Source organism: Lepidochelys kempii, chromosome 3, assembly GCF_965140265.1.
Source record: "Lepidochelys kempii isolate rLepKem1 chromosome 3, rLepKem1.hap2, whole genome shotgun sequence".
Taxonomy (NCBI): Eukaryota; Metazoa; Chordata; order Testudines; family Cheloniidae; genus Lepidochelys; species Lepidochelys kempii.
In genome coordinates, this window is record NC_133258.1 from 63,731,152 (window position 1) to 63,803,240 (window position 72,089).

Below are 72,089 nucleotides of genomic sequence, written 5' to 3' on the forward strand. Positions count from 1 at the left end.
CATCTGTGAACACATGATTGTGCCATCAGATGAAATATCACCTATCAGCCAACCAAATATTACACATGCACTTACCACTGATTTCATGTGGAGTGTGGATATAGCCTCAACATAACAAAGCTACACTGGCTCCTGAACGGAATACAAGCACTTGGTACGTCCTTACAGGAGTGCTAATCCTCTTAAGTTTGCCATGGTTAGTATTAAGGCTTCAGTTAACAGCCATATTAATGACACTGAAAAACCTGATGATCAGGGCACTTGCTAGTTTTCCCCCAAGTTATTTTCAATCCTCATTGCCTTAGCTATCAGCCATACAGGCCCCACAACTCTTCCCTGAGAAGATGACTATGAGCCACATCAGGCTGAATAACCAGGAGGCAGGAAAAAGTTTCTTCTTTATTTGGTATAATATTTACTAGTACATTGGGTCTGAAGAAGGAGATTGAAAGGCTGTAAATATTTAGGTTTTAAACCAGTATCCTACAAATACTATTGCACTGCACTACAAAATTACTAATAAAAAAAATTGACTCTGGGTTTTTCTGGTGGCTGATATTGAGAACAAACTGTCATAGCTAATACATGAAATACATTATTTCTGATCTGTGACAGAAACAGACATTTTCAGGGCATTTATTGGCTTTGCCAGAGCTTCTGGAAATTTGGTAAATGCTGTATAAGGCATGGAAGAGCAATGAAGTTTTTCCCCTATTAAATAGTTGTCTTGTAACTGTGTAAACCTTCTTTAGTTAAATAAATATGCCTGAAGCCTGCAGGTTTTCATTTTCTATGGCACCCTAACAGTAGCAATTGCTTCAGTTCTTGCATACTGGAATCTCCAGGAAGCAGCCAGCATTTTTCTCTCTCACTAAAAAGGATCCTATTCCCTTTCTTTGAGCTGTAGGATTTCATTATCAAAACCTTCCTGAATTAAACCAGATTAAGCTGAATGGCTCAGAAAAGCAGAACTGCACAGCATAGCTGTGAGTAACCACCAATTTATGTAGCATAGGAGTTAATTATTAGCATCATTTGATTTCTAATGAGTAAATCCCCCTGGACATAAATTCTGAAGATTTATCTCAGACCATCAACAGATTCAGCTCTCTTTTCCCCATAACCAAGATCCACCTTCTCTCCTACACACATCCAAATGTAGCCCTAGTGTTAGCAAGCACAATTACACTGAAGCCAATGTGCTAGAAATATATGTTATTTCAAGAAATTTGAATCACACTTTTAAAATTGTTTAAATTTCAGCATTAAAGGGTTTTTGAACTTCTTTGGGGGGCCTATTGAACTAATTGAAGTTTCCCCTACTTGCAACAGATCCTTCTTGAGGCCCCTAACCTCTCTGTAATTAAGACACCCTCGAACATAAGAACAAAAGAACTGGCCAAAGGTCCATTTAGCTCAGCATCCTGTCTTCTGACAGCGGCCAATGCCAGGTGCCCCAGAGGGAATGAACAGAACAGGTAATCATCAAGTGATCCATTCCCCTGTCATCCATTCCCAGCTTCTAGCAAACAGAGGCTAGGGACACCATCCCTGCCCATTCTGGCTAATAGCCATTGATGAACCTATCTTCCATGAATTTATCTAGTTCTTTTTTTAATTAAATTCAAATTAATTTAAAATGAACTAAGACCCCTTGACCTCTGAATGAGAGCATCCACACAGAGGGTTAATGTGCTTTGAATAATACACTTTAACATCACACTTTTAGTTAATCCACCTTACTTTTTCTGAGGATCCTTGTGTAGACAAGCTTTCTGACAGACTAATTTTAGAGTGTAAGCTCCTTAACTGCAGGGGTGGTACCTGGAAAGTGCCTAGCATATCTGTGGTGCTGTCAAAGAGAAAAAACAACAATGTTCCCAAAACATGATCCTCCAGAAGACTTGCTTTTTTCTAGTAAAAGTTACACCATTTAAGCAAACTGCTTAGAGAGTTGTACGGTTAATACATTCAAACAGCTTTTTGCAACAGGCTTCTCCAAAACAGATTCATGCCTCATTTATTACATACATTGTATTTGTATGTTGCACAGATACACCACATATCAAATCCTTTTCCCCAATACTTTGTCAGCAAGGTTTTGGAGCCTGGATCTTCAGCATCAGAGAACAGACTTCTACTACTTGAGCTCCATTAGTTGGTAGCAATGGTGGACAACACAGAGGCCATACATGCTCATTCAGAGTTTCTTCTTAATTCTGCCATTAAGGGCACAGCTTGGCCCCCATGGAAGAAAATAGGGTCTAGCTCACAAATTCCACATACCCATGATCTGCGGAGATTAGGTGCATAGGCCCAAATGTGCAGAGGTCCTCTGTGCCTTCAGGATCATTGCACCTCTGCCTCATCTCTATTGGAGCTGCCTCTATGTTGCTCAATTCCTCCGATTAGAGGCAGCACTGCAGAAGTTGATATCGGCTATGGTTGCACTAAATTCCTCTGCCTCTTGCTGCTGAGTACCCTGGGGTACCCAGCCCCATTCTGCCCACTACCCACTAGTGGATCCCTGAACCTGCAGCAAGTTCTCCATGGGGGTCTAAGGAAAGGTAAGGATGGTTAACGATTCATTCTTCCACATGTTGCGGAAGGGGGGGGGAATCTACACTCAGATCCAAAGTATCCATTTGTAGCAAGGGGGTTGCTACAGAATGGTAACCCCAATTGCTCTGCCCCTGGGAAAAAAAAGTCTGAATAAAAATAAAATAAGACTGGTTTTGAGTTACAGGTCATTAAAATTAGCACCAGAGGTCAGCGGTAGGTTGCGGGCCCAGCACAGCTCCTTGGACTCTGCAGGGCACTGTGCGCTAAGGGAAAATGGCAATCATGAAGAGTTTATAAGCTCTGCAGGGGAGAGAAGAGCAGGGGAGCCAGGAGTTCGAGCTCCACAGGGAACACAGCTTTTTAGCTCAGTATTTATAAAAGACATGGAAATTAAACAGCAACCATTTAATTTAATGTAAACAGCAACCTTTCAGTTGAGGTTGTTACTTATTGTTATTTATTATTTGAGTTGCAGCAGCAGCTAGGAGCCCCAGTCATTGACCACAACCCCATTGTGTTAGCTACTGTACAAACACAGAACAAAAGATGTTGCATTCCCCAAAGAATTTACCAAAGTTGATGTGTACGTAACGTACTGTACCCCAAGGAACACTACAAACTGGAGCAGTTAAAGATATGCCAGTGAACAGGTTAATGGACCATATATTCCAGTATTTTCACACTTCACACATTCCTTTAAACGAGGGCCTGATCTAAATCCTAATGAAGTCAGTAGGTCTTTCCATTGATGGAAGTTGATTTAGGGTACATCTACACTTCAAACTGGAGGGTAAATTCCAGTCTGAGGAGACATAACCGAGCTAGTGTGCTAAAAATGGAGCATAGCCACGGTGGTGCAAGGGGCTAATTGCCACAAGTACATACCGGGCATCTTAAGCAGGCCTATATTCAGGGTGGCTAGTCCCTTCTACCACTGTGACTACACACTATTTTTAGTGCACTAGCTTGATCAGAGCTAGTGCAGGTATGTCTCCTTGAGCTGGAATTTATACCTCCAGCTCGAAGTGTAGATATACTCTTTGGAATCAGGCCCTGGATATATAAACACTATATCACACGGCATAGTCAAAACACAGGCATAATCCAAATGGGCAGAATTCTCAGTGAGTGACGCAAAGAAAGCTTTTTGTATGTAGCCATGAACAGGGTAATGGTTTTGCACCTAGCATAGCCAAAAGAGTGAAGCAGCAGCAGTGTTCCCAGAACCATACAGTTTTTAATAGCATGAGCCATAGCACCCAGGGAGGTCAACCTAGTCTCTACATAGTCTCACTCTCTATAATCATGAACACCAATCCCAGATGGAAAAAGAAAATTGAAGCAGGAAGTGTGAGACCGGAGGACTCTTGACACAAACCACACTCTTTGCAGCTGCTAACAACCATCTTCAAAACTGCCTAAAACAAAATTCAAAACAAAACAAGAAATAATTGCTCCCTCCCAGTCACCCACGTTTAAATGTTAAGGAATCAGAACAAAAGCATGATTAAGTTACTCCTGGGGGAATTTTGCACAGAAATTATCATTCTGTGCAGAATTTCCTTTTCCCCCCGCCCCACAGAAATGGGCTGCAGAGCTGTGACTGCCATGAGTGGCCGATGGACCCGGCAGAGCCCAGCTCACAAATAGAAGACATTGCTGGGGAGGAGGGGGACAGAGCTGGAGGGTTCCAGGCAGCTGCAGCTCCCCCATGTGCCAAAGGAAGGAGAGGGCGGTGCACAGGAAACTCCACAACTATCCGGGACTCAGCATCAGGCTGTTTCTCCCTCCAGATCCCTGGACTCTAGGAGGGTAGGGGGTGCGTGTAAGTGCCTGGGCTGTGGGGGGCAGGGGGCTGGGCTCTTGGCGGGGAATGGGGAGCAGGTGTCTGGGCTCAGGGTGCCCTGCGGCAGGGCTGGGGAGATAGGGTGTGCAGATGGCTGGACTAGAGGAGCCCTGTGGCTGGACTCTGGGGGTGAAGGGCTGTGGGTTACTAGCACCCCCCACTGGGCTCTGGGGAGAAGGCAGAGAAACAGGAATTCAGTTATCATAGGGATTTCTTTAAATCTCTACTCCTGGGGAAATTATTTTGTGTCTATTGTTACAGACATAGTTGCTGACAGGTATTTTGAAATAAATTACCAAAATAATTCAAACTGGCATGATTATATAGTGTTATTTTGACAATAAAATATGCAGAATTTTAAAATGTGCACAGAATTTTTAATTTTTGGTGCAGAATTCCCCCTAGGAGTATTCGGTTCATAACTATTATTCAGACTTCAGCAGCTATGCAGCCACCAGAAAGCAAAATGCTTTTAAAAACCTACTTTATTGGCTTTTTTATTAGTGCTGGGACACTGAAGTCATTCTTGTTACATTTCCTTCTACTACCACCACAGGCTCTGTCTGAAACAATCTTCAGCATAGCTGGCATTAACAACTTCAGGTTACCAGTACAAAACCAGTAACAGTGACATTTAATAGGGCAATGACCAACACATGCCTATACCGTCTGCTCAAATCTTACATCCAAGGCAGTAATTTAGTACCAATGGGCCACAGGTGCTGAGCACCCCTCACTCTGTTGGAAGTCAATGGAATCTGCAGATGCTTGGCACCTCTCAAGACCAGTAATTTAAGGCTCCAACATGCCGCGAGACCCCTGCTGAGATCAAGGTAAAGTGCTGTAGGCTAAATCTCTAGTTTCTAATGTGTGCACACTCCATATGGAAGATAAGGGGCCATACATTTTGCCCCAACTCACACCAGTGGTTGAATCATTTTTCCATCTTTGCCTCCTTTGTTCTTTGGCATTTATACAGCTAAAATTCAGTAAAGTCATTTTATTCTTCACTGGAGCATTGTACACTTAACTTTGATTGATTTGCAAAAGGAGAAAGAAAACCATCTCCCTTTCTCTTTGTATGCTTTTGTTCTCTTATAAATAGAAGGTTCTTTGTATCCGACCTTTGGTTTGCAATGACTCCTCCACCCTATGGCTCAGGAGAAGACATCACAGTCTTTCTGGTTTTGCATTTTTCCCAAGAATATAATTTGCTTTAAAAAAAAAAAAACCTCCCCTTCATATCAAAATCCCTTCAGCCACTCCTAATTTTAGTTTTCCTGAGCAAACACTATCCTGTAATTAAAACACTGACGGAGGAGAACATTATAGAGCTTTCTAGCTCCCGTCAACATTATTGTTTAATTCCAGAACCTTGTGTCTGAGAGTTTGGTAAAGTGACTGATTATGTAAAAACTTAAGGATTATTGAGGCAAATGGAGGGATGGCAGCAAAATGGCCCTGGTGGGGTTTAGAATAATTCCTTGACTATAGCTTGCCTAGGCCTTTAATCCTAAATACCCTGAATGTATCCAGATCCTCCCACTTTTGTGTCTATCTCTGCCTTTGGACTCTGTGGGTCAGATTCTCAGCTGATGGAGATAGATGTAGCGTTTCTCTCCTTCAATTTCTCTCCTTCATTCACACCCCGTAGGTACTAGACAACAATGCCAAGTATTATTACTTCTTTCCCCAAAGGCCAGACATGCGGTTTCCACAGCATGCTTAGTTCCTACTGGCTGGCGAAACCAGGGCTTCAGGTTGGGGGCACTGTCCCAGGGAGCAGAGGAGGCCCCCCATCTCTGACATACCTAATAACAGGATTTTTGTGTGTAATTAAAAAATCCTGTTGAGAAGAGGTTTGAAGCAACAAGGGGATTTTTACATTGGGCACATGTGGAGAGTACTAACAGGAGCCGTACTGGCTTTACCATTTTCTAAGCATCTCTGTTAAAGATTTTAAATTGACAACACAAAATATGTAACAAACACTGTGTGTGCCATGGAGCAAGGGACCACTGGGGATGTGAACATCCATAAGGCAGAGCTATTGAAGGGTTAATACAGAAAGGAAGTCAGGTATTATCAATTTCTATTATTCACACAATATATAGAGCCCGCAAGGAAGAAACAGAGAGACCCAGTTGCAGGGAGCATGCTACAGGGGTTTCTTATTTCTTCCCTTCCTCTTTCTGCCCTTGCAATACAATAAGTAGAGAGCTCTGCATGCTGTTACTTGGGCGTGCACCTTTCTGCCCCACCTGAGGGGTCTCTAACATCAATAGCACTCTCTCTTGGACTATTTATTTTAGGCCATGTGAGAGGGGCTGGCTCCTTACACCCTCGCACAGCCCCATCTGGTGTTGCAGCTTCCCAGTGAGGAGAGGGGAAATTGTTAAATATGAATTGCTTGTGGGTTGTTCTGGTTCATGGGGTGGATTGGTTGTGGTGTCACCCTGCTTTCCTGTTATTCAGGGGAAACTTATTGTTAATTAAGAAAAGAAAAAAGGAAAAAGGGAAGCAGATTGGATGAAGCTAAAAAGAGGAGCTAAGGAACTAGAAAGGTGATTTCAACACCCCAGCTGCTCAGTCCAGGTTTCTGACGGGAGTCGTCTCAGACGTAAAACAAAGCTTAAAAAGGGGGTAATAAGGCCACTATTCAATTTTGGTCACTTGTCCTTTGTAAGTCAAATTAAATTTACTTTTAATAGTGTTTTAAATGCGAGTCCCCTATTTTTGGTACCCACAGTGACCTCTTGACTTCTTTCTGCCCTTTTTTTCCCCTCACTGCTTCAGAGGAAGGCAAAAAAACCCAGAACAAATCTGGCCAATTGTGTATTGCGAAGGGTGGGGGTGGAATCCTTTCTGACCCTTGCAGGCAACTGGCAGAAGTTCTGAAGCATGAGATTTGATTATAGTAATTGTCTTAGTGCACAGCTGTAAGTGTTATGAGCATGTTGAGGGCAATGCAGAACTTCCTGTTCTCTCCAGGGCCCATTGAGGATGAGGAGATTCACAGATTCCAAGGTCAGAAGGGACATATGACCATTCAGCCTGACACACATACCAGCCCACCCCACTCACAAAGACAGGCCATAGAATTTCACCTAGAACTAGAGTAAGGTATATATTATAGAATATTTAATCTAATTTTAAAGATTCAAGTAATGGAGTCCAGGTTTCAGAGTAGCAGCTGTGTTAGTCTGTATCAGTAAAAAGAAAAGGAGTACTTGTGGCACCTTAGAGACTAACAAATTTATTAGGGCATAAGCTTTCATGAGCTACAGCTCACTTCATCAGATGCATCGGATGGCTTTACTGGGTCAGACCAAAAGTCCATCCAGCCCAGTATCCCGTCTACCGACAGTGGCCAATGCCAGATGCCCCAGAGGGAGTGAACTTAACAGGTAATGATCTAGTGATCTCTCTCCTGCCATCCATCTCCACCCTCTGACAAACAGAGGCTAGGGACACCATTCCTTGCCTGTCCTGGCTAATAGCCATTAATGGACTTAACCTTCATGAATTAATCCAGTTCTCTTTTAAACCCTGTTATAGTCCTAGCCTTCACAACCTCCTCAGGCAAGGAGTTCCACAGGTTGACTGTGCGCTGAGTGAAAAAGAACTTCCTTTTATTTGTTTTAAACCCGCACCCATTAATTTCATTTGGTGGCCCCTAGTTCTTATATTATGGGAACAAGTACATAACTTTTCCTTATTCACTTTCTCCACACCACTCATGATTTTATCGGGACTGTCCCTATAAAATCAGGACATCTGGTCACCCTAACTTGATATCCCCCTTTTTATCCATCCGACAATCACGTTAGCCCTTTTTGCCACAGCATTGCAGAGTGCTCAAGTTGAGGCAATTATCTATGATAGACCCCTAAGCCCTTCACTAAGCCCAAGACAGTCTCCCATAGTGTAGGTATAGCCTGCATTCTTCATTCCCAGATGTACTACCTTGCATTTGGCTATAATAAAATGGATTTGTAGAATTGCGATCATTTAACTAGGCGATTCAGATCACTCTGTTATTAAGTTGCCCTCATCATTACTTACTACCCCACCAATCTTTGTGTCCTCTGCACACTTTGCCAGCAATGATTTTATGTAATTGTCTAGATTGGATAAAAATATTGACTAGAGTTAGCCCAGGAAATTGTGTGACTATTGTGGTTGCTTGGAGTAAAATCCTTGTTGGAAGTGTGTAGAATAAAGCAGATGGTTCAGCTTACTGAGATCTTTGCTCTATTTTCATTACAGTACACATTATTTTGGCTTATTCCACCTGTCTGCATAATTTCCCTGCCCTGGTGAACCTACAATGCCTTTTATAAACTAGTTTCATGCGTCTGAGAACGTATTCTCAGCCTCTCAGGTGCCAGGAGGCAAGCTGTACTAACATATCGTATTGCCACTGAAAGCCAGCATATCTTTTATATCTTTCCTCATCCTGAAAACTGGCTGACTACTGTAGTTTAAAGAGGTTTCTCGTGCCTAAAATGCATGTGATAAAACAAAGTTACAAATATTGCCAAAGTTCACAGGAACCCACGTGGGTGAATCTATTGACTGATATGTTGCAACTTGACAGGAACACGTTATTCTTTGAAAGTATGGGAATATCTCCAGTTCAGTTATTCAAGACTAACTCACGGAGAAAAGAGCCATATCACACATACATGAGTGATTGCTGCTTGAACCAAACTAGCTTTACAGAAAGTTATGCTTAATATCAGCCAAACTAAGTCTAATATTCCAGAGTCTAAACTTATGGATCTGGAGCAATCCAAGCAGTGAATTTATTAACAGTACAATCTCCAGACAGCACAATGGTGGCAGATAAAATGTTGGGGATGGAGTACAGTTTATATATCTGGCACGGGATATGCATTTCAGCATCCTCCATTCCTCCAAAGTCCTGATTTTATTGTGCATCTATGCTGAACACGGTCCCATATTTTTTCCCGCATCAACGTCCCAGAGTCATCTAAACTATAAGCTTTTTAGGAAAGATCTTGGTCTTACTTTTCTGTATGGATTGGGTCTACACCCAGAAGCTGCATCTGTTTAATTTTGATACCAGGTTAGTTAAACTGGTGCAACTTTTTGTGTGGACACTCACATCAGTTTAAACCTCAATATAACTGGTTATAGAAATGTACATATGCAAGCTAAACTGATATAAGCCAGGTTCTCACTGATATCAGAGTGTATTAAAACATTTAATCTGTTACAACATGTGTAGAACAGGCCAAAAGCAGCCAGCACATTGGTTCTATATAACTAATGAATCATGTGGAATACTAGGAGACATTTGCAAATGTAAGCCTCACTTCTGAACACAGGTAAATGAGTTCATTATCCCATCTCTAACTGTCTGGAATCTAGATAATTACAGTTCACCTTTCCCTGTTCATAAGCTGATTTCATTTGATGGCATTTGCAGACCGTGAGATCACTCCTACTCCATTAAACTGATGCTAGATACAGGTTCAGGTACATTTATTCTGCCTACATCTACTTACAATGTTTTCAGACAATGACACCTTATCCATTAAAATTAAATCTACATTTGATTCCTGGCTTGAAGCCAGGAATCCCTGTGTTTGAGTCCCTTGATTGATACATATTAAGTCCAGGAGGACCATTAGATCATCTAGTCCAGCGATTCCCAAACGGTGGATCGGGACCCCAAAGTGGGTCATGACCCAGTTTTAATGGGGCCACCAGGGCTAGTGTTAAACTTGCTGGGGCCCAGGCCAGAAGCCCAATCATAGAATCATAGAATCATAGAATATCAGGGTTGGAAGGGACCCCAGAAGGTCATCTAGTCCAACCCCCTGCTCAAAGCAGGACCAATTCCCAGTTAAATCATCCCAGCCAGGGCTTTGTCAAGCCTGACCTTAAAAACCTCTAAGGAAGGAGATTCTACCACCTCCCTAGGTAACGCATTCCAGTGTTTCACCACCCTCTTAGTGAAAAAGTTTTTCCTAATATCCAATCTAAACCTCCCCCACTGCAACTTGAGACCATTACTCCTCGTTCTGTCATCTGCTACAATTGAGAACAGTCTAGAGCCATCCTCTTTGGAACCCCCTTTCAGGTAGTTGAAAGCAGCTATCAAATCCCCCCTCATTCTTCTCTTCTGCAGGCTAAACAATCCCAGCTCCCTCAGCCTCTCCTCATAACTCATGTGTTCCAGTCCCCTAATCATTTTTGTTGCCCTTCGCTGGACTCTCTCCAATTTATTCACATCCTTCTTGAAGTGTGGGGCCCAAAACTGGACACAGTACTCCAGATGAGGCCTCACCAATGTCGAATAGAGGGGAACGATCACGTCCCTCGATCTGCTCGCTATGCCCCTACTTATACATCCCAAAATGCCATTGGCCTTCTTGGCAACAAGGGCACACTGCTGACTCATATCCAGCTTCTCGTCCACTGTCACCCCTAGGTCCTTTTCCGCAGAACTGCTGCCTAGCCATTTGGTCCCTAGTCTGTAGCTGTGCATTGGGTTCTTCCGTCCTAAGTGCAGGACCCTGCACTTATCCTTATTGAACCTCATCAGATTTCTTTTGGCCCAATCCTCCAATTTGTCTAGGTCCTTCTGTATCCTATCCCTCCCCTCCAGCGTATCTACCACTCCTCCCAGTTTAGTATCATCCGCAAATTTGCTGAGAGTGCAATCCACACCATCCTCCAGATCATTTATGAAGATATTGAACAAAACCGGTCCCAGGACCGACCCTTGGGGCACTCCACTTGATACCGGCTGCCAACTAGATATGGAGCCATTGATCACTACCCGTTGAGCCCGACAATCTAGCCAGCTTTCTACCCACCTTGTAGTGCATTCATCCAGCCCAAGCCCAAGCCCAAACCCCACCACCCAGGACCAAAGCCAACCAAGGCTGAGGGCTTCAGCCCCAGATGGTGGGACTCAGGTCCTGAAGCCCTTGAGCTTCGGCTCTGATCCTCCCACCCAGGGCAGTGAGGTTCAGGCTTTGGCTCCTCTGTCCAGGGCAGTGAGACTCGGGCTTTGGCACTCCCACCCAGGGCAGTGGGATTCAGGCAGGCTCAGGCTTCAGTCCCCCGTCCTGAAGTCTTGTAGTAATTTTTGTTGTCAGAAGGGGGTCATGGTGCAATGAAGTTTGAGAACCTCTGACCTCCTGTATATCACAGGTCAATAAATTTCACCCAGTTCAATACACAAGCAACTTGTTATGTATCTACAGAATTCTATATTTAGAAAATTAGCACCTTTATTCTTTAAACAGACTTTTTGTTTTACTGTTTTAAACCTCTAGGTTACTTTTGAATGTGTTTCTTATACACCTGCATGGGACAGCCCTTCCTTCCCACTGTGAGAGACTGCCCTGAGTCTAACACTTCTAAATGAAATCTTCTTCAACTTATTCTTAATTCAGCAAAGCTTCGCTGACAAGAAATGAAAAGCACAACTGAGGGAATTCATGACACTGTGGAATACTGGCAACTTAATAGTGCGGATAGTTTTGCCTTAGGGAACCAGTACATTCCATCTACTGTAGGTGTTACCCCTTTCCTTCAGTTTTTGGTCATTCCCAATAATATTCTTTTTTCTTCTGAATTATTTTTATTCTTTTTCAAAACTCTGAATGATAGTTATTCCTGTTGCTCTCCTGACAGGCTTACACCCCGTAGACAAATTAGAGGGAATTCAGCTCAGAGCAATGAACATGATTAAGGGGCTGGAGGGATAGACTTACTGCATAAAGAAAGATTAAAAGAGATAAATACAGTATACATAGCGGGCTATGCAATGATTAAGTGATGAGGAAGACATGATAACAGTCTGTACTGCAAATATTTGAAGGGTATAAACATGAAGGCGGCAGAGCAATTATTTGGGATAGAAGTGATAGAATCCACACCATCTCCCTTCTTAGATATTTAAATTAATTATATTTATTACTTATTTTAGCAAAGTAGCATCCCAGAATGGGCGAGGCACTTTCTAAACACAGAGGAAAATGTGGCCCCTACCTTGAAGAGCATACAAGACAAAGACAGATGAGAGGAGAGGGGAAAGAATGCAATGCACAAGCAAGATAGGAAGGGATAGGCACCTATCTTAGTAGTTGCAAGGCTGTTCATTTGTTTGTTTTATTTAAACACACTAAATTCCCCTTCTCTCTCTGCAGTTCTGCCTCCTTATCTTTCCCCCACACCAATCACCTGGTTTTAATGCCACTGTCCTTATTCCAAGCTCTTCACACAAATGAGTGGCAAACTCATAAACTAAATAAATACAGTAAATAAGCATACGACTTAGCTAGTTTTCTGTAGGTTTGCGGAAGAAGTGGGTCTTCAGGAAGGACTTAAATGAGGAGAAGGTGTTGGATGGCAGAGGCTGTTGTGGGCTCCAGTTACCATAGCATGCAGAATTTAAATTAAAAGGAAAATTTAGACTGAATAAAAACAGGAAAAGCATCTGACTGGTCAAAGGAGCAAAGCGCCAGTAAAATAAGAAGCTGGTCTCTGTGGAGGTGATCAGTGAGCTCCACCAGAGCTCTTGGGAGAGGTATGCGGATTCCAGCCAGGGTAATGAAGTGCAGAAAGGAGACCAGAAGGGCCATTGGGAAAGTGACCATTGTACTACAAGATAATGCTTGGAGAGCTATTTAAACCAGCTGTGCTAATCTCTGTCCACACTAGCACCTGAATAGTTCAAAGTTATCAAGCAGGGAAATTTCCCTTTGGTTCCTTTACATGCGGTTAAATTCACACACCCTTGTTTTTATGTTTGACATAAGTAGAGACTCTCGTGTAGCTCATTGAGTCTCCTTCTTACTTTATATTCATTTTTAGAAGAATACTCTTCTTTCTAAACCTTTTGAATTGTGGTCCTTGAGACAGTACCATTCCAGTGGCTCTTTGCTAACTACTACTAATAATTAACACGAATTAGCAGTTTCCATTCATGAATTCCCAAGCATTTCACAAAGGCAGCTAAGATTATTACTCTATTTTACATATAGAGTAGCTGAGGCACAGAGAAATTAGGGTCTATATTTTAAAAACTGACTTTGGATTTTTGTTGCATCCTAGTTTTTGGGTGCCCTGATTTTCAGGTGCTCAGTTATCCTGACAAAGAGAATACCATGCATTCATGACTGATGGCACAGTCAGGGCCCAGAGGTGCTGCTGACAACTCACATCTCTTATTTATAGTTATGGGTGTGTAAAACTTTTGAAAGTTAGTCCCAAAGTCACTCACGTTAAACACCCAGAAACAGGTCCTCAAAATCAGAGACTTGGACCAAGACTAAAAAAGAAATCAACAGCACAGACAAGAATAGAACCCAGCTCACCTGACCTATGTTGAATCCACTAGACCATACACCATAGAAATAGTCAAGTGAAGAAGTGGAAATAGAGAAAAAACATTTAGCTGTGACTGACTGTGGTAAATTCCACTGGCATCAAATCAGTAAACTGTGCTTTCTCCAGTTCTACAATATCCTTTTCACACTAAAATGAATCCAATTGCAACTATTATTCCAAATATGTCCTCATCAGACCCCTTAAATGGCAAATACAATGAAATACTCTCCTTCTCTTCTCTGTTAGCACTGTGGATTTTACTTTCAAATATACCTTGTCCTTTACATTTGACTCTGCTTCCCTCACATACTATATTGTTCTACCATCTATCACTTTTGCCTGCTGTTTATCAGACCCAACATGGACTGCAACTGCAGACTTAGAAGATGTATGGAAACTGTGTCCCAATCTCTCCAAAACTTGTCATCTTTCTTATTAACAACTCTTCTCTTTCTCCCTTCCCCATCATCAGTGACAACCAGGAAGATGTTGTTAGCACTGTGCATCCCCATGCAGCCCAACTGCTATGCCATGTAGATGCATATTACCCTAACTAATTTCTAGACCGCTCAGAACTGGGTTTACTTGCTTTTTTCCCTGCTATTTCTCTAAGTGCCAAAGTTTCAGTTTTATTGCCCATTAGAAATTTGGATGTCTGTCCTGCTATGCATTTTGGAATGTGACTAAGGATGTGATTCAAGACATGTTCTCCTTTTGTGCTTCTTTATCACTGGCCCCATTATCTAATGTTTCATGGCTGAGCCTCACTTTATCTGGAAGATTTATTTGTTTCATATGTTCCTGGTTGCAACCTTCTGTTCAGCCAGAGTTGGATAGCTCTGCATTTCAGGGCTTTCTGCCTCAACGATCTAAACAGAAAATGCTGTTCCTGGATCCTTCCAGAGTGCAGTCTATTAGATTAGTACATCTAGGCATAAAGTGCGAAATGCATGAAACCACTTAGCTGCCTAAACTCAGATTTCAGCACCTAAATCCCATTCTTAGGTACCTATGTCCCCCACTGTGATCCATAAAACTCCAGCCAAACTCTGCAGGTGCCTGAACTCACTCGGAGCCCAACTTTTTCAACGTAAAAATTCCCTAGGCACCTAAATTTTTGCCTCTGGACATTCATGCTCCTGCCTTAATCTAGGCATCTGGCCTCCTAGCTCCCACCTAAGCCCCAGAGCAATTCACAAACCAGGAAAAGGTAGGCGTTTGGCCAACAACTCACCCAAGGGACCCAATCCAGTAGGCACATTCAGAGGTCATCTATCTGATCAGGCCAAACCGGGTTAGAGGAATAATGTTTATCCCAGTGGTTAGAGCACTTGCCTGGGATGCGGGAGGCTCAGGTTCAATTCTCCACTCTCTGCCAGAGGAGGAGAAAGGTAGGAGACCCCTTTTCAAATCCTAGGTGAGTGCTCCAACCATGGAGCTATGGGATAGTCTGATGTGGGGCTTCTTCAGTCTCTCATGTTGAAGCTGTTCCACTATGGATTTAAAAGGAAAGAGTAATTGGGCCAGAGAGAGGGGAAATGACTCTGTAGTCCCGTAGTTTGGATACCCACCAAGGGTGCAGAAGACCCTCCCTCACATGCCCCCTGTAAAACCACTACTTCGCCACAGTGGAACAGCTTCAGCAGGAGAGACAACGGGAGCCCCCACCTCAGAATATCCCATAGCTCAGTAGTTAGAGTACCCTTCTGAGAAACCCCTGCTCAACTCCTTCCCTCTCCCTCCAGAAGGGTGGGAGGAATTGAACCCAGCTGACTGTGCTAATCATGGGCCTAAAAGTTACATGGTGGGAACCTGCTCCTCTGGCTGTTTTGTGTGTGGGGAGGCAGGCTCCTAACTTATTCCCTCAAGAATCTACAAAGGTGCCTAACTCAGGTGACGGGCTCCCGTTCGTGGATTCCCATGGCCAATGGGAGCTGAGGGTACAGTGCCTGCAGGTGCAGGCAGAGCTATGTGGTCATGCCTCTGCCTAGGAGCCAGAGGAAGATGTTGCTGTTTCCTGGGAGCTGCCTGAGATCAGCGCCGCCTGGAGTCTGCACCCCAAACCCTGGCCACACCCCAGAGCCTGCACCCCCAGCCAGATCCTTCATCTCCCCAACCCCCTGCCCCAGCCCAGATCCCCCTCATACACCCCAAACCCCTCATCCCTAGCTCATCCCAGAGCCCGCACTCCCAGCCAGAGCCCTCACCCCATCCCACATCCCAACCCCCTGCACTAGCCTGGAGCCCTCTCCTGTATCCCAAACCCCTCATCTTAGGCCTCACCCCAGAGCCTGTACCCCCAGCTGGATCCCCCACCCCCCAAACCCCTGCCCCATCCTGGATCTTCCTCCCACACCATGAACCCCTCATTTCTGGCCCCACCCTGGAGCCCACCCCCCCCAGCCCAGAGCCTGTACCGCCTCCCACACCTCAACCCCCTGCCCCTGCCTGGAGCCCTCTCCTGCACCCCAAACCCCACATCTCTGGTCCCACCCCAGAGCCCATACAGCTAATCACCAGTGCAGGCTGTTGCTATATTTGACTAGTAATGTTGTTAGTTTAGAGATGCACCTGGTGGAAGCTTTAACAGATAAATTGTCAGGAACAAATTTGTAAGCTGCAGGTGCCACTTACAACCAGTTGCAGCCATTGGAATTTCTGTGGTAGGTTCCTGTGCAGGCCATGCCTCATGCATGCCTCTAAGCAAGTGCAACTTTTGTCTGGCACAGTAAATAGACCCCTAATTGTGCTCTCCCTTGAAAATACTTAACAAGCACAAGTAGAATTAGCAATTGCTAGTATAGGTGCAAAATTCCAATGTAATGCTGCAAACCCTTTGAAAACATAGCCCACACTGCACCAAGTCTTGTCTGAAATTGTATGTTTTGGCTCTCTGGGGATTCAAGGGTGGTTTACTTTTCTTAGTCTCAGGGTAGAATGCTTCACCTCTTGTTTACCTGACCCAAATTGTGAGCTAATAACTCTGTAGCAGGCAGCAAAAGTCTGTACTCAAAAAATACAAATACGCTTGCTTTACAATGCAATAGAAATACAGAAGCCATTCCCTATTCTCTTTCTCCCTACCCTTTCCTGCTCTGCTGAGCAATGATCACAGGTGTTCTGTTAAGCCAGACACTTTTTTACAAGAGGCTGAATAAAATTGCTTCTTCAGTTAGACCGCTCATCCTTGAGGAGTGTTCAAAGAATATGCTTATTTGCACATCGAGCCTTTAGGAAGGCAATAGCAGCAAGCAGGACCAGGAGAATGAATAAGATGTCCTTCCCACAGGAACGGAAAAGACCGTGCTTATAATAAAACTTAGAATGTGGAAACCCAAAAGTTTCTGTGCTCTTATTGGACACACACATGCACTGTTGCCTACTTTACAAGGGGTTGCTGGAACAGTTAAACTGCTGATTCTTAGAAGCAGGCTTCTGTGACTATTCAGAGGGCTGGAAATAATGTTCTTCTGGGTCTCTGCAGAAATGTGCTTTTTAATGCAAGAAAAAAAATCCCTCTTTTCTCCAGTAACATTCCTGTCTGCAAATGTATCAATCTCTTCTCCACCTGATGGAGTTTTTCTATAATGGGGTAAAGAAGAAAACCTGCTATTATTTCTGCCAATTGCTTATTGTTCTTCCTTTGAAGTAGTCCGTAAATTGGATATTTTATAAGCACTAACTAAAAGTTCATAGAATATCAGGGTTGGAAGGGACCTCAGGAGGTCATCTAGTCCAACTCCCTGCTTAAAGCAGAACCAATCCCCAATTAAATCATCCCAGCCAGGGCTTTGTCAAGCCTGACCTTAAAAACTTCTAAGGAAGGAGATTCTACCACCTCCCTAGGTAACGCATTCCAGTGTTTCACCACCCTCCTAGTGAAAATGTTTTTCCTAATATCCAACCTAAACCTCCCCCACTGCAACTTGAGACCATTACTCCTTGTCCTGTCCTCTTCTACCACTGAGAATAGTCTAGACCATCCTCTTTGGAACCACCTCTCAGGTAGTTGAAAGCAGCTATCAAATCCCCCCTCATTCTTCTCTTCTGCAGACTAAACAATCCCAGTTCCCTCAGCTTCTCCTCATAAGTCATGTGTTCCAGACCCCTAATCATTTTTGTTGCCCTTCGCTGGACTCTCTCCAATATATCCACATCCTTCTTGTAGTGCGGGGCCCAAAACTGGACACAGTACTCCAGATGAGGCCTCACCAATGTCGAATAGAGGGGAACGATCACGTCCCTCGATCTGCTGGCTATACCCCTACTTATACATCCCAAAATGCCATTGGCCTTCTTGGCAACAAGGGCACACTGCTGACTCATATCCAGCTTCTCGTCCACTGTCACCCCTAGGTCCTTTTCCGCAGAACTGCTGCCTAGCCATTTGGTCCCTAGTCTGTAGCGGTGCATTGGGTTCTTCCATCCTAACTGCAGGACCCTGCACTTATCCTTGTTGCACCTCATCAGATTTCTTTTGGCCCAATCCTCCAATTTGTTTAGGTCCCTCTGTATCCTATCCCTGCCCTCCAGCGTATCTACCACTCCTCCTAGTTTAGTATCATCCGCAAATTTGCTGAGAGTGCAATCCACACCATCCTCCAGATCATTTATGAAGATATTGAACAAAACCGGCCGCAGGACCGACCCTTGGGGCACTCCACTTGATACTGGCTGCCAACTAGACCAAGTTACCTAAACCAAATTAATAGTTAAAAATAGGGGGTGCAGAGGTGTGTTAAATCCCTGAAGATTTCTTTAAAGGTACAGTTCATTACAAACAAGATGTGAGAGTGCAGAGAGTACGCAGTCTGGAGTGGCACAAGGGACGATCCTGGTTGATACAGAGGGTCAGGCATGATACACAGGGAGGTCTTTTCCAGATCTATGTCATCTATGATACAGAATAAATCTTTTGAACAAATCTTTGGTGGAACAGCAAATTCCCATTGACACTGCCAGCCCCTTTTGGAGGTCATGTTTCTGTTGAAAATATAAAACGGACTTAATTATTTCCATCCCTGACTAATAGTGTCTTTGGTTGTGCTTGCAAAATGTTGAGCTGCTTTCACCATTTTACCCACTGTTCGTTTGGCCCCTTCACAGGAAAGAAAAGTATTAAGTATAAACCAGCCCAATCCAGCAGGAAGGCTGAAGTACTTCTGAGTTAAGTTTCTACGAAGAATGCTTTGTGTCACCTTTGCACACCCTGAGCTTTGCTTTAGGTTTTGGATTTGAAACCAAACCTGAAATTGCTGAATTTTGCCAGGTTTCAGGTCAAAAGTACGTGAAACCACAGGGTTTTCCATGATTTCCACCCAACAATAAATTCCTCTTTGCATCTGAAATTCAGCCCAAGCTCGCTTGAAAAGTTTTGCTGTAAAAGTTTCTCACAGTTCTAGGTTGAAGGGAGTTGGAGCACTACACTGTTCTCTTAGGGTTTGATCCAGCTCCATTTAAGCTGATGGGAGACATCATTGATATCCACCACGCCTACCGCGATTAATCCTCCATCTGCAAGTCAATGGCAAAGCGCCCATTGATGTGAATGGAGCAGGATCAGACCCTTAAATTGTACACCGTTGATGGCACTGTGAACAGCACCCAGTTGCATAAAAACATATAGCATTGTTTCTTATTAATTTATTTACAGGAGCAATGCTGAGGGCAGGTTTTCTGTGAGTCCTTTCTAATACTGCTTTCCTGCAGACTGCCATTCATACAGAATCAGAGTTCAGAAGCAGTAAGCAAAGTACTGTAATATTTCATCAAAAATGTGGAAGCCATTAAGGTTGAATTACAGCACAGTCTATAATGATAGACGCACGTACTTTTTCTCAGATAGTATGACCGATTAGAACATTTTTCTAACACCTCTGATACACAGATGTGGAATCAGATATTGCCACGCACTCTTCTGGTTATGCTATACAAGCAATCCATAAAAGCCATTTACTTATATCAGATACAAAGTGATTCAAACAAGGATTTCTGAAGAGCCCTGCTGAATTCTCTGTGCTCCCTATAAAGATGTAGGGGGGGAAATAGATTATATGCAGTGGTACTGGAATAATTTGTATAGTGGAAGGTGCTGAGATCCATTGAACCAAATTGTAAAGCCTGTATATGATGGAAACCACTTCAAGCCAGGGGGTGCAGAAGCACCCCTCCTCCCCACTCCTTTAATTCCAGCACCTATGATTATATGAATGCAGAATGGGACTGTGTAAAGATTATACCATAAAGCCACACAAGAGATCTGTTTACATGGGCGATCATAACTTGATATTTAGTAACCAGAAAATCATACTATTTTTAATCGGGATTTTGATAGAATTTTCTCAAAGTTGTTGCTTTGTTTTTACTTTAAGAAAAAAAAAACAGAAAGCCAGACCATGCCAGAATGCTTATTCTATGCACCATTCAAAGGCTATGAATGAGAGCATCTTGCTTTCAGGTCTTATGAACATCACAATTGTTGCCCTACAAGATATACAGAGGCTGATGCTTTGCCTCAATCCTGGCACATCCACAAGATGCTCCTGGAGAGCCCAGCCTTATTCTCTGCCAGTTGTCAAAGTGGGGGAAAAAACTGATGGGGCTATTCTTCCATGCTCCACCCATGAGTATGCTCAGAAGACATTGATGAGCAGATGCCACTGTGAGGGTGTGACCTTAACACACAGAATAGAACTAGAGTGAATTTCACCCCGTAGAAATTAGATAACAAATTACAGTAATTACAGTTACAGGAATGATAGAAGTGAGATGAGAGGTTTCCTTCCTTGTGGAAACCTGCAGGGATTGCAATGGTGAAAACACTACCTGCTTTTGTGTAGCTGAGGCACCTTTTGTGCAATGTGGCTTAGTGCATAGAGCATTGGCTTAGGAGACCGGAGTTCTTTTCCTGTGTCTACTGCTGGGTGACCAGGGACAAGTCACCTCCCCTCTCTTGGTTTCCCCATCTATAAAATGGTGCTGATCAGACTGGCCTACCTTGTCAAGTGCTTTTAGATCTCTGGATGAAAACCAGTAGGTATTATTCCAGTCAGAGGTGAATGTCCCTCCCTGTGGATTTTTGGCCCCATGCTGGGTGAGCTGGATGTCTCAAATTGAAGTGTTGTGGCAATGAAGGAGAGGTAATGATCTACTAAGTGATCCCTAATTAGGAATTTATTTGCCCCAATGATCATTAGCAGTAAGAATAATAAGCCTGGCTGACTCTGCCATGGGCACTGAAAGCCTCTGCTCCTGAACACCAGCACTTATGTGAGCTTTCACTTGAAAACAATGTTTCCAGGGGCTGGGCGCTGAGAAAAGATGGGAAATGTGACTCGGTGCACTGCAAGGGCTCCCAAAAGGTTATTTAAAAATAAATTTTATTATTCTTAAGACAATTTCCTGATTTTTGAACATTGGGAATTTTCAGAGACCCTTCCCCTTTAAAAGTCCTTCCAATTATAGGGACACTCAGTCTCCAAGTTTTACAAAAGCATCAGTGGAGGTCTGTCTAGTTTATAATGGTTAAATACAGCTACACCCCAGGTCAGGGCTTATCTTCAACCCCTCCCTACTGCAATCAGCTTGTACCTTGGCTGGTGAACCCTTGTGGGTGGCAGAGTTCACAAGGTGTCTTCCCTACAGCAGCTCTGCTGTCAGAGTCAGCTAATACACAAGCACCTCCCGCCTGCTTGCCACTCTTTCCTGTAACAAACTCTGCCTTCTAAAGCTCTTTTTCTCCGCATAGCGCAGGCTCTCTAGCAGTGCTGATTTACTCCCAGCTGAGCCCAGAGGCACTTGTTAGGCTTTTCCTAATTGGGATGGGGGTGTGCCACACCACCAGTTCCGAGCATTGGGTGCTGCTGGTCCCTATCTGGTTGCACTGAGGATTTCTCGTTCGAGTGCTAAGGGCCTCCGATTGGGGAGTGTCTGATGCTCCCTACTGGTTAGCTTGGGTTCAAGCACTGGAGTCCCAGGTTCTTTGCTGGCTATGTGAGAGCTGGGACGGGGTCTCAGATCTTAGGAGCCTGGCTACTGTGAGGCTTCTGTTGATCCTGGGCAGTTTCACCAGCTAGGCAGCTACTCTTCCTTGGCATTGGAGGTTGCTGGCATTGGAGGTTGCAGGCACCCACCACCACCACCGCTGCAGTAGCTCCTCAGACTTGCTCCTGCTGCCCTTCACCAGCCTGGAGGAAAAGAGCCATTACAGTGGCTCCTCTTCCTGTTCCCCTTGGGTGACTAGTGTGGCTCCCTTTGCTGACAGCTCATGCCCCAAGGTCAGGCAGCAACTCTCTTTAATTTTGTTGTCAGGCTAATACACCTGACAGGCCACTGGCAATGATAGGCAGCTTGGAGAAATGCTGGGACAGCATATGAGCATGTATAAAATGTCAGTTGTAAGAGATGGTCCCACAACACCTCAGCACTGTCTGGATTGTTAAACAATTTTGAAGTGACATTGTTAAAAAAGCTTTGTTGTGAATGGGGTGCCCATGAAAGGGGCCAAACTGCCAGCCTGTGATAATATTATCCATTACTTCTGCATGAAAAGCAAACACTGTGGGCGGGAGTCCTGCAAGTAGACGTGGCCAGAAAATTTTTCATCTTGACCTTTCTTTAATGAAAAATGTCTTTTTAAACAAACCAGAAATGTTAGTAAAAAAAATTCATTTTCTTCAAAATGTTTGGTCTTAAACTGAAATATTTCAGTGTTTGACTTCTTGTTTTTTCAGCAAAAACCTAAACAACTTCACAAAACTAAAAAATATTCGTTGGAACAGAAAAAATTTTCCCAGTCAACTCTACCTGCTAACCATAGCCCTTATCCCTGAAGGCCCTTACTATATACTGTATTCAATCTCTATATGACTATACAAAATACTAACTCTAAATATCAGTGCTGGCCAAATTTTCATTTAAACTCTTTCATTTTAATCTGAAAACTTTTTTTGAAAAAAAATTCTGATTTTCAAAATTATCTGCATTGTTGCTGAAACCAAACATTTCAAAATTTCAATTTTTTAATCCCTCCTTCCCACTCTTTTTCCTTTTTGCCCCTTAACAGAATTAAATGATTGAGGTCCAGGGTGGGTCTTTCTTTCTTTCTTTCTCCTTTTGCCAAATTTTTCCAAAGGTGAGGAAGTTTTGAAAAGTTACATAGGAGCACAACGAAAAAATGAGGAAAAACTGTGAATTCAAAAAAAAAAAAATCCCAACACCCCAAACACAACCCCCTGAACCTCATTCATTATTCTTCACACAGTGCAAAAATGAAGTAAGGCACAACAAAAACAAAATTTGAAATTTCAGAATTTTTTTCATATATTTCATGTGACATTTAAAAACAAAAACTTGTTCCATGTCTAACTCTGAAAAATCCAGGGAAACCTTTGAAATAGCATGTTAGATATTGGCAGACACTGAGAAGCGACATCCAATCCAATATTTGTTGAATATTTAATAGATTCAAAGTCCTTGAGGAAAAAAATGTTCTATGTAGAAATCACTTTGAAGCTTGATTTTTTTCACTGCCAGATTATCTGGGACAGTCATTTTTTCCAGGCCCTGTCTAATCCTTGTTATCACTATTGCTGACGCATCTCCTAGTGCTGAAAGTAAAAACCGTTTTATGGGAACACCAAGAGGGCCTAATTGAATGAAGAACAGGAGTATTTGTGGCACCTTAGAGACTAACCAATTTATCTGAGGATAAGCTTTCGTGAGCTCCAGCTCACTTCATCTGACGCATAAAAGTGGAAAATGCAGTGAGAATGTCTTTATAGTCTCTAAGGCGCCACAAGTCCTCCTTTTCCTTTTGCGAATACAGACTAACACGGCTGCTACTCTGAAACCTAATTGAATGGTTTTGTTTGCCCCAAATGGCGTGGCAGGTACTTCTCCACAGTGCTATGAGACAGATCCAGGTGTCATAGTTTCTGGCCCAAGTGTAGTGGGCCCTGGGCAGAAAGGTGCTAGGTGACTTGTGGAAGATGCCTTGTGAGGAAGGAGTGCCTCACATCAACCTACAGTGACCCTTTGGCTCTTGCAGGAGTCTCCCAAGGGAATCGCATTCAGGTTTATCTAGCTGGAAGGAAAGTTTCCCCAGCATAGGTCCTTATGAGGCAGTAAACCAGGGGACAATGCTCAAGACATGCTAGAAAAAAAAGACATTGAATTATTTGCTTTACCTCCAAACACCTGACCGATTATCCTGTGTGCTCTCCATATTCAAGACAGAGCTGAGAAAATAATCACAACAAATAACTTCTTCAGCAAATTTCACCTTTATTTCCTGTTCACAGTGCTCACAAACACTGAAATTCTCAACTTTATTCAAAATGCTTTGTGAATTTCTTTGACAAGTAATTCTTGGTTTGCAGATTACCTGGGAACACTTCATTGTAAATATTCGGATTTACACTGGGTTAATTAGTTACATTAATCAGGTGAGAATGTTTCTGTTTCCTGATTGAGGACAGAACTGATGTGGTGCAAACTGAATTTTACAAATGATTTATAATATTCAAAATTCACTTTCAGTGAGTCTGAGTATTTGAGATAAAATTCATTTTCAGACATATTCATAGCAATACCATGGGTTCAAGGTTTCATGGATAGCTACCACAAGAAGGTTATTAATAAAGATGACCTGAAGTTCACTTTTTAATCTGAACAAGTATTCTCATTTTCCCCCATTATATCCTCTGCTGTATTGGATGCGTATAAGGGCCATAGGCAGACAGATAAGGCCAGTTTAAGCCTATCTGGTGAAAATCCCCATTCATCTGGTGAAAAGTCGAATGACCCCTTTGAATTGTAGTTATAGAGCTATGTCACTGTCTCTCGGCTTGTGTGTGACACTGGGCCATTCTGATTTTCAAATGCCATTTGATGTCCATGTCAGTTCTGCAGACTTACCTGGATGATATCATTAACACAAGAGCCTGAGTTGCTTGGGCCATTGCAGAGACACACCCCACAAGCAAGTTCTAAGCGCAATAGCGCTTCTAGAGAGACAGTCTCCAAACTCCCTGCAATGCAAGGGGAAAGTGCAGTGGGCCAGCTCCACAGAGCAGTGAAGAGGAGAGGCAGGGACGCAGCCCCACCTCTCTCTGTTTCCTTTGCATTCCCAGTAGTGCTAGGAGCCAACAGACCCTGCATATCCCTGAATATAGGGATTGCTGTTGTGTCTGGATATTGTGCAGAGAATACAAGAAGGAAGGTTCCTTGTCTTCCCAAATCTCCTCTCCCATGCTCTCCCGTCTTTATACACTCATGCCAGGGCAGATACATCCTGGCTGCTAGCCTGGCTGCAGTTTAGAGAAATCTAGTGTCTGGTTTCTATTTGCTCTCATTAAGTCTTCCCCCCTACTTCAGACTCGGAGACTCTGCTTTGCAAGGCTAGGAACTTGACGAACTTTGCTCCACCTGAATCAATCACTCAGAGTCTTCACTCAGACTTGGAAGGTTTTTCAGTAGGACCTGCTGAGAGAAATTGAAATTGCTGTGATGAAAAACGCATGAATAACTCATCTCAGTACATGTCGAGATGAGAGACAATGGCTCAGATTACTGCTGGCATCGTATGCTGCTGAGCATTTCCAGTTCTGGCGCACATGAACACAGTGATAAAACATAGCTGATGTCAATCAAGCCTTACTTCAGAAGAGTTCTCAGTGGAATAAACAAACTTCTAAGGGCTGTAGTGTGGGATTTTTTTATGCACATATCATCTTTTCCTTTCCAACTGAAAGTGTCTTTCATCGAAATTTTAAGATAGATAGGAGGGCAAGTACAGTACACTTAGCATTTGGTGTTTATCAAAGAAAGCCTCCAAAATAGGCAAAGAAGCCCTAGGAGTTAGGTGGCTTCATTCCACATGGTGGGAGATAAGCTCATTTGCTCATCTTCACACTGCCAGCTCTCGTGCCTGAAAAGATTTTCCCTCCACATCAGCCACCTTAACAAACAACACTTTAAGGATTTAACTTGGGAGGCTGATGAAATGACAAAGAATGAACCTACAAAGGAGGGTATAGCCCCAAATACTCCCCTCCTTGGAGTTTTACTCCCTGAATTGATGTAATAGCAATCACAAAACTGTGATGTTTTCACACAGAATAACCATGTGCTTTCAGCCTGAGTTTGATTAAGTAAAAATTTGATTAAGTAAAAATAAGAACAAAAGTAATATCTCCAAGAGAAAGTGCAGCGTATGTCTTCACTGCAGCAATTAAAAGAACAAAATCCCTTCTTTCTTTGCATAGGCAGCATTGTTTCAAATCTTAAAATGTAGTAAACAGAAACTAAAGACCTGACAATCTCACAGCTATTGCTTTATAGCTCTTTCATTTCTCATTGAAAAAATGACCTGCAGAAATCCTCATATCCATCTCTTCCTGCCTGTAGCTTTTCAAAAGTACATCAGTTCCTCTTGGTTTCAAATTTTGTTTGTATATTTCCTCAGAAATTGCAGACAATGGGACATTTGCATTGATTTCCATTCTTGTTTTTCACATGACATACATTTACGCTAATTCAGTGTGGAGCATTTAAGTCCTCTTCGTGCCACAAGACATGTTCTCAGAAATTGGATAACTCATGTGCCATTAGGAGGCATATATTCTGAGATGGGGTCTGGCAAATGCTAATGCAGACAGGTTTGAATCAGCAGATGAGTTATTTGTAACTTCTTCTGTACCCTTTTGGTATGCGACAGGCCTGGACACATTGGGTGAAATCCTGGCCCACTTGAAGTCAATGCGTGTTTTGCCACTGACCTCTGCGGAGCCAGAATTTCTCCCCTGGGGTCGTCTTACCACAGCCCCTGTACTGCAGCTTGAGGAAGAAATGTTAATAAGGTCCCCAGGCAACAGGTTTGCTGACGTCTTCAGAGGCACGGAGATCCCTGTTTACCTTCATCTTTGGAACAGCCTTTCTCCCTGCACACAGCACGCTGACAGAAGCATTTATTTGACTATAGACCATTTTTCCATTGTCAACTGGAACACTAAAGCTGTATCCAAAGCTCTTTCCAAGGTGTGTTTACTCATATAAATAGTGCACAGCAGCCTTTCTATTAATCCACAGTTCCTTGTTCCAGAAACAAAACTCTCTCTAGATGCTGCTCACACAGAAGGTCACCAAGAGACAGCTCTTTCAGACAGGCTACAGGTTCAGAGAGGTTTTCTCCTCCACCACTGATTTCTTTTTAGGTAATGTGACAAGGCTTTGTTCCTAGCCCAGTGAACCTCTGACCTAAACTGGATTCAAGAAGCTCAAGAATAGTGAACTAGTAAGTATAACAGCAGTTCAGAGTCTGTCAGGGGTTTCACTGGAAAACTATGGTAGAAATCTCTAAAGCTTTCAAGTCTGATTCCTCCCCAATTATTTCCCCTGTTTCTTTTTCTCTCTGATATCTTTACTATTCCACAGGAGGTTCCCTTGTGACATTATCTTGAGATTAATTTTACAGGTGCTTAATTTGATCATGTATAGCTGTAAGAAAATGTTTTTGCCCCAAAAACCCTGTAAAATTGTTCATTACTTTGGCATCAATTTAATGATTTTTGAAGCTCATCTTTGGTGCACTTCACTTCTGTGAACATCTCTCAACTCAGAGTGAAGCCATTTACAGGTGGAGAAGGTGTTTACACCAAATACAATTCTCTACCAGATACAGCTGATCCTCGCTGACCTTTGGCTTGAAAGAAATCTTGGTATCAAAGTCTTTCCATTATAAATCTGTTATGTGTTGCAGAGCTTGTGATCTTTTTGGTAATAAGTTACAAGATGTGTTGATGATCACTTTTTAACCCAGACATCAAGAGCATAAGAGCTTGATAGTTGTTCAGAACAGCATTACACTATCACACAAAGCCTCTGTCTCTCTCTCTGGTTTCAAAGACTTATGGATTGTGAGCAAGGCAATGATGATAAAGCAGCAGGGTTGTGGATTTCCTACTTCTTGACTGCATTGGAAGTGAGCAGACTGGGACACCATGGAAAGTTTCAACAAGAAATCAGATTCTTGTCTGAGCAACGCTAAATTCCACAGAGATAATATTTATTCCCAACCTCAGCAATTGCTAATGTGACTCATCAGAAATGACTTCATTACTTTGGAGACCAGTGAGCACAGTGTAAATTGGGGGTCCCTACTGTATTACAGTAAAAAATAAATAGTAATTCTTACCTTTACATATCGCACCGTAGAAGTCAACTGATCAACATGGCATACATCTGAAGTGGAGTCCACACTGAATGAATAATAATTTGCTTTTCTTAGTTCAGAATAATTGCAAACAAAACTTTCTCTCCCATCTGGGTGATACATTCTTCAAAAATATTCACAGATAGGAACAAGACAGTCTCCTTCCCAGCATTTCCACATTTCTTGATGTGCTCATTCCAAAGTTCCCACATAACTTCCATTGTGCTGTGATCCTATGATCTGAGCATCTCCTCGGAATGCCAGACTCCTTGATGCCAAGAATTTCACAACTTGCAACAATTTATTTTTAATACTTCCAGCCACTAAAGTTGTTCACAGTTGAGTTGTTACACTAATTTTGAGTCAATACGACCAGCTTCCCTTTGTCTAGTGTCATATATTAACATACAGTTTCAAGGCTCTGAATCATTTTCATGGTCAGAAATACATCTAGGTGCTTGCTTCCAGTCATTAAAACCAGCTGTACTGAATGCCAAATCATTAGCGGAAAATAACCAGCACATAAAACAGTAGATTGATCCTTGTGATGGAGAATGTAACAGCCGTTCACAATTTACAAATTTGTCATCACAGTTCTCGCTTGAAAGTCGCTTGCATTGAACACCTTTTTTTGTGTGTTTTATCACCAATTTGACAAATGGGGCAGATTTACTAAAATTGCCAACCTGATTCCAACAGGTGGAAGGACCATTATGGATCCAGCAGGAATGTAATTAATTCATTGTTAATAGGATTCCATATAGCTGTGTAGGCCCCCTTTACTCGAGGGGCCTCTGAACTTTATTGGGAGTGTTCCAGGGGGAAAGCCTGTGTGCCGCAATCTAGCCTCAGAGACTACAACTCCCATGATGCCTTGGGAAAAGGGGGGCGACTTCCTCGGGCTGGGAGACCAGGCAGTGGACTCCATTTTGGGAAAAGGAGTGAGATTGCTGCTGTGGAGCTCTGTCCATTCCAGGAGCTGCTGCTAGGGAGCCAGATGCTGCTGCTGGGATCCTGCAGGGGTTTCGATCGAGCCGGGAGCCTCGGAGGCTGTTGGTGGCTTCCCTGGAGTCAGAACAGAGACTGTTGCTATGCCTAGAGCTGACTGTGGCGGGCCTGCAGTGATGGGCTCTGAGTAACCCTGGTTTGGGAAAGTACTTGCAAGGGAAGGGGCACAGCAGAGAGACTGAGTCTGAGGAGAGGCAGAGTGATCTTCCCACCGAACCAGGACCCAGAGCTGCTGACCTTTGGCGGAGCCAGCTCCAGACGTCAGAGGGGTTGTGCAGCTTGCTGCCTTGGCTGGACTGATACACAGAACCGACAGAGCGCTGTCTCCAGCTGCAGATCTTCCAGCACGTCCACGCAAGCGTCTAGGACTCTGAAATCCAGAGGAGTATGCACTGCGGGGTGGGGTAAATGGTGGTGGGGTAAATGAGAGTTACATAAGTTTCATTTGTTACTGTTTACTATATTTGCTAATTGATTTTATTCAACTGCCCCTGTGGATTTAAATTAGCAGTGACATTTCATCTTAGTCTGTTATACCGTTTCTTTCAGTTGTTAAGTAAATGAGTGTTAGCTCTAATGTAAGTATATTGGCTGCATATTATTTATAATTGGTATTTGAGTTAGACCCATGCCACAGGTTATGATTATGATTATTATTATTACTACTATTTGAAGTGGTTTATTCCTGGAGGTTCCCAAGGCATGCCATTGAATGTGTACAGGGGCCAGCCAGGTGGAGGAACCGCCAATTTTAACTTCCTTTAGGAGTAAAGGGACTGCAGCAGAAGGGTGGATAGAGGATTCCCACTTATTCAACATCACCACTGGGATACTCAGGATCTCCTTTAACGTCAATAACAGCAGGCACCCAGGCACACAGGTGAGTGTTGCCTGTTCCCGAGTAACCCAGGGAAGAAAGCGGGGGTTACAGCTGGATCTGTTGAAGGGCACAAAGTGCTTCTTGGTTCTGATATTCTTTAGCTTCATTTTCTTCACTTGCAGTTGCAGTTTGCATTCTGTATGATGCAGTAGATTTTTCTTTATCAGCAGGAATGTCTTCTCTTTGACTATGCCTCTGAGTAGGAGTAGCATTAGTAGATGGTGTGGATGAATGTACAGGAAAAAAGCTACCAAAAATGGTTGTATGTGAGCTTCTATTTTTCTACAGGTGCTATTTTTCTTTTTGCCTAACAAAGGCAATTGCACGACCTGAAACTGGATAAAAAAAAAATGATATACATCAATGCCAGGCCCCCTTTCAGCAATTCGCCCAGTCCTTAGGACACCATTTCTCTGGAGCAAAGCTCAGAACCTTCTCAGTGTAGGAAACAAATTAATTCTCAGTTTGAGCTGTGGCTGGATGTAAAGAGCAACAAGTCTACATTTACTTATTGTTGCTTGAAACGATTCTCACTACTTGTACATATTCTTACCTGTCAGTGGCACACTGAAACTCTGATTACAGAAAGTAAATAATTAAGAGATGGTCCTAAACCAAAACCATTTCTGTGAATTTGGATACAAATTCGCTCCTTCTTCTATGACAGAGCAACATATAGAATCCAAATACCCCCAAATTTTGGAAACTTTGAGTCCATCTCTAGACCTGGATCTCAGCTTTGCAGCTTGGGCCTAGTTTTAAGATATCCACCAAGTTTTAAATCTCTCTACCTAGAGAGGAAAGATGGGCTTGTGGCTGAGGCACAAGGCTGGGAATCAGAAGATTAGGACTTGATTTCAAGCTCTGCCACAGGTTTTGTGTGATTTTGGGCAAAACACTCACCTTCTCTCTGCCTCAATTCCCCTGCTCCAAAATGGGCATCTGACTTTCTTACTTTATAGGAGTGCTGTGAGGACAAATTAATTCATGTAAGTGAGATGCTCAGATGCTACCATGAAAAAGCCTAAAATATCAAATTTTAAAAAACTTTAGTGATCTTTTCCTAAATAAAAGGAAATCCATTCCATTTAGCCACCCTCATAAAGGACCAGACTGCAGTACATGTACACACATTGAGTGGTGTCTTCATCCACAAGAAGCTCCATCCATTTCAGTAGGACTACTCATGGTGAAAGGCATTATTCAGCTTGAGTCAGGGTATCAACAGTCTGGTCCAAAAGCAGCAGATTCCTAGTACATGCCATCAGAAGTGCATGCCAAAAAGACCTAGTGCTATATTATTCACTTCAGATGCTGTTTAAGAATGCCATAGCTTTAGCTGGACAAATCATTACTCTTGGATATTCTTCTCGTCTCCTTACTATCTGGGGTAGGTTTAATTTTGCTGCAAATGTCTCCAGCCATGTTGTTACACTTTTAATTTCTTTCTATTTTTATCCCCTATATTATTCATAAAGCATTGAATGATGGCAACTCAGATTTATCAAGGACAATAGTTTAATTAATTACCATAAGACATCATTTAAAAGCCACAAAGAGCTCACATTTACTCCTACACTTCATTTGGATGATGTCTTTTCGGTTAATTAACTTGCAAATGACTTTCTCTTCCATTTTTTGCCAGAAGTCTTACAAGAACAAAAATGATGAGTGTGCTGAGATTGCTAAAAGAAATGTCCTGTTCTTTCCAGTGGGAGGGAAAGTTCAAAAGGAATTATTCTGGGGACGTTCGATGGCCTGTGATACAGGATGTCAGACAAGATGATCACAACTGTCCTGCTCTGGCTTTGGAACCTATGAAAGGTGAACCACTGTCACAGGGTAAGAAGGATAGATCTGTAGTTAAGAGACAGGACTGGGAGACAGAAGATTTGAGATTCTGGCTCTATCAGAGAGTATCAGGGCCAAAGTCTCTGTGGGTATAAATGAGTGTTGTTCCACTGATTTCAACAGATTTTTGACCATTTACACCAGCCAAGCATTTGGCGCAGGGAATCTTCATGCATCTGGCTTGAGATAAGTGGTTGCTCATGTGGAGCACAGGGTGGTAACTTTATTATTTATTTATAAGGGTTTGTCCCTATGCTCAGCATGCTGTCATTTTCACCAGCATAGCTTCTTCAGGTGGCTAGGGCTTACACAAACCAGGACCAGACTCTGTTTTCCTTAAAACTGACCGGATCACATTGTTCCAGGAACGGTCCTCGCTGTTTTCTGGGAGAGGCCAAAAACATTATCAGTGTCCCCCAGCTGCCACATGCAGCACAAGAACACACAAACAAACAAAAAACCGCAAACCCAAATGAACAGCTGAGTGGCACAGAGGTATGGCACCCCATGGAAGAAGGTACCCAGAACAACCACCCTCCTTGCCTGCCCCTAGAACTGGCCCTGCATGGTTACCCTGTTTATTTATAAAAACTGTGATTGTGCTTCTCATTTGGGTGTGCTGCTGTGCTGGACAAGCCAGGTGAATTTAGTTTTTGAAGGCTGTGTAAGTGAGCAGAATTACACAGACTGGTTGGGGTAGCTCCTGCTCTCAGGGCACGTCTACACTTAAAACGCTACAGCGTTGCAGCTGCGCCACTGTAGCGCCTCAATGTAGACACTAACTACAGCAACGGAAGGGGTTCTTCCAGCAGAGTAGTTAACCCACCTCCCCAAGGGGCAGCAGTTAGATTGAGGGAAGAATTCTTCTATCGACCGAGCATTAGCTACACCAGGACTTAGTTCAGCATAGCTGTCAAGGTTCCTCCCCCACTCTGAACTCTAGGGTACAGATGTGGGGACCTGCATGGAAAAAACCTCCTAAGCTTCTCTTTACCAGCTTAGGTCAAAACTTCCCCAAGGTACAAAATATTCCCCCCGTTGTCCTTGGACTGGCCGCTACCACCACCAAACTAATACTGGTTACTGGGGAAGAGCTGTTTGGACGCGTCTTTCCCCCCAAAATACTTCCCAAAACCCTGCACCCCACTTCCTGGACAAGGTTTGGTAAAAAGCCTCACCAATTTGCCTAGGTGACTACAGACCCAGACCCTTGGATCTTAAGAACAATGAACAATCCTCCCAACACTTGCACCCCCCCTTTCCTGGGAAATGTTGGATAAAAAGCCTCACCAATTTGCATAGGTGACCACAGACCCAAACCCTTGGATCTGAGAACAATGAAAAAGCATTCAGTTTTTTACAAGAAGACTTTTAATAAAAAATAGAAGTAAATAGAAATAAAGAAATCCCCCCTGTAAAATCAGGATGGTAGATATCTTACAGGGTAATTAGATTCAAAAACATAGAGAACCCCTCTAGGCAAAACCTTAAGTTACAAAAAAGATACACAGACAGAAATAGTTATTCTATTCAGCACAATTCTTTTCTCAGCCATTTAAAGAAATCATAATCTAACACATACCTAGCTAGATTACTTACTAAAAGTTCTAAGACTCCATTCCTGGTCTATCCCCGGCCAAGACGACTACAGACAGACACAGACCCTTTGTTTCTCTCCCTCCTCCCAGCTTTTGAAAGTATCTTGTCTCCTCATTGGTCATTTTGGTCAGGTGCCAGCGAGGTTACCTTTAGCTTCTTAACCCTTTACAGGTGAGAGGAGCTTTCCCCTGGCCAGGAGGGATTTCAAAGGGGTTTACCCTTCCCTTTATATTTATGACACGCCCCCCAAATCTCAGCTAGGGTGAAACACTGGCTGGGATTTCTTCCTGGAGCTCTAGGAAAAACAGAGTTAATAAGACACATGCATCTCTAAATATACTACCAAGTACATAAAGACTAACAATATTTTCCACATCTCAAGGACGATTTTAACCAGTTGATTCTGGGAAACTTTCACGGGAGAGTGCATCAGCCACTTTGTTAGAAGCTCCTGAGATGTGTTGGATGTCGAAATCAAAATCTTGGAGAGCTAAACTCCACCGAAGAAGTTTTTTGTTAGTTTCTTTGACGGTGTGAAGCCACTTCAGTGCAGCATGGTCGGTTTGCAGGTGGAAACGCCGTCCCCAAACATATGGGTGTAGCTTTTCCAGAGCGTAGACAATGGCGTAACATTCTTTTTCAGTGACTGACCAGTTGCTTTCCCTCTCAGACAGTTTTTTGCTGAGAAACACTACAGGGTGGAATTCTTGATCAGGTCCTTTCTGCATTAAAACTGCTCCCACACCACGCTCGGACGCATCTGTGGTTACTAGGAACGGTTTGTCAAAGTCTGGGGCCCTTAGTACAGGGTCAGACATGAGTGTCGCTTTAAGCTTGTTAAAGGCCTTCTGACACTTTCCGGTCCACTGAACAGCATTTGGCTGTTTCTTTTTGGTTAGGTCTGTCAGTGGGGCAGCGATTTGGCTGTAGTGCGGTACAAATCGTCTGTAATAACCAGCCAAGCCTAAGAAGGATTGAACCTGTTTCTTTGACTTTGGGACAGGCCACTTTTGGATAGCATCCACTTTGGCCTGTAGGGGGCTGATAGTTCCTTGACCCACCTGGTGTCCAAGGTAAGTCACTCTGTTTAGGCCTATTTGACACTTCTTAGCCTTAACAGTTAGTCCTGCCTCCCTTATGCGCTCAAGGACTTTTTGTAGATGTTCCAGGTAGTCTGCCCAGGAATCCGAAAATATGGCCACGTCGTCAAGGTAGGCGACTGCATATTCTCCTAATCCCGCTAGGAGACCATCTACAAGTCTTTGGAAAGTGGCGGGTGCATTTCGCAGCCCGAAAGGGAGTACATTAAATTCATACAGCCCGAGATGTGTGATGAAGGCTGACCTTTCCTTGGCAGATTCGTCTAGCGGTACCTGCCAGTACCCCTTGGTTAAGTCCAAGGTAGAGATGAACTGGGCCCGTCCCAGTTTCTCTAATAGTTCATCTGTGCGTGGCATTGGATAGTTGTCTGGGCGAGTTACAGCATTTAGCTTACGGTAGTCCACGCAAAAACGTATTTCCCCATCTGGTTTGGGAACTAGAACCACTGGAGATACCCATGCACTTTCAGAGGGGCGGACTACACCCATCTGTAACATATCCTGGATCTCCCGTTCTATAGCAGTTTTAGCTTGAGGAGACACCCGGTAAGGTTGGACCCTAATTGGGTGAGCATTACCTGTGTCAATGGAGTGGTATGCCCGTTCAGTCAGTCCTGGGGTAGCTGAGAACGTTGGCACGTAGCTAGTGCACAGCTCCTGGATCTGCTGTCGCTGCATACGCCCAAGGGTCATGGAGAGGTTCACCTCTTCCACACCACCAGCACATTTCCCTTCGTAGTAGACACCTTCAGGCTACTCCGCGTCGTCTCCTCCCTGGGCTGTAAACTGACAAACCTTTAATTCTCTGGAATAAAAGGGCTTTAGAGAATTAATATGGTACACCTTAGGCTTTCGGTTGGAGGTGGGGAATGCTATGAGATAATTAACAGCTCCCAGGCGCTCCTGGACCATGAATGGCCCTTCCCACGATGCTTCCATTTTATGGGCCTGGAGTGCCCTTAAGACCATGACCTGGTCTCCTACTTTGAAGGAACGCTCTCTGGCATGTTTATCATACCAGGCTTTTTGCTCTTTTTGAGCATCCTGTAAGTTTTCTCTAGCAAGGGCTAAAGAGGTTCGGAGGGTGTTTTGTAGGTTGGTTACAAAGTCCAGAATATTAGTTCCTGGAGAAGGTGTAAATCCCTCCCATTGCTGCTTCACCAACTGCAATGGCCCCTTAACCTCACGGCCATATACAAGTTCAAATGGGGAAAACCCTAAACTGGGATGTGGTACAGCTCTGTAGGCAAAGAGCAACTGCTGCAATACTAGGTCCCAATCATTGGAGTGCTCATTTACGAATTTACGTATCATGGCCCCCAAAGTTCCATTAAACTTCTCCACCATGCCATTTGTTTGATGATGGTAAGGAGTGGCAACCAAGTGATTTACCCCATGAGCTTCCCAAAGGTTTTTCATAGTTCCTGCCAGGAAATTAGTCCCTGCATCTGTGAGGATGTCGGAGGGCCAACCTACCCTGGCAAAAATGTCTGCTAGTGCCTGGCACACACTTTTAGCCCTGGTGTTGCTTAGAGCTACTGCTTCCGGCCATCGGGTGGCAAAATCCATGAAAGTCAGTATGTACTGCTTTCCTCTGGGTGTCTTTTTCGGAAAAGGACCCAGAATATCCACAGCTACTCGCTGAAATGGAACTTCAATGATGGGGAGTGGCTGGAGAGGGGCTTTGACTTGGTCTTGGGGTTTTCCCACTCTTTGGCACACCTCACAAGACTGGACATAGGTAGAAACATCCTTGCCCATTCCCTCCCAGTGGAATGACCCCCCCAAACGGTCTTTGGTCCTGTTCACCCCAGCATGGCCACTAGGGTGATCATGGGCTAAGCTCAAGAGCTTGGCCCGGTATTTAGTTGGAACTACCAACTGTCTCTGAGGATGCCAGTCTTCCTGGTGTCCACCAGAAAGAGTTTCCTTGTATAAAAGTCCTCTTTCTACAACAAACCTGGATCAATTAGAAGAGCTGAGAGGCGGTGGGTTGCTCCGTGCCGCCGTCCAAGCTCTCTGGAGGCTTTCATCTGCTTCCTGTTCGGTCTGGAACTGTTCCCTTGATGCTGGAGACATCAGTTCCTCATTGGATTGTGGACCTAGGCTTGGTCCCTCTGGAAGCGATATAGGGGATGGAGCTGTTTCTGTTGACTGTGAACCGCTCTCCGCTGGTGCACTATGTTGGGATTCAGGCTCCGGCTGAGCCTCTTGTGTAGGGTTATCGGCTGCTGCCAGTTCAGGTTCGGTGGGGCCCTCTGGTGTTGAGGTTGCAAGTACTGGATTCAGTGCTGGCACGGGGTCTGGTGTTGGTTGTTTGGCTGGTTCCGGTTCTGGGACTGGTTCTGTCTGGGTCTCTGGGACTGGATCCACTACTGCTGTTGTAGACATTGGCCTGGGGTCCGGGTCCATCACCTCTGACTGGGTCCTGATAGAAGTTTCCGGAACAGAGCTAGGCCTCACGGCTTGTTTAGCCTGGCTGCGGGTGACCATTCCCACCCTCTTGGCCTGCTTCACATGACTGGCCAAGTCTTCCCCCAACAGCATGGGGATGGGATAATCATCATAGACTGCAAAAGTCCACATTCCTGACGAGCCCTTGTACTGGACAGGCAACTTGGCTGTAGGCAAATTGAAAGAGTTGGACTTGAAGGGTTGAATCGTCACTTGGATCTCTGGGTTGATTAAATTGGGGTCCACTAAGAAAGCATGGATAGCTGACACTTGTGCTCCGGTGTCCCTCCACGCGGTGACCTTCTTCCCCCCCACACTCACAGTTTCCCTCCGCTCCAAGGGTATCTGGGAGGTATCTGGGCCTGTGGACCTCTGGTGTGATTCCGGTGCAATGAACTGTAATCTGTTGGGGTTCTTGGGGCAGTTGGCCTTTACATGCCCCAGCTCGTTACACTTAAAACATCGTCCAGCTGACGGGTCACTGGGGCGAGGAGGGTTGCTGGAGAACGGGGTGGTGGGACGATAAGGGGTCTGGAGGGTTCTTTGGGAGGTAGGTGGGGCTTTGGGCGGCCCCCGGTAATAGGGTGTGGTCTGGGGTGGTCCCTTCTGGTCTCCGCTCCAACTGCGACCAGTTTTCTTCTTCTCTGCCACCTCCACCCATCTGGCTCCAATCTCTCCTGCCTCAATTACAGTTTTGGGCTTCCCGTCTAGGATGTATCTTTCTATTTCCTCAGGAACACCCTCTAAGAATTGTTCCATTTGCATTAGGAAGGGCAAATTTACTGGAGATTCAACACTTGCTCCTGATATCCAGGCATCCCAATGTTTCACAATGTGGTAGGCATGTCGGGTAAATGACATGTCTGGTTTCCACCTTAGGGCTCCGAACCTCCAACGAGACTGCTCGGGTGTTATCCCCATTCTGACTCTCACCTTGGATTTAAACAGTTCATACTTGTTCATGTGTTCTTTAGGCATTTCAGCTGCCACCTCAGCTAAGGGTCCACTGAGCTGCGGCCTCAGCTCTACCATGTATTGGTCAGTAGAGATGTTGTACCCAAGGCAGGCCCTTTCGAAGTTTTCTAAGAAGGCCTCAGTATCATCACCTGCCTTGTAGGTGGGGAACTTTCTGGGATGGGAAGTGGTACCTGGAGAAGGATTGCTAGGGTTTGTTGGTATATTCTGCTGGGCCTTTATCCTCTCCACCTCCTCCACATGCTTCCTCTCTTTTTCCTTCTCCTCCTCCACATGCTTCCTTGCCTCCATTTCCCTCTTATGGGCAGCCTCCTGTACCTCCTTCTCCAGCCGCATGAGTTCTATCTGTCTTTCATGTTCCCTTTGTTTTTCCTCAGCCTGAAATTTGGCTAATTCCAGCTGTAGTCGAGCTGAGGATTTGGCCATTCTAACCTCTCTCTTTTTAACTAACTTTACACCCGAGGTTTAGAAATAAACAAACAAAACTTGGCTGTAAAATTTTGCTGTGCTGGAATAGAATACCTATTCTCTGATAGTGACTGTCAGCCTACAGAAAAAGACAATTCCCTTGTCTCTGCTCTGAGCCCAAATTAAAGCAAAAAACCTCCAACTACTTGGAAACCTGCTTACCCAGCCCAAAGAAAAAGCAAATGGGTAGAACACACACCCCCTATTTACTTTTAGGAAGAAAAGAAAAAAAAAAACCTCTGGGTTGGAAGACTGTGAATTTCCCTGCAGGAGTTAAGTACCCTGCCTCCAGGCAAAGAAAACCTGCAATTCACAAGATAATCCCCTTTTGTCTCTGCTTGGCCACAATGCAGAGAAAACCAAGCTGCTTTCAGTTTCAAACCTGCTTTCTGGACTTCCTTTCCACAGAAAAAAAACATCCTTTTTAAAATCTGTATTTCTAGTTCAAAAAATCTCAACTGGATCTCAAAATGATTTCAGGTTAATCCCACCGCTACCACCATGTCAAGGTTCCTCCCCCACTCTGAACTCTAGGGTACAGATGTGGGGACCTGCATGGAAAAAACCTCCTAAGCTTATCTTTACCAGCTTAGGTCAAAACTTCCCCAAGGTACAAAATATTCCCCCCGTTGTCCTTGGACTGGCCGCTACCACCACCAAACTAATACTGGTTACTGGGGAAGAGCTGTTTGGACGCGTCTTTCCCCCCAAAATACTTCCCAAAACCCTGCACCCCACTTCCTGGACAGGGTTTGGTAAAAAGCCTCACCAATTTGCCTAGGTGACTACAGACCCAGACCCTTGGATCTTAAGAACAATGAACAATCCTCCCAACACTTGCACCCTCCCTTTCCTGGGAAATGTTGGATAAAAAGCCTCACCAATTTGCATAGGTGACCACAGACCCAAACCCTTGGATCTGAGAACAATGAAAAAGCATTCAGTTTTTTACAAGAAGACTTTTAATAAAAAATAGAAGTAAATAGAAATAAAGAAATCCCCCCTGTAAAATCAGGATGGTAGATATCTTACAGGGTAATTAGATTCAAAAACATAGAGAACCCCTCTAGGCAAAACCTTAAGTTACAAAAAAGATACACAGACAGAAATAGTTATTCTATTCAGCACAATTCTTTTCTCAGCCATTTAAAGAAATCATAATCTAACACATACCTAGCTAGATTACTTACTAAAAGTTCTAAGGCTCCATTCCTGGTCTATCCCTGGCAGAAACCAGCATACAGACAGACACAGACCCTTTTTTTTTCTCCCTCCTCCCAGCTTTTGAAAGTATCTTGTCTCCTCATTGGTCATTTTGGTCAGGTGCCAGCGAGGTTACCTTTAGCTTCTTAACCCTTTACAGGTGAGAGGAGCTTTCCCCTGGCCAGGAGGGATTTCAAAGGGGTTTACCCTTCCCTTTATATTTATGACAATAGCTTTATCTCTCGGGGGAGGAAGGGCGTGGATTTTTGACACTCCTGAGAGATGTAGCTATGCTGATATATTTTGTCGGTGTGGACCAACCCTCAGCTACACCAGTGTATGTTAAAAGTAACTCCGTTAACAGATGCACACTAGGGGCATGGCTACACATGCAGATGTAGAGCGCTGTTAGTTAAACCCGCCTTCGTAGAGCACAGCAGGGAAAGCGCTGCAGTCTGTCCACACTGACAGCTGCAAGCGCACTGGCGTGGCCACATTTGCAGCACTTTCAGCGGCATTGGGAGTGGTGCATTATGGGCTCTATCCCACAGAGCACCTCTTCCCGTTCTGGCACTGTGGCTTGTGGGAAGGGGGCGGGGAGTGCGGGGCATTCTGCATCCTGTCCCAATGCCCTGTGATGCATCGGTTCACATCCCAGCATTCCCTTTGCTTCCGTCCACATTTGGCACCATCTTTCAACGTTTTTTGTACTGCGCGCTCTGTCTTCCCTTTTGGTCTGTGGGAATGGAGCCCAAACTGCTGAGGAGTATGCTGACGATCTCGCCAGCACGTTAGGTTTGACAGTCGAGTTATTCCTTATGATCCAAAGTGACAGTGAGAGCTCCAACGATGATATCGACTTGAGTAACGCATATGACACAGGTTTGCTTGTGGCATTCACAGACATGCTCACCACTGTGGAACACCACTTTTGGGCTCGGGGAAAAAAGCACTGAGTGGTGGGAGCACGTCATCATGCAAGTCTGGGATGATGAGCAGCGGCTGCAGAACTTTCGGATGAGAAAAGCCACTTTCATCGGACTGTGTGAGGAGTTCGCCCCCACCCTGCGGCACAAGGACACGAGATTGAGAGCTGCCCTGATGGTGGAGAAGCGGGTGGCTATTGCAATCTGGAAGCTGGCAACTCCAGACAGCTACCGATCGGTCACTAACCAGTTTGTAATGGAGAAGTCAACCACTGGAATGTGTTGATGCAAGTTTGCAGGACCATTCATTGCATCCTGCTCAGAAGAACCGTGACTCTGGGTAACGTGCATGACATTGTGGCTGGCTTTGCACAAATGGGTTTCCCTAACTGCGGAGGGGCGACAGATGGCACGCATATTCCAATTCTGGCACCAGCCTGCCTAGCCTCTGAGTACATTAGTTGGAAGGGGTATTTCTCGATGGTTCTCCAGGCACTTGTGGATCACTGTGGGAGTTTCATTGACATTCACGCAGGCTGGCCCGGAAAGATGCATGACGCACGCATCTTTCGGAACACTGGCCTGTTCAGGAAGCTGCAGACTGGGACTTTTTTCCCAGACCAGATTACCATTGGGGAAGTCGAAATGCTGATTGTGATCCTTGGAGACCCCGCTTACCCTTTAATGGCTCATGAAACCCTACACAGGGAGCTTTGACAGCTGCAAGGAGTGGTTCAACAACAGGCTGAGCCAGTGCGGAATGACTGTGGAGTGTGCTTTTGGCCGTTGAAAGGGCCGCTGGCGCTCTCTGTATGGGAAGCTGGACCTGGCCGATGACAGCATCCCGCTGTTATATCTGCGTGCTGTACCCTCCATAACATTTGTGAAGGGAAGGGTGAAAGATTCACTGAGGCATGGAACTCGGTGGTTCAACACCTGGAGGCTGAATCTGAACAGCCAGAGAGCAGGGCTATTAGAGGGGCCCAGTGCAGGGCTGCAAGGATTAGAGATGCCTTGAGGGAGCAATTTGAGGCTGAAAGCCAGCAGTAATGTCTGGTGCCCTGCACGGGAGTGAAGTGCAGTGGTTCCAATGTTACTAGGAATCTGTGTTTGCTACGCTGACTTGCAGTGCCTGTTTCTTTCCTGGGCTAAGGTATCTTTTTCTTTATGCAATAATAAAGAATGTTTTCAAAGCCAAAAAATCCATTTATTGAAAAGAAAATTTTTGTATTGAAAAGAGACACAACTGCTTGGGAAACAGAAAGGGCAAGGGGGTGGGGAACAGTTCAATCACAGATTTGCGTATGTCCTGTCTGGAGTGCTGTGCAATGGGTGCTGTGCTTCAGGATGGCTATACTGCATGGTGATGAGGGTTGAGTGCAGCGGGCGAAGGTCGTAGTTTTCAGGGCTGGGTGGTGAAGCTACATGTGTTGGAGGCAGCTGGTGGCGGTAAGAACCCGGATGTTGGGGAAAGTGGGTTGGAGGTGAAATGGGGGCACAAGGGAAAGCGTTTTGGGACAAGGGCTGCTGGGGGGTCGGGTATGGTAGTGCTCCACCTGCATTGCTATGAGCACCTGTATCGAGTCCGCTTGGCGCTCCATGATGCTTAGCAGCTGCTCCGTGCTTTGGTGCTGGCGATGCGCATTCTGCTGGCGGACCCTCCTTTCACTCTCCCGCCACTCCTGCGCTTTTTGATTTTCATTTCTTGAATGCTGCATGACTTCATGCAGCATGTCTTCCTTGCCTCTACGTGGCCTCTTTCTGATTCTTTGGAGGCTTTCGGCCGGTGATAACATGGATGGCTGAGATCTCAAGGTTGCATTTGTAAAGGCAAAATGCAACACCTAACAGAGGCAGCATTGTTCACACCAGACAGAGCAATGATTTCCCCGTACTTAAGAGCAAGCACAGTCTACACAATAGCATAATTTGCCTGTCCCAAAGCAAGTGCACATAACCCACGGGAGCCCCAAAATGGTGAGTAAGCACAGGGTCAGGCATGACTGATTGTTTCACGGCTGTACTGTCCTCTGGGTTTCTGTGCCTTGGGGAGAGCCAACAGTGTTAGGGGGCCCTTATACTGAACACTGATCCCATATTTTCCACAGGAGTTCGTCCTGGAAGATATCTCGCTGCTGAGGGTGACCTGGGAAGCAAGGGAGGGTCTTCTACTGCAATGCGGCTTCTGCCCTGGCCCATATGCAGCTTGCCTGTGTGCAGCAGTGGTCCCCCCACCCCTCATGGCACAGTGGCATGTACAAGTTAGCCTGACTGGGACAAGGACCACAGTGGCTCTCCCGAGAAACCTGCGCAAGCACCTTGCCCAAGATCTTTGAAGAGATCACTGAGGCCGATTACCACGATGTGAGAGAGCACATCAACGCCCTATTCCACGTCTAGGCATGCATGGAGCCCTAACCCTCCTCACCCCAAGAGCCCGCACCGAATAACTTCCTTCCCAAAATAAAAGCCGCTTACCGGGAACCTCCTTTGGTGTTTGTCCTTCCCCAAGCACCAGCCGCCGCGACTGGCTACCTTCCTCCTGGCTTGAGAATAGCTCCTGGCTGCATGCATCTAGGGAGTCCGGGATGTTTTCCTCCACACCCTCGCTCCCGCTTTGCTGCTCCTCCTCCTCCCCCTGCCTTGTTGCACTGAGCTCTGAAGTGTCCATGGTGGTCTCCGGAGTGGAGGTGGGGTCACCCCCAAGTATCATGTCCAGCTCTTTGTAGAATCAGTAGGTCGCAGGGGCAGCACCAGAACGGCTGTTTGCCTCGCGGGCTTTGCAGTAGGCATTCCGCAGCTCCTTCACTTTAATCCTGCAGTGCAGTGCGTCCCAGTCATGGCCCCTTTCCATCATGTCCCTTGATATCTGCCCGAAGGTATCGTAATTCCTACAGCCGGAGCACAGCTGGGACTGGATAGCTTCCTCCCCGCAAACACTGATGAGGTCCAGCACCTTGTCATTGCTCCATACTGGGGCTCGCCTGGCGTGTGGAGGCATGGTCACCTGGAAAGATTTGGTGAGAGCACTCCACACGTGGCTGAGCAAACAGGAAGGGGATTTTCAAAATTCCCAGAGAATTTAAAGGGCGGGTCTGACAGTTGGTGACCTGAGGGCAGGGCAGTAGAGTTCAAAGTGATGACCAGAGTGGCTAGCACAGGCATTGTGGGACACTTCTGGAGGCCGATCAGAGCGCACTGACAGACCAGGGCGTCCACACTGGTGCCGCGGCACTCCAGCGGGGGCGCAGCAAACGTTATTCCACTCACCGAGGTGGAGACCAGCAGCACTGTAGCCGTGGAGTCAGAGTGCTCTACGTGCCTTGTCAGTGTGGACGGTAGTGAGCTAGTGCGCCCGGGGCTCCTTTATTGTGCTGTAACTCATAAGTGTAGTCAAGGCCTAGGTTACTGAACAAGCAGGATTTGGCCTAAAGCAGCAATTTCAAACAGAAAGGAATAAGGTCTGCTGAAGAATGCGGTTCATTCTGAGCACACCACCGTGGATGCTCTGCTCTGTGTACTATCTCCCCATTGAACACAGAGCCAAGTTCAAGGTCTGTGTCCTGATATTCAAAGCCCTCCAAAGGATTGGCTAAACCAACTCAATGTAGTGTTCAAATGGAAGGTTGTACATTAATAAGTAGTGATGTGCATTGTGGGGCTTAAGATGAACAAATGAACCTTATTATTTCTCTGAACTGTCCATGAGAGAGTTGGACATTGTGGGGCAGATTTGTTTGCGAAAACTTGGGATTGGCAGTGTGTTGGGATCACCTTGCTGCTTGTAACCAAGGCTCGTGGAAGCCAGAGTGAGGCCCTGGGACTGTAGACAGGCTGCTGGGGGTAGAGCTGCTGAACCAGGGCCACCTAAGCACACAGACACTCGGGCTGTGACCTGCATGTTTGTAGGCTGATTGTGAACATCCCAGCTGGGAGCTACAGCTGCAAAGCATTGTGAGACACCCAGGGTTGCAGAGCCAGTGGTGACACAAGCCTTCACAGGTCTGCGTTGCAGCCTGAACTGTCATGGTGCCCCAGAAGCATTAGGAGAGACTGCAGTTGTAGTTGGTCCTTTCATGGGAGAGCATGGAAGACAGTGAGTAGGCTAGGCCTATCCACAAACTGGCCCTAAACATTTAGGGTGCTACTTATAGCATGCAGCTGACTCACTCTGAGCTGAACCACAAAGTGGTTGAGTCTATTTAATACAAATTTCTGGGGATAAGGCATAGATTATTATTTATATAAAACTGATTCAGACAGTTCTATTGGAGATAACCATCAGAGCTCCCAACCTGAGTCTTACTGTTCATTATAGACATCTCTGTCATTATTCAGATAAGCACGAGCACTATTAAAAAGAATGATGGTTTACCATGGTCAATCAACTACCTTTAAAACAGAAGGCAGGGTTGTGATATTCCTGAGGCACAAAATCAACAGGAGGAACTAATCCAATTATTACAAGTCAGCTAAATCTTCTAGAACGCCTAGACAGACATTCTTCATGAAAGGAAAACCAAAGGAAATAGGTAATGGAGCGCTAACTAATTGGCATTCTCTGTCTGTAGAGCAGAAAATAATACTTACAGAAAAATGATGTTTTCAACTTGGTTTTCTACCAAGAATACTTGAGGTGTGTCTGTAGAATGCCATTTTTGTTCTCCAGCTGTAATTTAAACATCTTCACCTCAGTAAATATTTGTTTTGACATATTTATAGCTGAACAAGTAACAGGAACAAGTGGCTCTTTCAATTTCTTTTATTAGTGTGCTTATTAATGGTTTGAGATCTTCTGGCCAACAGACCATTTGAAATATATACCCTTTCACTCTATAAACGCCTACTTTGACACACCTTGCTCCATGCAGTTCGTCAAGTTTATCTCACACAGAGTTGTGCAAATAGTGTTATTTTGGGGGGTGAAGGAAGAAAACTGTGTCATGACTAAAGTGCAGCACTGCCTGGTATAACTGAGATCAGGGAAATTGTTGCATCAAATGAAAACTTTGCCCTTGTTGATATCCTGAGAAACAAACAAGGTCTGAGCTCCATCCAATGAAGTATCAGGTACTTCCATGAGGTTAGTACCTTCAACTCTCATTGACTGCATGTGCTCAGGACCTCACAGGATCAGACCGTTTTATCACAAGCAGACGTGAGGTAGAACTACTGCTTATGAGCCTGAAAGGCTTGACTGTTTACGTATTGTATAGTAGTTTACTTGTTACCCCTCAATTAACCAAGGCAACAGCCTTTGCCTGATAACCATAAATATGTTTCTGTTTAATGGACCATCTCTTGCAGTTCACCTTTGATTATAAATCTGAACTGAGGCTGTCATGCCCGTTTTTATACGAATTCATGTGAAAATCACAATCTCCAGTGCACATCAGATTACACAGGCCTGATCTGCACCTGTCCATTTCCATTCCTTTTAATTGAGGGAGAATATTCCTTGGGAGTTTGGTCTTTGGAGGGGTGGGGATAGGGGGATGCTGATATAACAACTCCTCTTCAGTGCTAGCTGAATGACTGTGTAGAGAAATGATGTTTTCATCAACCAAGCAGCACTTTTGGTTTAAGTCCACGTCAAATTGTCATTATTCTCAATGAAGCATAGGACCAGATCCTCAGCTGGTATGAATCGGGGCAGCTCCATTGACTTCAGTAAAGCTATGCCAGTTGATCCCAGTGGAGGATCTGGCCCTAAGCCTTCTCCCTAAATTATGGGAATCGTTCATAATACAGCAAACTGGACAACAAGCAAATGAAAATAAGTAGCATGTGTCCTTTATTTCCCACTGGGTTGCTTCTCCCCTGGGATACAATAAGTAAATGGGGCCACAAGGCCGTTGAGCATGGGGATGTGGGGAACGAATAGTGCTGCCACAGAATGCTCCCCCTGATCCCACCAGCCATAGAAGCTACACCAGGCAAGAACTGCATCACAAGGCTCCATGGATCTGCAAGAAGCCAGGGGCAGAATGCCAGAGGACAGCTTTGTAACATCATTCCCTAGGCTGGGGGAATTACCCACATAAGAATGTTTACTGACTAAATCCCTGAGTCGGCAACTATGTGTCCAACAAGTGAAGCTATCCTGACTGTGTGCCCCTACTTTAAAGCACCATCTTGGAGACCCCATTGTCCTGGTTACCATCCTTTTGACAAAAGATTGGGAAGAAGATTCCTTCTGAAGTCAGTGCCCCTTTTAAAATTGGCTACTCTCATTATTCAGCGGCTGAGGCACTCCCAGCCAGAGGAGCAAGACATGAAATCTAATATAATCCGGGACTCTGGATTGACAGCATAAGGAGCCTGGCCACTAGAACTTTGTCTGCAATTACTTTTCCACCCTCTGTTGAAAAGAATGTATTTAAGAACACTTTAAGTTTGCTGGCAGCCAAGTTGCTTTCTAACACAACCAAAAGAGACATTGTAGCTGGGGCCACGGTGACTGTGCTGGCATCGTCTGTTTTACTAAAAAAAAAAGGATCTGGCCATCCAAACTTTTGAAGCCATTTAAGTACATTTGTATGTATTCTTCGGGTATTCCATTCAAAAGAAAAAGGGAAAAGCAGTTGTAAGAGGCTTCTGTGAAAATGTGCCCCTTTTTTAAAAAGCCCCTCCCCAAGAAAAACCCTCCTCCGACTGACTAGGTGCACATGCAGAAAAATCATTTCATGGAACTACAATATTAGAAAAGATTTAACAAAAAATATTACAACTATTCATTAACCGCAGTCAACTGTAAGCTAGGATTGCACAAGAGAAAATACTCAATTTAGGACAACTGGCAAAGTATTCCAAAAGCACAGGAATTTAGAATCTACAGGGGATGTGTTTATTTACACCAGATGTTGCAGCACTAGTGAAGAGTGGCATACGCTCTCCAAGTCTGAAAATATTAAAGCTTTTCAAGTGTGACTAGAGTGTGAAACTCATAAATACGCCAACTATCTACTGAACATCCTCCATCTGGAGTTCTGGGGCATCACCTTTTCCGGCAAAAATATTTTAGTGGACATCTTACATTGCCTAAATATTTCTACAAAAGTAGCTGGCTAAATCAAGCATCCTTCAGTGCAACCAGTTTCCTTTTCCCAGGAAACCCAGCCATGAACCTTCCCATCTGTGCATACACACAATGAATGAAATCAGTTCTCCTCTCTCCAACCCAGTGCATGGCGTAGAGGAATGGTACTGCAGGAGAGCTACTGCTGGCACTAGTGTTCCAGTGTCCGAGTGCAGTAGCTGCCCAATACCTTCATTTTCGGTGGGAGACTGCAACTTGCCTAAGCTCTACATGCACCCATTACTTAAGAACATTTTGAAGGGATAGGTGTTCCTCAGTGCATTATATTTGCTGCCTGACACGTGACCAGATCACAATCTATGGCACCAAACCCTGGAAGAGCTGTTCTAACAACAAATATAAAGGGTGGAGAGAAATGGCATGATGGTACAAAATTACCAGAGCTTGATCTTATTTTCTCCTGACTGGAGCAGTAACTCAACAGATTTAGGTGTAGAGTAACTAGATCTTCCATAGGCTAGAATGTATTATCCTAGGCTAATCACAAACTAGGGGACGTTTAGGCAATAAACCCTGTTTAATAGTTGCTTTTGTTTCTTTTTATAAGCACATACAAACTGTGGGCTCTCTTTTTTCTTTAGGGACTTAAAAGGTAAAAAGAACAGAATTACCAAAACAGTATTTATTTTTAAATTTAGTTTTAGCTACCTTTTTTGTCTTGTTCACAAGGTTGTTGCCCTGGGAGATTCTAAACAGAGAAGAAATGCAAAGGGATTAAAGGGATTTATCTTTAGGAGAGAATGCTGAACCAGGGTAATAAATCAGCAGGCGATAATGAGGCCTTTGTGAAGTCCCTTGCATTAACTGAAGTTGTAGTTTACCAAATGCCATAAAAAGGGACTGTGATCATGGTTGGTCTATAGTCACCATTAAGAAAAACAAACACATGAGATGGTAGAACTGACCTACATCCTATATATTATGACAGTAATTTGTTATATGGTCATCATACTGGGATCCGAGCCTTAAGGAAAAAATGTTCTACTTAGCAACAGTTTTGTTGATACTGTGTAACATATTTGCTGTATTTTCCCTTCCCCTGTTCTTTATTACTAAGAATATTTAGACTGAGATGCTTCTGAAGAGGTCATCTGTTCCTCCTGGCATTTCCTCCTTCGATATCACCAGCAGCTGGTCAAGACTTTGAAACAGAGAATAAGCTGCAGGGACAGATGAACGCTTCTGAAACTAAAGGCTCTGCTGCTAATTCAAGAGCAAACAATGCAGTCTAGTGGCAGAACCGCAGGTCTGGGAGCCAGGAACTTGTGAAAACTAACTACAGTTCCACAGTTGGCTCCTTGAGTGGCCTCTCTGCAAGGCCTAGTTAATTAGTCTATTGTGCACTTTGAAGTTAATTGCCAGTTATTACTGTTAAAAAGAGCTAAGATAATGTTCAGATTTTTGCTGTCCTCCCATGGTCAGTCTTAGCCTGGGAGGAAGGTAGAATTAAATACCCATATTCCTCTCCATAGACCTGTGGTGCCCAAACTTTTCCTGTTGCCCCCTGCCCCTTTACCAGGAATGGAATCTGTCTGTGCCTGACCTGACCTCCCCATTACTGCACAGTTGGCTCAGCAGAGGAGTTTGGGGGCAGAACTGGGAATGGGGGAGGAGCTGGGGCTAGAGGTGGAGCTGGCCTTGGGGCAGAGCAGGGGGTGGAATGGAGCTGTGAATGGGGCCAGAGCGGGGCTGGGGGCAGAGCAAGGATGGGTAGCACTCCCTCCATGCCCCCTATAGGGGCTGGCCCTGGCCCTGGCCCTGCTGTGCGCCCCAATGTTCCTCACCACCCCCACTCCCAGGGGGGCATGCCCCACAGTTTGGGGACCACTGCCATAGAGCATGCCTCCCTCTTCTCCTGCTTTGTCGCCTGCTGTGAAAATCAGAGAAGCTGTGGGACTGTAATGTTTTGTTATGTTGACACAATGTAGTTTTACAGAGATAGTTATTTAGATTTTTAAAGCTGCTAGAGTCACCCATCACATACCTTAAAATATACAGTATAAAACAATACAGGACTGCTCATCTCAGACTGAGGCATTAATAAACAACCACTGGGAAATATAATGAAGACAATCAACTGAAACCTATGCGAAATGCCGCTTAATAAGTGGACTGCTGCATTCTGCACTAGCTTTACTTTCTAACTGGATGCGAGGCACAGCCCTGTGGAAACAACAAGGTAGAACAGGCTTTTCAGCTGACATACACAGCTGTAGTTCTAGCAGAGTTAAGCTGACTGACACCAGCTGGGAATCTGGCCCTTTCGATGACAAGTGGATGAGTAACAGGGGCGAGGACTGCTTGGAAAGGAAACCCCACAACTTCTCTGAGAGCCCGGGTCAAGAAAGTGCTCTTTGGCCACAGCCAAGCTGAAACTCTGTTGTGCAGGAAGGAGCCATTCGATTTGGGGAAAGAAGTGGAGCTTTGCCCTTTGTACTGATTAGAAATGCCACCAACCTTCCTCAATGGATGGGGCACTTGATGGGGCTGGTGGAGAAAGGAGGACAGCCCCAGCAGTAAGGGAAGGAGATATTCGCTGAGGGACATCCAGGTAACTCCACCCCACTGGGAGTCTCTGGCACCGACTCGGGGGGAGCAGTTCCAATTGGCCAGCAGTCCCTCAATCCCAGGATTTAACTTGGCCTCGTGAAGCCTCTTTTGGTTTCATTCCAGCAGCCCACCCTACCCCCCCTACCCCCGACCGAGGAATGGGAACCTGGCCTGACAGAGGCGGCGGGTCTAGCCAATTACCCGTTTGGGGCTCAGAAGGAATTTTTTCTCCCATGAGCCAACTGGCAGAGACCAGAGAGTGTTTTGCCTTCCTTGCAGCATCTTCAAATCACAATAGGTTAGGTAGGCATATGCTTAGTACCTAACTGACGTAATTGGTCAAGTTGTTAAGTCATCGCAACTTGGGGCTGGTTTCCAAAGTGGTTAAAAAGAATAAATGAACGGTTCCCAGAGGTGAAAGACCTGGGATTTTTTTATGGGCCTTGGGCTCATGTAATAGGGTTTGACCCTGTGGCCTTTGTGGGCTGAGGTCAGATCTTGTGGTCCTCACAGGCTGAGGTCACTACCCTTCTCCACCTTCTCTCCCCCTGGCGGGCTCCGTGCGTGTGTGTGTGGTAGGCTGAGGAGAACGTACCCCAAGTGACAGGTTATATGGTAGGAGTCCTGTAACCCCCACACTGGAACCAATTAAATGCCCGATTAAATGGTTGATGGGCAGGTAGCACCCTGCCCCTGTACTTCAATTTAATATAAGTTGCAGCCTGCTGCTTAAAATCCATCCAAGTGTCTGTCCTCATTTCACTGTTGTGTCTGCATCATTTAGGACCCAGTCCTGCAAACCCTCCAAATGCTGAATCCCCCTTCGTTTTCAAGTTTCTTGCAAGATCAGCTCATTAATCATTTCATGTTGAGACTGCATTTTCTGCCTTTTTTTATGTCTGCCAGTGATCTGCTTTTGCTGCTGAGATTGTACACTTTTCTAAGGACAGTTTTGTTTTACCTTTCCGTTTTTCAAAAGTTGCAGTCGGGAGACTGCTGCAATCTCCCTATGAAGTCAGTGAGCGTCAACATAGCTAAAAGTATAAAAATATTTTGATACCATATTGCTTAGCGTCTCATTCCTCTGTCCAGTAATCTTGATAGAAAATGGTGGAACTCCAGCGTGATATCCAAAGTTATATCTATCATGCTATGCAACCCTGACCGCTAGGACTGAAACAGGAGCATGACTCAAAACTGTACAATCCATTATGAAGAGCGCTCAGTATTATGGTGGAACAGTGACAAATCAGATGACCATCTTCACCACTGCCAGAGAATCTGACTCAGGTCTCACCACAATATTTCTTTTGGATTGGATTCTGCGGATGAGACTGCACAACACTTGAAAACCAGTTACCGGACATTTGTTTGACGGGGAGTAGTTTAACTTTTCCATCTCGTCAGAATTGTCAGCCTTTGGCAGGAATTCATAATCTTATAAGCCTCTGAAAATGCCCTCAGTGGTCGCAGTATTTTACACTGAGTCTGCCACATAGAAATTTGTAACAGAGTTGCTGAAAGAAAAGGAGTACTTGTGGCACCTTAGAGACTAACAAATTTATTTGAGCATAAGCTTTCGTGAGCTACAGCTCACTTCATCGGATGAGACTATCTCGCAAATGTGACATGAGAATCCTGGACAAAGTAGTAACACCACAATAGCAGACAGACAATAATTGTCATCTGCCACCATCTCAGGCTCTGATCTTCTCAGCTCTCACTAGGACAAACCTTCAAGGAAAAGTATGACTCTGCAGCAAGAAGTGGTGTTGGTGAATCAGTAAGTGGGACTTTTCCTTCTGAGTAATGGTCCATTTCAACTCCCTTTGAAGTGAAGTGTCTTTCCATTGACTTTAATGGAAGTTTTTAAGTGTTGAACCCACCTTTCAGTCTGAAATGAAATGTTGTGGCCCTGACTACTTGGTAAAGATCCTACACTACTTTTTGTAAAGCTGTTATCCCAGATGTCCCAAATATAGTCATGGCAAATAAAGAGAAAATGGGGGTTATGGCAATGTTACTGAGCAGGAGAAGGCAGCAGGAAAGGGCATTTTTGTGGAGGATTTGAAAGAAAAAAGAGGGCCCTTGGAGAAGAAGAGGAAAATGGTTCTAGGCACAGGGCACAGTACAACGGAAGGGCCAAAAATGAGACGCCAAAAAAGAAACTAATGGCCTAATCCAAAAACCATTGACGTCAACACAGTTCTTGCCATTGACTTCAACGGGCTTTGAATCGGTCTCAAAGGGACCAATAAGATTAGTGGGTTGGGAGGAATGAGTCTGGTATTCTTCATTTCCTGTTTTAAATTGTTGTAGAGCACTGTTATGCACTTTTAAACAGCTTCTATGTCCCATCCCAGCGCTGGTCAAGCAGTCCTTGTGCAGGGCTGCAGGCCATTCAGGGGGAAAGGAGATCTATGAATGTGGGATGATTATTAATATGAATAAGTGTCGGCACCCCTTAAAAATTAAAAAGTTCCTCTACTTTCATACAGCCACAAAGAATGAGCCTGTCCAAATGCATTGCATGGCCAAAGGGCCCTTTGGGGACAGAAATTAATTCTGGGCTCCTACTTCCAAGGTATCTTACAGACAGGAACAGAATAGTTTGTGTTCACAAATCCAGGATTCACTGGCCAGCATCCTTAACCAGCTGTTTGAGTTATGGGAGTGAAAATGCAGACAGCATATTTCAAGAAATAAGATAAATTACCTTGCAGTGATGGCTTCTGTTTTGAATTTTCAACTTTCTGTATTTCAGTGGGAATAAAAAATGAAGACAGAAACACTGTGAAGACAAAGCAGGACTGGAATTTCCATTTCCCTTACACTTTATAGATGTTGTCATTCCTTACTTGTAATTCTTTACAAATAGCTTTCAAATGAATGCTTTCAAACTGAATTTGGTGGCCATTTTCCAAGCACAGAAGACCAAGTGTCTTCAATGTATACTTTAGATTTACAGTTCTGCAATAAATTTTACAGGATAGTGCAACACACAGCCCATTTATTGCAGAAGGGTGTTGGTTTTTTCCTCCCACCCTCTCCTGAAAGTGATTCCAAGATTTCTTTTTGACAAAACCTCCACAACGTTACCATTCTGGTTCTATAGTTTGGCTCTGAAAACAAAATTACTAGTACAGAACAAGACAATAAAATTTTAGCTATAAGAATTTTGTGGAAAGAATTGATTACCTTAAAACTAGTGCAGAGGGCAAAATATGTATGTATGTATTTAGGACAAAAAGAGTTTCTTTTTCCTTCAAATGTTTTCAGACTGTACTAACGCTGTCTGCAATTTACTCCTTACCTGCAGCTTGCGGACCACTTTGATGCTCACATCTGTTCAGCTGTATTTGATCTTTTATCACAACCCGCCACCAGCCTGCTGCACCTGTTCCTCCTTGACCTTTCCCTTGAAAGATATTCTCTCAAAGCCTATTAGACTCTATTGTGCTAGGCTGCACTTCCTCCAGGATGAAGCACAATCCTGGTAAGGAATTAGATGCTCAGAAGGGGGCTTATTATTGATTCAAAGCACCAGGGTGCCCACATGGGAGGAGCACAATTACACAAAGCAGAGCAGAGTTTTGCAAGTTGTTTCAGTCCAACCAATAAAATGGTGATGCTGAAGAGAATTAGCAGCAGATATGTGAAATGTTATGCTGCACAAGAGAAGAAACACAACTCATTCCACCTCCTGTTTTTAACAAACTCACCTTGTCAAGCATCCAGGGCTTGGAAGTGACAACCAGAGAAGCTGCTCGAAGTGGGGCCTCTGCCTTCAACTATGCTACAGCTCTAAGGGTTAAGTCCTTCACTGTGAGTAAATAGAGTTTTGCCTCTGCCTTCCTCAACAGCTGCTTTCAGGGCATAGCTTCATAGATTATAAATCCAGGAGAGACCATGGTTATCATCTAGTCTTCCCACCTGCATAGTATGGGCCATAAGACTTCTGTGCATTAATTACTGTTGCAACAAGAGCATATATTTTAGAAAAATATCCAGTCTTGATCTAATAATTGCCAGGGGTACTGCAGGAGGTGCCGTGTGACATGGAGGAGCAGATCCCTTGAGCTCTAGAGCCATCCATTAATATCCTTTTCCATCCAAAGTCCTGGGCCCCTGGCCCCCCACCTCCCACACACAAAGGAACTGCTGGAATGTCAGCAGGCAAAAATTTGTCTACAGGGAGCTCTACAAGTAGTCAAAAACCAAGGAGATGCAGGTCCTCCCCCCGCCACCCGCTGAACAAGATGGCTGCTGCTTAGGGCACTGTGGCTATGATGGCCCTGCTGGAGAAAGTTGCTGCAGACCCTGTAGATATCAAGGTCACAGTACAACTGACTGTTACCTTGATTAACTCCTCTCTGCAAGCACTGACAGGATGAGTGAATGAAGCAGAATGGAGAGGCACATCTGCAGAAGATCAGGTACAAGGATTCTCTGCCAAGGTACAGAAAAGCCTCACAGACTTACCCTCTCTTAAATCTAAAGTGGCAGCACTTGAGGGAAGATGTCCCTGCAATATTTTGAGAATTAAAGGCGTACCTGAAGGAGCAGCAAAAGGCAACCACTTAGAATTTGCTCCCTGGCTCCTTTCAGAAGTGCTCAGCCTGCTGGATACTTTTACATTTGGTTTAGAGAGAGCACATAAGTCCCTGGCCCCATACACAACCTTAAATCCCCAACCTCATGCACCGATTGTCAAATTTCTCAGATTAACGGTAAAACAAACAACAACAACAACGCAGCCAGCTTGTGGGGGGGAAAGGAGAGTTTTGGGGAATGCCACAAAATAAGATGATGATTTTTTCAAGCTTTTGCAAAAGCTGTGGTTGAACGCAGCTCAGCCTTTAGAAGAGTAAAGGAACTTGCCAAGCAGCAAGGGCTCAAATATTTTATAAGGTTTCTGGCTCAGTTTCATGTCAAGGTTGGGAAGTGCCTCTGTTCCAAAAGCCACAAGCAGCAGAATGTTTTTTTTAAATAGCCTGCAGTGAACTGAGTAGCTGTTCTGTTTTTTCATCCCAAGTTTACTTCCCAGTTGTTGTGTCTGCCCTACCTGCAATTATGAACATATCCAGTTACTGTGACTGACTTACTTGCTGACTTGGGTTCTCTCTTCTGCTCCAAGCTTTTATGTTATTAACTTATGGGCCATGTAGATTAATTCTCAACAAATGGCTGAATGTGAAACACCCTAGCAGGGTAGTTAAGGGAACAACTCATCCCAAATGGAGCTGATGGGAGTGCAGGGACTGTGCAAAGATTTATTTAAGTGGTGTATGAGCGCTATTAAGTGCCTTTGCTCCTGCATTTGTGCTGGGAAAAGAGATCACCGGGGGGCAGTGCAGCTCCCTGTTGCTCTGTAGAAATTTGAGAGGGCTCAGGTACCACTTTTTAAAGTTGGTGCCAGTGGGTTACCTGGCTGTGTCACCACGCCTCATTACAGACCAGGGTCTCACTATTTTCTGGGAGGGCGAGAGGTATCTCAGAAAGCTGCAAAGGAGCTGAGCAACATAGTTGCACCCCCTGGGGCAATGGAGCAGAGACGCCCAACACAGGTTGCTGAGCTAAATGGATAGTGATTTCTGCTCTCCCTATCAGTCCTACTTCCTTCCTTTCCTCTGCCCTTTTTTCCCCACATCCCCTGCCTTTTTCTCCCCCATACTCTCTCTTCACCCCCCTCCCCACATTCCCAATCTCACTCCCCTTGTTGTCCCATCCCCCACCCTCTCAACTTCTTCAGGCCCTTCCCCGAGATTAACACTGTCTATAAGCTCAAACCTGACAATCATGAGCATGGAAAGAAGGAAGGAATAGTCACTTGCACACATACAAAATGGGAAATGACTGCCAGGAAGGAGTACTACAGAACGGGATCTGATGGTCATAGTGGATCACAAGCTAAATATGAGTCAACAGTGTAACACTGTTGTAAAAAATAAAATGAGCAGCATTCTGGGATGTTTTAGTAGGCGTGTTGTAAGCAAGACACAAGTCGTAATTCTTCCACTCTACTCCGCGCTGATTAGGCCTCAGCTGGAGTATTGTGTTCTGCTCTGGGCACCACATTTCAGGAAAGATGTGGACAATTTGGAGAAAGTCCAGAGGAGAGCAAGAAAAATTATTAAAGGTCTAGAAAACATGATCTATGAGGAAAAATTGGGTTCGTTTAGTCTGCAGAGGAGAAGACTGCGGGGGGACATTATAATAATTTTCAAATACATAAAAGGTTGTTACAAGGAGGAGGGAGAAAAATTGTTCTCCTTAATCGCTGGGGATAGGACAAGAAGCAATGGGCTTAAATTGCAATAAGGGCAGTATGGATAGGACAAGAAGCAATGGGCTTAAATTGCAATAAGGGCGGTATAGGTTGGACATTAGGAAAAACTTCCTAACTGTCAGGGTGGTTAAGCACTGGAATAAATTGCCTAAGGAGTTTGTGGAATTTCCATCATTGGAGATTTTTTTAGATCAGGTTAGAGAAACACCTGTCAGGCATGGTGTAGATAATACTTAATCCTGCCATGAGTGCAGGGGAGTGAATTAGATGAACTCTCGAGATCCCTTCCACTCCTACACTTCTATGAAGATTGAAGTTAATATAGAAGAGTCACTTTCTCAGCTGGATTGTTTGTTGAGTTCTTTGGTGCAGTAATTTATAATTTGAGAGAACAGTCAGATTTCTCCCCCGTTAGCTATGTGTTTATTTAATATGGGGAAAGGAAAGTGATGTTTAGTTGTAAACTAAAAGGCGGTATGTGGCCCTGGGCAAATAATCCCCGTACCACTCCATGTATCACCCACTGTGCCGAGTTGTGCTACTGGTACTCTGGTGCTTGGGTTGTCAAACAAAAAAGATTACAAATTAGAGGATAATCCATGGGCATAACCTTATACTAAGTTAAGAAATATTATATTTGTGGAGTGTGTGCTCCCTTTCTGTCTCCTCAAAATGCAGTTACTGCTTTGCGGTATGACAAGAATATGATGCCTGTTAAAAGAAAAGAAAAGAAATAAATAATAGTTTAAATAAGGGGTATTGATGAAGCTGCTGGCCTGTGTGGTGCATCTCCCCAGCCAGCCTCCTCCAGAACTGACAATTGGTTTAGTTTTGTTTCTAGTGTTGAGTGTTTGAAAATTTATTTTTGCTTTAACTTGTCTTTTGTCCTCTTTCCTCTCCGCCCCACCCCCCACCCCCATCTGAAGCCCTCTCCTTTTTATTCCCTGGAAGTCTGGCAGGTGGCAAGCGTCTGGCAAGGTAATCCAAAATCTGTGAGATACGTGTCCAATGCATTTCATCCTTAGATTTCCCTCCTTCTGTGTAGGATGGAATGTAATAGAGCAAATGACACAAACATTCCACCCCCCTCTGTTTGTAAGACTATGTATACAAAAATAATTCTTAACACAGCCAAATGGTCCTGATTCTTCTTTTTATTTCCTGGAATGTAAAGGGTCTCAACACGCCAGTTAAAAGAAAAAAGGGAACTCATTATTAAAGAAAGCAGTGGCAGACATCTTGCTTTTGAAGGAGAAGCACTTGGCAGCAGATGAGGCTGCAAAGTTAGAACGTAACTGGGTAGAGAAAGCCATGTCTTGCTGCTTCTCATCCAGCTCCAGAGGGTGGCCAGCTTCTTGCACAAAGCACAGGCAGTCTCTGAGTCCATTTCAGATTGTCAGGAGAGCTTTTTATCCTTAAAGTCACCATAAATGCATCTGAACTAATCATTTCTAATATGTATGGGCTTAATCTTGATGATCCTGAAAACTTTCATGGGATATTTTTTCCTAAATTATATCCCTACCGTGATTTCTGGGGAATTTAATGAGGTGTTTGGTGCTTTGGTGGACCAATCTCGGCTTCAGGAGCATAAGCCAACTAAAACTAGAATGGCTCTGAAGTTGCCCTTTAAGAGCTGGGATTATGTGCAATCTGGTGATTTACCCATCCAATGGGTAGGGACTGGTCATACTTTTCTCTGGTACATGGTTCCTATTCCCGTATCGGTTTCTTTTTGATTTCCAGTGAGTTGGTTAATTCTGTAATTGACGCCTCTATTAATACAATTGCTCTGTCTGATCATGCCCCTATAACTCTTCAAATAGCAACAAGGGTGAGAATCAGCCATGTAGATTAGAACTGCACTTTTATTAGATCTTCACTTTTATTAGATCTGCACTTCAAAAATTTTATTCAAAAAAGAAATTGGTCTGTTCCTGAAGACAAACAAATCCTCAACATCTTCTAGCAACCTACTGTGGGAGACACTCAAGACCTATTTGAGGTGTAGAATTATAAGCTTTGTGTCTACCAAGAAGAGGGAACATGGATACAACATGATAGCCCTTGAGGAAAAAAAGCAAAATAGCTTGAGATTTGTCTATGCCACACCCCTTCTCCATATGCGCTATGATCCTGACCTCAATAAGCTGCACTCGGTGCTGGCTGAATTCGCCCTATTTGACTTAGGTAGGACTTCTGGGAAACAGGTGAAAAACTAGCAAGTTGTTGGCACACTGCCTAAGACAAAAGACTTCTGCGTGTAGAATCCTGGCCATCCACGAACAATATGTCGAATTATGTACATCACCTAAGGATATTAATAAAGAGTTCTATAAAGAGCTGCACAAATTGGACACAAACCCGTTCACAAATGCTTTGGATCAATTTTTCAAAAAATATGTCATTACTGCAAATTACTACAGCCCAGCATCGAAAACTTGACATGCCCCTAACTGAGGTGGAGTTAACTGAGGCAATTAAGAATATGAAAGTGGGGAAAGACAGCAGGTCAGATGGCTTCCGTGCTGAATTCTATAGACACTTCCTTGAACTCCAGTCTGACAAGATGCTTAAAATGTTTAATGATTCACTCCTAGAGGGCATCCTTCCACTACACTGAGGGAAACCCTAATATCAATTCTTCCAAAGCCAGGACAGGATGCCACACTATGTTCCAATTACAGGCCAATTTCACTTATTAATAGTGATGTCAAAATATTGGCAAAAGTTCTGGCGATGAGACTGGAGAAGGTTTTGGGTTCTATCATACACCCAAATCAAGTTGGGATTGTTGGAGGCCACCATGGCTCTGATAACCTTTGACAACTCATTGCTATTAGAACAGTGAAATATGATGACTCCAAATGACAATGCATATTAGTCTGAGGTGCAGAAACGGTTTTTTGATAGAGTGAGCTGGAGGTATATGTTTTATACCCCAGAAAAATGTGGATTTGGACCTGTAACTGTGGATTTGGCCTGTAACTGGATCCAACTGTTGTTTTATCAACCTGTGACATTCCCCAGGGTACAGTCTGGACTGCTGGACAGTTGTGTCCCCTTAATTCTCCAACCTGAAGTGCCTTTTACACTGCTTCACTGTGAGAGCTATCACTTCTGGTCTGCTCGCACACAGCCTCCAGCATGTAATCACTCCTAGCCATATTGCATGAGTGCTAAAGCCAGCCACTCATGAATTACATTACAGGGCAACACCAGCAACTTTTCAGTCCCCGCCCTTCCCCCAGAAATGTATGTCTTGTACTGCCCAGCCCCTCCTGGACAATACAAGCTCATATAAAGTCCATTATTTCATTAATAGAAAATGATATGCACAAATCTTGTTATCCCAAATGAAGTTTCCCAAATACTTCAATCCAAGCACACTGATTTACATAAAACACTAAAACAAGCTTATTAACTACAGAAAGATTTTAAATTATTACAAGTTTATTTATTTCATGTATGCAATCTGGTCAAGCCAAGCCATAGTGTTCTTATCAACAATGTTCAAAGCACAAAGACTTTCAGTAAGTTCAGTCATTTTGCAGTCCTCAACGAAGTGTGTCATGGTTTGTGGCTGTCCATATTGACACAGTGGACTGCCTCTAAAATGCGAAATTCTGCTGCAGCACAAATTTCATATCTGGTACAAAACCGGTTCAGAAGGCTCCATTTGCGGTAAATCAAACCCAGGTTCATGATGAATGGGATCCGAGGTGAGATAATTATTTGTCACTTTCTATACGGACCATGAAGCTTGCCACACATCCTCTACTGTAAATCCCTCACCCAGTTAACTTATCCACAGCAGGCACCGTGAGGGCAGACAACCATGTGATGGATTAAACAAGTCTTTAGTTAATGGTAGATGTGGTATATCATGCAATTGCATCACGGGCTTTGCTTCGCTTTCCTCTCTGTGAAAACTGGGTGGAACAATATTGCAAAGAACCGGTAACCCTGGCAGAGGCGTAGATTTAAGTGTGCCTGAAATAATAATACATGCTGGAATTAAGTTGTATGTCAAACCTCCTTGTGTGAGATGAGCAAGCTCCTACTGGAGTGCAGTACTCCACAGCCGAGTAACAAAGTGCCAAGGCTGAAGTGTGTAATGTTTGGGCACTGCCACCCCATGTCGTTCCAACCAGTTTTCCAAGCAGGATGTTGAACATTTTGACGTTAGTCGCTGTCTTTGTACGATGGTCATGATATGTGAGAGTTCTATCCAACGTGATGCCTAGATAGGCTGCGTGTGAATCATGCTTTATTCGCTGATCATGGAGGACTGTGTTCGGCTCTCTGCCTGTTTCTGCAGGTTGTAAGTGGAGGACACTCAACACAGTCTTACTTCCACTTGGTGTCAGGTGCCATCAATGACAATAATCAGCTATAGCCACCATATGTGCTTTCAAAACACTCTCAAGTATGTCAAAGGAATACAAGTAATGAGGCATAAAAGTCAGAATTAGTTACAAAGAAATATCAGGTAAGAACGCAATACCAAACTTAAGCTAAAGTGAATTCAAAGCAAAAGGTCTCTCTCACCACATGTTCTAATAGTCTTACAAGCTAAATCTTTCAGCCAGGATCCCTCCCCAGTCCAATGATGCTTCCTTTATCCCTCAAGTGTCGTTGATGCTGTCAGTAGAGAGCAAGGGAGCAAGAAATTAGAGCATTTGTTCCCCATTATTTATACTTTTTCCTCTTCTTTGAAAATCATCTCCATCTGGGGTTCAGCAGGCAGAAGGTCTGTGGGGAGGGGAATCTGCAGCTGTTTCTTTGCTCAGATGTAAATTTCTCACTCACACCCTCTTTCCTATCAAAGAGTAGCCACTTAATCAGGTGATGGCCCATTTGATTTCATTGACACCTTGCTGAGGTGTCAGTTTGCTTTTTTTCTCTGAGGAACTGGTTTGTGGCTGTTTTTGCAGACTTGAAATATGTCTCATTTATGTCATACAGTAGAATCTTATAATTTTACATGCAGGGTTGCTACACACATTTTACAAGGACAATAATGGTCAGTAAATTTATGAGTTTTCAACTGATATTTCACAAGGCATAATTTGTACAAAATGTATCATAGTCTTGAAAAAGGGGTGAAGATACAGTACAGACTGTCACACGTCCAACCTCTTGCATCACAACCAACAATGTGACGTATACAATGTTATAGAACACCCCAGAGCAGAGGAAAAGGAGCAGGCTTAGGCACTCATTCACATTTCCTCTGTTCCTATGCACAGCACAGGTTTGTGGGGGTGGGTGATAGACGATGGCTTGGTTCCTCCCAATCTCTGGTGACATAGTGGGCCTCAGTGTGAGAAAGATTTGTCAGCCATTACACTTTACTGCCGCAGCCCAGAATAGCTGGAGCAAAGCATGCTCTGGCCACATCCTTGCTAACCCTTGACATGTCCTTGCCCAACCTGAGCCGTGACCCTCTGCCAGGAACTGTGAGGGGGCAGGGTAAAGCCATTCCACTGAGGTATTCCATTTACAGCTAGTCATTGCCAGCAGAGCAGGCTGTAGGGGGCCGCAGGGAATTGATGAATCAGGACCCCAGTTTTTAATGAGCTACCCTGATTTTCCTCTGACTGCCACTGCCCCCCATTTCAGGCATTCCCAGGCAGTGGCTGGTAGGACAGCCTTCTGGCTACCTACTGCAGCTCTCATTCCATCCCTGCTCCCACATGCTGTAGGAATGCCTCAGGAAATGTACAGAATGCAAGGGCTGAAGAGCCAGCACATGCTCTGAGCGTTAGTCAGACCAGACAGTCAACTGCTCAGCAGCATAAGAAAAGTTTCCCCCCGGTAATGGCCCAGTGGCGGGGAAGGAAAAGAGGTGGGGTGCTTAGAAGAAGTCAAGGTGACCTAGGGCTCCAAGGAGAGACAAAAGAACACTGTGGAGAGCAAGGAAAGACCTGAAAACAGAACAGAAAGAGCTGAACACTGAGCGGGCAGGGTTGCCAACTCTTGCATGTCATGTGATTTTGGCCCCCGCTGTAGGTCGTCTCACTAAGTTGGAAAAAAGCTTCAGCCTTTGTGCCATTTTGAGGGACCAATTCTCCACAATGCCCTTCAGCGTAGTGGAAAGTGTACTGAGTCTTAAGCCCAAAACCCATGAGTTCTATGCAAGCTCTTGCACTGACTGCTTTTTACACAGGGTCTTTCGCAACCTTGATTGTGAACCAGGGATTCACATCTTTTGATTCACCAATTAACAGATAAGGCCATTTCAAACACAGCTGGGATGAGAACTCAGCTCTCTACTATAACAGAGCAATCTCCCATTGATGTTGTCATCCAGCCTTTCAGGAGGCCCACGTCAAATTGGGTACTTGTATCACCCCCACTAATGCAATGTGGCTGTGTGTCACCCTTTAGGTACACAGAAACTCTCACCTGTAGGTCACCAGTTTGAATCCTGCCCAGCACAGCAGGCATCAGAAGTTATTACCTTCAAAAAGATGTTTGGTGGTCCATATAGGACTCAAGTTTGGCCAGTTCCAGCTCCCATATCACAAACTCACCCTCAGGCTTTGCACTAGAATGTAAAGTTTTTAGGTCAGAGATTATCTCCTACTTCATTTTTGTACTGCACCTAGCACAATGGGGCCCCAACCTCAATTGACTCCTCTAGCATTAGCTCCGGCTGCAGAGCCAAGACTGTCTTACTTGCTATACATGTAAAGAGTGGATAACATTGTCTCACACACATTAGAATTGAAGAGGGTACAGGAGGAGTTCAAAAGTCTTAAAAATAGACCAAAAACAAGTGTGGGTATTTTAAAATCTCATTTTGGGGAGTGGGAAGAGGTCTGATTTTTGAACAGCTGGGGTTGCCATACTGGGCTGGGAGGAGGAAGATAAGGAAAGTAACTCGGAAATAAAGGGATAAGAGACTGTGGAACAGGAAAGAAGGAAAAGAACTGGTCCCAAAAAAAAGGAAGATAATAGGCAAGGACAGAAAGAACAATGTGGCAGGGGGAGAAAGTGGAGACAGAACAGAAAAGGGCGGAAAGAGGAGATGCAAATAAATAAATTGGAGAACTGGGCTATAGACAACAAAATGAAATTCAACAAAGATAAATGTAAGGGGCTACACTTAAGGAAGAAAAACCAAATGCACAAGTACAAAATGGGAGGAAACTGGCTTGGCAGCAGCACTGCTAAGAAGGATCTGGGAGTTGCAATGGGTCTCAACCTCAACATGAGTCAGCAATGTGATGCTGTTCCAAAAAAAGCAAATTAAATTTGGGGTTGCATTATGTGACATTATCTGATTAAAATATGACAATATAGATCATTGTTGCAACCAATGTTATATACTTGCAACAAATCTTCCACAAAATGTGGCATGTAAGATGTCCATGGAAAGGTTATGATTTGCTGAATATGATTATGCTACTTGTATGCATGTATCATTTTTGTATTTGAAGTTATGAGTATTAGCTCTATACCTGGATTTTAAGTGTTTGCTCCTGGGGTAACGACCACAAGATAAGAAAAGGAGTACTTGTGGCACCTTAGAGACTAACCAATTTATTTGAGCATAAGCTTTCGTGAGCTACAGCTCACTTCATAGCTCACAAAAGCTTATGCTCAAATAAATTGGTTAGTCTCTAAGGTGCCACAAGTCCTCCTTTTCTTTTTGTAAATACAGACTAACACGGCTGTTACTCTGAAACCGACCACAAGACAGTTAGCCTGCACATCTTGAAGGAACTATTCAAGTAGAATGGCCCATTAAAGGACCCTTAGTTCACAATGGAAGACACCTCTCTACTCTTAATGGACTTTCCTGCTATGACTAAGAGATATGCGGGAACATGTGACTTGCCCATGTAACTCCAAACTCCATCTTTTGCCTGTAATTTTCCACTAGCTGTGCTGAGGGCTTTGTTTGAAACAATTGGTGTCCCTCCACATGGCAGAAGCTATAAAAGTCCCTGGAAACACCTCCATTTTGCCTCTTTCCTGCTCAAACCTCTGGACTATGGACTTATGGGAGCATTCTAACCAAGGGACTGAGGTCCTTCCAAGCAACCAGAGACTTATCAAGCCAGCAGTTTATTGGATCACGGATACAAGTCTGAACCAAGAACTTTGCAATTACTGTATGTATTTGATTCCTTTAACTGATTTTTAACTCTCACCTTTCTTTCTTTTTATGAATAAACCTTTAGATTTTAGATACGAAAAGACTGCAATCAGCGTGATTTTTGGGTAAGATCTGAGTTGTATATTGACCTGGGTATGTGGCTGGTCCTTTGGGATCAGAAGAACCTTTTATTTGAGGAGATTGGTTTTAAAGAACCACTCATCTGTAAGTTTAGTGGTTTTGGTGGTGATACAAGGACTGGGATGCCCAAGGAAATTGCATTTATGACTTCCTGTTAGCAAGTGTGGTGAAACAGAAGTTTACTTTTTTTGCTGGATTGGTATAGATCGTAAGAGATAACCTCTAGTTTTGGGGTGTGGCCACCCTATTTCTCAGCAGTTTGTCCTGAATTTGGTATTCCCAGTTGTGACCTGGAGCCGGTTTGCACTGGTTCGCTAGAACCGTTGGTAAATTTAGAAGGCCTTTTAGAACCAGTTGTTCCATGAGGCACAACCGGTTCTAAAAGGGCTTCTAAATTTAACCGGCCAAAAGTGGCGCCTTAGGCACCGACTCCATGGGTGCTCCAGCCCTGGAGCACCCAAGGGGAAAATTTGGCGGGTGCAGAGCACCCACTGGCAGCTCCTGGCCCACCTCCACTCCGCCTCCGCCTCCTCCCCTGAATGCGCAGCCCCGCCCTGCTTCTCCGCTCCCCTGGCTTCCTGCGAATCAGCTGTTTGCATGGGAAGCTGGGGCAGGCTGAGAAGCAGGCCGCGTTTTCCCGCTCAGGCCCAGGGAGTCGGAGGTGAGCTGGAGCGACAGGGGAGGGCACGAGGAGGGCCGCCCACACCGCAGCAGGTAACCCGCGGGGGTGGGGGCCACGCAGGGGAACCGCTCCTCGCCCCAGTTCACCTCCGCCACACTCAGCCTGAGCGGGAAGCCGCCGCCTGCTTCTCAGCCCTCCCAGGCTTCCCGCTGAACAGCTGATTTGTGGGAAGCGGGGTGGGGTGGGGGAGAAGCAGAGCGGGGCGGCACGTTCAGCAGAGGAGGCGGAGTGGAGGTGAGGTGAGCTGGGGCTGGGCGCGGGGCAGGGAGCTGCCGGTGGGTGCTCTGCACCCACCAAATTTTCCCCATGGGTGCTCCAGCCCCGGAGCACCCAGGGAGTCAGCACCTAAGACACCACTTTTGATGTGATCAGTGGGAGAGCGGCCGCTCCCCCTGCTCCCCCCCAGCTACGCTCCCCCGCCCCTAGGAGCCAGAGGGACCTGCCAGATGCTTCCTGGGAGCTGCCCCAGGTAAGCACCTCCGGGATTCCCCACCTCACCCCCCTGGCAGGTGCCTCTGGCTCTTAGGGGTGGGCACCCACTACATGGCCCATGAGACCCTCCTGCCCGGTTCTGGGGGCAGTCAGGGGACAGGGAAGGGGGGTGGATGGGGCAGGGGTCCAGGGGGGGCATCAAGGAACACGGGGGGGTTGGATGGGGCAGGAGTCCCGGGGGGTAGGGGTGGGCAACGACCCCCTCGTGGGGTGAGGAGGGAACCCGTTGTTAAGATTTTGGCAGCTCATCACTGGCTGTGATCCACAAAGGCACTGTTATACATGAACAGAGGCATAGCATGCAAGTCACAGGAGGGGATAGCACCACTCTACTCAGTGCTGGTTAGCCCTCAGCTGGAGTACTGTGTCCAATTTTGGTCACCAGTGTGTAGAAAAGATGTAGAGAAACTGGAAAGGATCCAGAGGCAAGCAACAAAAATGATCAATGGATGGAATGCAAACCATATGAGCAAAGTTTGAAGGAACTGGGTGTGTTTAGTTTGGAAAAGTGTAGATTAAGGGGGGACATGATAGCAGTCTTCAACTACTTGAAAGGCTGTCATAAGAAAGATTGAGAAAAATTGTTCTCTTGTCACAGAGGGCAGGACAAGAGGCAAGGGTTCAAACTACTGCAGAGCAGATTTAGATTTTATTGCAGGGCACAGGCACCAGCTTCCAACTTTCCAAAGGGGGGCTCAACCCCCATTCAGCCGCAGGCCCCCCCACTCCACCCCTTCCTCCAAGCCCCCACCCCGCCTCGCCTCTTCCTCACCCACTTCTGCCCCCTCCCCCGAGCGTGCCCTGTCTCCCCACTTCTCCTCCTCCCTCCCAGCACCTCCTGCACACCATGGAACAGCTGATCCTGGTGGGAGGGAGGCACTGGGAGGAAGGGGGAAGAGTTGATTGGCAGGGCCGCTGGTGGGTGGGAGGTGCTGGGGGGCTGCGGGAGGGAGGGAGAGAGGGGAGCCTGGCTGCTGGTGGGTGCTAAGCACCCACTAATTTTTTTCTGTGGGTTCTCCAGCCTTGGAGCACCCACAGAGTTGGCACCTATGTCTCAGGGAAAACTTCCTAACTGTAAGAACCGTAGGACAATGGAACAAACTGCCTAGGAAGGTTGTGGAAGACCCGTCACTGGAAGTTTTCAAAAAGAGGCTGGATAACCAGCTGTCTTGGAAGGTTTCGACACAACAAATCCTGCATCTTGGCATGGGGTTAGACTAGATGACCCTTGTGGTCCCTTCTAACCCTATGGTTCCATGATTCTAAGTGGGAACTGAGTGATCAAACCAGGGAGGGAGCTAGTGGGGAGAGACTTGGGAGCAGGGATGACACAAACCAAGGGCTTGTAGGAGCTCAGTTTTTCCCATACCAGATTAATTAGCAACAGCATGGCAGGAGGAGGGAGAGGAGCCAACCACAGTGCTGCCGGAAGTGTCTCCTCCATTCCTTCTCAGAGTGCTGGCTGTCTCATCCCAGCCTGCCTGCCTGCCGGGAATGCTCTTCCCTCTTCAGAAACGGCAGGGCTGCTCACAGCTGACTCCTTTTTCTTGTGGCGGTGGAATTGTGTCTGCTTCTGAGCTTCTTCGTTCGGTGTGGAATGTCTCTGGTGCCACAATCCAGCCAGAAAGCATGCTGCTATTTCTCTCAGCAGCTTGTGCTGCCTTTTGAAAAAGGTGCCGAGTAATAATGAGTGTGAGGCTTATTTAGAGTCTGAGCCCTTGGAAAAAGATATTGGTATATAGACAACGTTGCAACATTTCCCCTTTTTGAAATGAAGAGGGGAATTAGGATACTGAATTCTAATCAGTTCCCTGAGTTTAATGGACTTTTAAGCAATACAGTGTTCATAAACACACCACGTTTTCATTAAAAACCTAGAAAGATAAAATCAACATGACACACATGAAATTGATTATAAAATCTGGCTTGCAGATCTCAAAATGTAATTGTGAACAGGGAATCAATATCGAATTGATGTGTTTCCAGTGGGGTCTGCAAGTGCTCAGTTTTTGACTGTACACTTTTTAACATTTTTATTACTGACCTGGAAGAAAACATAAAATCATCACTGAGAAAGATTGCAGATGACATAAAAACTGGGAGAGTGGTAAATAAGGAAGAGGACAGGTTGTTGATTCAGAGTTATCAGGATCAGTTGATTAGCTGAGTACCAGCAAACAGTATTTAATTCAGATAAATGTAAATGTATGCATCTAGAAACAAAGAACATAGGCCATACTTACAGAATGGTGGACTCTATCATGGGAAGAAGCATGTCTGAAAAAGATTTGGGGAGTCATGGTGGATAATCAGTTGAACATGAGCTCCCAGGGTGTCCAAAAATGCTAATACAATCCTTGCATGCATAAACCAGGGAATCTCAAGTAGCAGAAAAATTATTTTATGTCTGTATTTGGCACTGCTATAACGCTGCTGGAACCCTGTGTCCAGTTCCGATTACCACAATTCAAGAAGGATGTTGATAAATTGGATAGGGTTCAGAGAAGAGCAACAAGAATGATTAAAGGATTAGAAAACCTGTCTTAAAGTGATAGACTCAAAGAGCTCAATCTATTTTGCCTAACAAGGAGAAGGTTAAAAGGTGACTTGATCACAGTCTGTAAGAACCTACACGGGGAACAAAATATTTAATAATGGGCTCTTCAGCCTAACAGAGAAAAGTATAACATGAGCCTATGGCTGGAAGTTGAAAGTAGGTGTAATTTTTTAACTGTGAGAGTAGTAAACCCTTAGAATATCTTGCCATGAGTTATGATGAATTCTTCATCACGGGCAATTTTTAAATTGAGACTGGATGTTTTTCTAAAAGTTATGCTCTTGGAACTATTTTGGGGAAGTTCTATGCCCTGTGCTGTACAGGTTGGACTGGATGATCCCAAAGGTCTTGTCTGGCCTTGGAATCTATGAATCAATGAACTAAGCGACACTGTAGATTGGGAAGCATTATCATCCACATTCCGCACAAAAAGTTTAAATGATTTACACAAAACATCTATGACAGAGACAGAAACTGAACTGGTGCCTTAACCACAGGGCCATGCTAGACGTCTCAGCTGTGTGGCAGGATGTATGTTTTGAAAAGTGAGGGACATTGGAAAAAGATTTGTAAAGCCTATTTCTAGGCACTGTGACCCTAATTCAGAAAAGTACTTAAGCAAGTTTGAGCATTTTAGTCATTCTATTGATTTCATAGGCTCAACGTTAGACACCTGCTTAAGTATATTGCTGAACTGGGGCCTATGTAGCCACACCCAAGAGTGTTATAAATTAGAATAGCAGGAATAAATGTATTTTACTGCCTATCACCAATATTGTCTCACCGTTTCCTTGTACTCCCCCCTTCTGTCTGTATCTATCTCTTGTCTCTTGTTTTATACATGCATTATAAACTCTTTGAAGCAGGGACTGTCTTTGTATTCTGTTTGTGCAGTGCCTAGGTTCTGGTCCATGACTAGGGCTCCTAGAGTAATACAAATCATACAGTAATACAAATAATAAATAATCAAATAAGAATTTTCTGATTCAGCTTTTACCTGGGGGCATCCCAGCAGAAGAGGGAATTGTAGAGAATGTCAGGGAAAAATCACGGCAGTGCCGGAGCAGCATTCAAAAAGACTATATTTTAAAAGACCAGACTAACATTGCTACTTCAGCTATTCAAGAAAAAAATCCATTCCAATGTAGTGCTGTAAACATCTCTCTGGTAATCCAATTTAAGTGTACTGTTCTGAAAGGCATGGAAATTTATTAATCAGACAATAGGTAGCCAATCTTGGGGCCCACATGATGCCACTGATTTTTAAGGAGAACACTCTCTCAGTGGTTTCAATGGGAGCGCTGTGCATAGAACCGTGACAGAATATGGTCCATTGGGATTAACACCATGTTACAAGATTGATATTAAACTCTGCGAGACGGAAAGGGAATCACATCTCCAGAGGAAGAAACAAAGCTGAAGAGATGCTGCCCTTGCAACTATTCGCCTTTTCTGCCATTTGTCATCATACAAAAGCTGATTGAATGCTCTATGTTTCACTTCATTGCATTGGAAAGTGTAATTAGGTCTGTCATTAGAAACACAAAAGGATTTTATGTTGCCTTTACCATCTGTTTAATCTATTTGAAGCCCCTTACACAAAGAAGTCATAAACTTTTACACCATTAAAATGCATGTTACTATTTCTGAAAAGAACTTCTAAAGGAAATTCAAAAGAAATGTGTCTGGTTCCTCAAATGGTATGGTTTTACTGGGTTCGGCTTGGCAGGTGCTAATAGACAAATGTACAAATGCTGTTACTGCAAGAGAATTTTGAGAGATTTAAAGTGACTCAGTTCCCCAAGACAACAAAACACAGTTTACCAATTGTAATGGATAATGAGTAGTTCGCTTTGCCTGCCCAGCTGTGTTATATGTCCTTGCCAAAGCGGTGGGCTAGAAGTCTCAAGTGATCAGTTTGTTCCAACTCAACACTCTATAAAGTTCTAGGAATCCTCTCTGGAAGCCCCTCTTCACAAGCAGACCATTTCAACAGAAAATGAAAGATCATTAGGAATTTCCTTCGCCAACACAATTACAAAGTCTCTTTATTCTGTCGTTATCTTGGCCTGCTTTCCTATTGGTTGTGTGGAAGGAGGGTGAGAAAACACAAAGGATTACAGATAAGCTTCAGTTTTCCCTTTGATTAAACAATACTTGACATTCTTTTTTTATCTGAAGCCAAACAAATTGGAGCTGGGATCTACTGAACCCATGTTGGCAGAGCTCGCTCATTTACTCCCATTATCTCTTTCAAAAATAAGACACTGGTGGCATAAATTAATGGCATCATTGACATTTTCAGAAGTGAACTGGAAACTAACTGCAGCTTCCCCCTTATTAAGTGGACAATATTCAGTTCTGCCCTCTTTAATCTTGCTAAGGATTAATAATTTCTCTGTATTTTTCCCTGCTGCAATTTTCTTAGTATATTTTAAACCTACATAGGTCATTATTATTAATGCTTTATTGGGATGCTAAGACTGTCCTCTGCCCCTTCCCCACAAACAAGATACAGGTAAACACCATCCTGTGTTGAGACCAGCTCAGTAACAGGAAAGATGCCTTCTCTGAATGCTCCATTAGTCTAGCCCGACGTATAGATCAAGCAGCTACCTCTAACTACATGATAATTGTGGTTGTGACAGGATCTATTCTACCAGATGACTGGGCATCGGCAGTGCTCAGAGAAGGAAGAAATAAGTGAGGGGATCTGCTGTAATACTGCAGTGTAGACATGGGCTGGGGACCCTTAGCACGTAAGCACTGTAGAGCAAGTCCAGTAAGATCTTCTTGTTAACTATTCACTTCTCTCAGGTTTTATTTCATTTTAACATACTGGCTTTGTCCACATGACAAAATTGCACTGATTTGAATATCTGTTTTATGTGCTTATATGGCCCCTGTTACCATAGTACCTGACTGCCTCACAATCAGGCTAGCAGGAGAAAGAAGAACAACTAATGTTAGCAAATGAATGAAATAAGAACCTTGAACAATACAGATTACATGGCTTAATGGTCACTTACTTACAAAAGGCCCAATCCTGAAGTCCTTATCCAGGCAAAACTCCATTTGAATTTAGGATCAGCCCCGTATCATTTTGTCCTAATCTGTGCTCCAGGCACTAATTAAATGCCCAAGAACAATCTAGCTGTATAGTGCTGATATTGATTGTCATATAATTGATTCTAAAAACATGCAGAATTATTATTAACAAATCACCAGCTGTATACTGGTTCCTTTGCAGTTAAGCATGAAGACAGGGTCCCTACTCTGGAGAATTTACAGAGCTTAATGCATCAGGTTTAAAGCATAAGCCACATCCTTCAGTTTATGTTCACTGAAACCATCTTTTCCCATGTGCTACAAATTAATTCTAATTTGTATTCCCAGAAGATTACAGCTGATGCAAACAGAATACTATCCAAATAATATTTTGTTTTGTTTCAGCATTTGCCAATATGAAATTACAATTATTTCACAATCAAACTTAGTTATTAACCTTAATAAAACAATCCTCAAGCTGGAGCAGCAATAAGATTGCAAAACAGTTACCATTCTAAACTCTTACTTTCAGACACTCAGAACTTTCTAAAACTTCCACCTTTGGGTCTAAAATTGTCCAGGCTTTGGTTTCTGCCTTGGCCTCAATCACTTTTTCACAATAGATATGGTCTGAGGGAAGATTTGTACAGGGCTGGCCCAGA